The 72,089-nt window shown below is 44.8% G+C and overlaps 1 protein-coding gene across 1 annotated transcript; it reads right to left on the bottom strand.

The window, feature by feature from the left end:
- Nucleotides 1-9,849: 9,849 nt before the first annotated feature.
- On the bottom strand, nt 9,850-17,532 carry LOC142213205 (uncharacterized). Its single transcript, XM_075281462.1, has 2 exons — nt 17,454-17,532; nt 9,850-13,395 (listed from the first exon to the last, which is right to left on the bottom strand). The coding sequence occupies exon 2, from the start codon at nt 13,383-13,385 to the stop codon at nt 9,981-9,983; it is 3,405 nt and encodes a 1,134-aa protein (XP_075137563.1). The 5' UTR covers nt 13,386-13,395; nt 17,454-17,532; the 3' UTR covers nt 9,850-9,980.
- Between the last annotated feature and the right edge of the window lie 54,557 nt (nt 17,533-72,089).

Raw genomic sequence — 72,089 nt, forward strand, 5'->3', positions numbered from 1 at the left:
CCGAAACACATTGTCATACACACAGGCACAGAAGATCTCACTGACCAGCCCCAACAGATAGCGGGCCAACTGGTCCAACTAGCAGAGAAAGCAAAGCAACAGTTCCCAGACTGTAGTATCATCCTGTCATCTCTGCTCCCACGAGAAGACATCTCTGAAGCTACCATCATGGGGGATCAACAAAGAGCTGGTGACCAGAATCCGTCCAACATCAGGCATCACCCTGGCACAACACCCCTCCATAGATAAGCGTCACCAATATAATAACAAACACCTCAATAAACATGGCGTCAGCCTACTAGCGAAGGAATTCAAAGACTTAGTGCTCAACAGAGACCCCGGGCCTAGACACCAAACAAGACAAAGAGTCATGGAAATAACACCCGACAACCGCCAATATCCAAGACAAAACCCCCCAAAGAGGCCTATCAAGAAAAAGCCAACCAGAGCAACCCAGAACACCGACATAGAGACAATAAAGAGAATAGAGAGACTGGAGTCCGCAGTCACTACAATGACCACAACAATGACACACACGAACCAATACCTGGCCACACTGCTATCAACCAAAAATCCAACCCGTCCTCTGCAGGACAGCTCATTACAAGGTTTACACACCGAAGATGGCACCACTAACTATCAGTAGTTGGAACATACAAGGGCTGAACGCCTCAGCCTTTGGATCTAAACCAAAAGATCCAGACTTCATAGACAGACTAAAAAACATAGACATCCAAATCCTCCTAGAGACATGGACCCGGGCAGAAGACGAGTCCCTAACGCCCATGGGCTACAAGGAATTCTCCGTGCCCGCCCAGAAAAATAAGACCACCAAACATGGCCGCCACTCAGGAGGCATACTAATATGGTTTAAGGAGGAGCTCAAAGAACACGTAAAAGCTACCAAACGTGGAACCAATCACATATGGATAAAAATAAGCAGCTCCATCCTCAGCGGCCAGCAAGACATTTATCTCTGTGCAGTATATATGCCCCCACCAGGGTCCCCCTACCATGACCCCGACACTTACGAGGGTCCTACAAAGGGAAGCCGCCCAATTCCAACCCAAAGGCAGAGTACTAATATGCGGAGACCTGAATGCAAGGACAGGCACAGAGATAGACTACCTGCCCCCTGACGACAACCCACATATGCACGGTAGTGAGATCCACCACCCAGAACCCACACAGACAAGAAGAAACAGCCATGACAGAATTGTCAACAAGAGTGGGAGACAACTGCTGAACATGTGCCGAAGCTTAGGACTGTACATAATAAACGGACGTATCACAGGTGACACCATAGGACGCTTCACACTAAACTCTCAAGTGGGCAACAGCGTGGTGGACTATGCCATTACAGACGCAGACCTGTCAGACATTGAAGACTTCACAATCGCACCCGACTCCCAGCTATCAGACCACAACCAGATCCTACTATACATGAGAACCATGAACAAAACACCCACACATGAGCCCCAACAGTCCGGCCTCTACAACCTACCAAGACATTTCACATGGGCCAACCACCAGGCCATAGAATATACCAACGCAACCAACCGACCCGAAATCAAGACACTGCTCACAAACTTCCATACAAACACCTATCAGCCAGACCAACAGGGAGTCACCAGAGCTGTGAAGGATCTCAAGTACATCCTACAGACCACAGCAGAACTAGCAGGCCTAAAACGAACCAAACCAATAAGACAAACCAACAAACAGTCCCAAAAATGGTTCGACAGCGACTGTAGAGCACTACGCCATACCCTAAGAACAGCCTCCAACCAAAAACACAGGGACCCCAACAACAAGAAGGTGAGGGAAGCCTACAACAATCTATGCAAGCAATACAAGGGCACCCTCAGAGAGAAGAAACAGAGGTAACTCTCCCACAAAATAGAGCAACTAGAGGACTCCCTCCAGGACAGCTCATTCTGGGAGACCTGGCACCATATGGGCACAAAGCCCAAGAAAAACTCTCTCCACATCCAAAATGGCAATATCTGGCTCAACTACTTCAGAGGTCTCTACAAAAACATCCCAGAAGAAGAACTAACCCCAGAACAGCAACAGATAATCACCAAACTGAGGAACATGGAGAAAGTTATCAAAGACTTCCAGAACCCTCTGGACTCACCAATCACCATAAAAGATATACAGGAAAGAATTGCCCTGCTGAAAGGCAAAAAGGCCAGTGGCCCTGACGGCATCCTACCAGAGATGATCAAATACAGCCCTCCAGCAATACACGCGGCACTGGCAAAGCTATTCACCCTCGTGCTCAATGCTGGACACTTCCCCGAAGACTGGAACAAAGGCCTCATAACCCCCATCTACAAGAATGGGGACCAATATGACCCCAACAACTACAGAGGGATCTGTGTCAGCAGCACGCTGGGGAAACTGTTCAACATCATCATCAACAACAGAATCCTCACCTTCCTCACACAACATGGGGTCCTCAGCAAGAGCCAAGCAGGGTTCATGCCAAACCACCGCACCACAGACCATATCTACACCCTGCACAGCCTCATCAAGACGCACGTCCACAACACCAGAAGAGGCAAGATATTTGCCTGCTTCGTAGATTTTAAGAAGGCGTTCGACTCAGTATGGCACCCAGGCCTGCTCCTAAAACTCCTAGAGAGTGGAATAGGAGGAAGAACGTACGACGTCATCAAGAGCTCCTACACCGGAAACCAGTGCAGTATGAAGGTGAATGGGAAAAGGACAGCATACTTCCAACAGGCCCGAGGGGTCAGACAAGGTTGTAGCCTGAGCCCAACGCTCTTCAACATCTATATCAATGAACTGGCTACAGCCCTGGAGGCCTCACCAACCCCAGGCCTCACCCTGAACGACCGGGAGGTGAAGTTCCTGCTATACGCTGATGACCTCCTACTCCTGGCCCCCACCGAGAAAGACCTCCAAGAAAGCCTGTCAGTGCTGGAAAAATTCAGCACCACATGGGCCCTACCCATCAACCAGAAGAAGACCAAAGTCATGGTATTTCAGAAGAAAGGCCACAATAAAGCCCCCACCCCACAATTCACACTGAACGGCTCCACACTGGAGAAAACCAACAGCTACACCTACCTGGGGCTGGAGCTCAGCCAATCAGGAAGCTTCAAAGCAGCAATAGAAACCCTGAAAGCAAAAGCCTGCAGAACCTTCTACGCCATCACAAGACAACTGTACCACCTCAAACCACCGGTCAGGGTCTGGCTGAAGATATTTGACGCAGTCATCTCCCCGATCCTTCTCTATGGCAGCGAGGTTTGGGGCCCAGCCACCTACCCAGACCAGTCAAAGTGGGATTCCAGCCCAACAGAGAACTTCCACCTGGAGTTCTGCAAATACCTGCTCCATGTCCATCGCAACACCTCCAACATGGCCTGCAGGGCAGAGCTAGGCAGACTCCCCCTACGGCTCACCATACAGAAGAGGGCGCTAGCTTTCCAGGCACATATCCAGGGGAGCAAGCCTGACTCCTACCACCACCAAGCATGGCTAAGCCATCAGAGCAAACCAGACACCCACCAACCAAACAGACAACCACCAAACCAAAAACACCAACAGATGATAACCAAGGCGGAAATAAAGGCGACCACAGAGGCAAAAAGAGAGCGGTACATTGAAGAATGGAGAAACGAAATAAATAACTCCAAGAAACTCACCGTGTACCAATCCCTACAAAGAGACTACACCATGGCCACCTACCTGGAGAGAATACACCACCCCAAGCACAGACAGACCCTGAGCCGGTACAGACTGAGCGCCCACAACCTTGAGATAGAGACGGGGCGATACAGGCAGACGTACAAGCCACGGGAGAACAGACTGTGCCAGCACTGTGACCAGGGGGCCCTAAAAGACGAGACCCACTTCCTGCTACACCGCACCAAATACTCAGCTGTGAGGGCCGTCTTCTACCAAAGACTCTCTGCCCACATCCCAGACTTGATATCTGCAGACGAGAAGAGGAAACTCTACATTCTACTGGGAGAAGAAGAGGCCACTGTGGAGATCGCTGCTCAATACGTGTCCAGCTGTCACCAAATAAGAGGAATATGAGACTCCACGGACTGTTATATTTATCCCAATACACCCGCCCCACCCCACCCCCACCTCCCCATATAGCGGTCACCAACGAAGAGGAAGATGAGACTCCACGGACTGTTATACCCCAAACCCCCCCCCCCCTCATACCCACCACTCACCCGCCCGAATCCAACCCCCCCCCCCCCCCCCCGCACTTTACTAGCTTTGGCAATGCCAAATATCTATTCGGACGTGCCAATAAAGCTTTTTTTTATTTGATTTGATTGCAGGGTGGGGCGCATATATATATGCGCGCACATATCAAATCAAAAAAGCTTTATTGGCATGTCCGAATAGATATTTGGCATTGCCAAAGCTAGTAAATTGTGTGTGTGTGGGGGGGAGTTGGATTCGGGTGGGGCGGGTGGTTTGGGGTATAACAGTCTGTGGAGTCTCATCTTCCTCTTCGTTGGTGACCGCTATATGGGGAGGTGGGGTTGGGGGTGGGGCGGGTGTATCGGGATAAATATAACAGTCCGTGGAGTCTCATCTTCCTCTTCGTTGGTGACCGCTATATGGGGAGGTGGGATGGGGCGGGGCGGTTGGTTTGGGGTATAACAGTCCGTGGAGTCTCATCTTCCTCTTCGTTGGTGACCGCTATATGGGGAAGTGGGTGGGGCGGGTGTATTGGGATAAATATAACAGTCCGTGGAATCTCATCTTCCTCTTATTTGGTGACAGCTGGACACGTATTGGGCAGCGATCTCCACAGTGGCCTCTTCTTCTCCCAGTAGGATGTAGAGTTTCCTCTTCTCATCTGCAGATATGAAGTCTGGGATGTGGGCAGAGAGTCTTTGGTAGAAGACGGCCCTCACAGCTGAGTATTTGGTGCAGTGTAGCAGGAAGTGGGTCTCGTCTCGTATATATGTGCGCGCATATACAGGGTGGGGCACATACATGTGTGTGTGTGCACATATATATGCGCGCACATATATTTGCGTATATATGTGTGCGCATATACAGGGTGGGGCGCATATATATGCGCGCGCACACACACATATGCGCCCCATCCTGTATATGCGTGCACATATATATGCGCGCACATATATATGCGTACATATGTGCGCGCATATACAGGGTGGGGCACATATATGTGTGTGTGTGCGCACATATATATGCGTGTATATATGTGCGCGCATATACAGGGTGGGGCACATATATGTGTGTGTGTGTGTGTGTGTGAGCACATATATATGCGTGTATATATGTGCGCGCATATACAGGGTGGGGCGCATATATGTGTGTGTGCGCACACATATATATGGGCGCACATATTTATGCGCGCTTTAAAATAAAACCCTAAAAAAGAATATGATCTACTTACGCATCGTGCACGCTGGGCGGGCATTCAGGGTGTGTCTTCTTCTTCATCCACGCCTCTTCTTCCTCGATGTCCTCCGGTCCCGTCCTCCTCTGGCGCTCGCGAACTGACACTGATATAAAAAAAATGGCCTGGGCGCATGCGGCTTCTACTACAGCTACTGCGCAGGCGCCCAGGCCATTTTTTTTTATCAGTGTCAGTTCGCGAGCGCTGGAGGAGGACAGGACCCGAGGACATCGGAGGAAGAAGAGGCATGGGTGAAGAAGACGGCACACCCAGAATGCCCGCCCAGCGTGCACGATGCGTAAGTAGATCATATTCTTTTTTAGAGTTTTATTTTAAAACGGGGGGGGGGGGGGTAGTTGAATATAACATTTACGGTGCCTGAATAGCCTTTTTAAAGGCTATTCACGCATATGTGGGGCTCTATCAGCATGATTTTGCTGATAGAGCCCCTTTAAGAAGCTTATCAGGTTTGTCCGTAGGTTCCACTTGCAGTCCTGTGGTTGGTCGTGGCATCCTGGAGACTAGCGACTTTCTGTTGCTCATCGTTTACAGTGTTACTCTCCTCTCCGACTTCTTTCTTCCAGGTGATGGTGTCTTCTGGCCATCCTCCATTGCAGAGGAGTTATTGTGATTATGCACTTGGATGTCCTCTGGCTGCAAGCTACCTCCTGGATGGTCATTCTGACAGCTGGTGGATTACCTTGGCCCTTTTTCGCTGATTTTGCTGGCTCTTCGGCAAGAAAAGGTCCTGCCTCATGCCTTCTCTGCACATGGCATTCCTGGGAATGTTGCTCGGTATGCTCCTGGTCAAGTTTTTCTCCTCCTCGAGTCCAAGATTATGGCTCCCTGATCCGGTGTGCCCCACCTCTGAGGATTCCTTTGTGCTCTCTTCGCTTCTGCCTGCAAGTCCTGGGGACAGTAGTCTTGACCTTCAAGGCTCTCGCTTTGGCTCAGTACCTTACGAGTCAGCCTGTCTATCCTGCCTCCTCCCTGGGTTCACCAAGAGTTTCTTTGTTGGCTTTCCTCTCCAGGACTCCCTCAGGGAAATTTCTTACCCCCCTCCTTTAGCAGGTTATCTCTTGATGCCAGTCTCCTGGCTGGGGAGCAGTCTTTGGTTCTTTGACAGTTCAGGGTCTGCAGTCCATAGCAGGGCTCTCTTCCAGATCTACCTCTGGAACTTTCTAGTCCTGTCTCATTGGACCTCTGTCCTCCAAATGCGTCCGGTCAGTGTCTAGACCGGCGGTTCCTCCACGGACGCCTATTTGAACCTTCTGATTAGCTCAAGCACACCATACGGCCCTCTAGATGCTTCTCACTCTATTGTTCCACTCCATCTAGCGTCAGCAGCATTTCTCGGCATGGATGTTTAAGACGAAGGTCTAAAATGCCTTGGCTTTCGGAATCTGTTGTCTAGATCATGCACTGGTCCCGTAAACCATAGTTATTCAAGGTCTACCATTGCACGTGGAAGTCCTTAGCACGCTGGTGTAAGAGTACCAACTGTTATCCGCTCTCCTTCTATCTTCCCAGGATCCTGTTTTTTCTCCAGTCCGGTCTGGACCACGGTCTTGGTCTTTCTTCTCTTGATGGACAGGTCTCTACCCTCTCTGTTCCTTCCTTGGATCCTGGCCTTCAGGCTTCAAGTGATGACTTTCCTTCAGAGAGTGGCTCCCCCCTTCCAGCCTCTGCAGGATATCCCTCTTTGCCTTCTTGTCGTGGAAGGTCTTTTTCCTGGTGGCCATTACCTCCATCCACAGGATCTCTGAGCTGGCTGTTCTGTCCGGCAGCATCCCTTTCTGGTTACCCACAGGGACAAGGTTGTCCCTTGTTCACCTCTTTCCTTTCTGCCAGGTGGTTTCCTCCTTTCACATCTACTAGGACATAGTACCCTTTTCATCATTCGGATGCTTTGTTGTCCCTGAGAGCCCTCAATGGGCCTGCCTGCTTCCAAGGCTTCCGTCTCCCCATGGTCTGCGATCAAGGAGGCTTATCGGTTTAAAGGTAGGCCTCTGCCCTTCCGTGTGTATCGGTATTCGGTATCAGGTTTCTGTCATCCAAGAGTTCATGGCTACCACATGAGCCTGCATTCACACTTTTTTTTTTTTTAAGTCTTCCCAGATCAGTTCTGTGGCCTCTGCAACACAGATTGGGCCATAAGGTTCTGCAAGCAGCGGTTGTTCGCATGGCCATGTATTTCCCACCCTCTGGGACTGCTTTTGGACATCCCATGGTACTGTATCCGCCAGTGAAATAAGTGAGAAAATTGGGATTTTTGTACTCGCTTTAAAATCCTTTTCTTGTATTCACTGGGGAACACTTCTTTCTTGTTTTTTCCTGCCCAAGATGTTTTGATTCTTTTTTGGGTGCAGGACATGTTGGTGGTTGTTGGTTCTGTGCTGTTTTTTGTGTCTTTCTCCTACTGCTGAGTTACACACTGACTAGCACAGTGTCTGTGAGAAGGATATAGCCCAGAGGAGGAGCCGGCAGCTTTTTTATTCTCCTAGTTTCAACCTCATAGAGGCCAGGTCTATACCCCATGGTGCTGTGCCCCCCGGTAAATACAACGAGAAAAGGATTTTACAATGAGTACAAAAATGTCATTATTCTGTATGACGAATGCTGTAGCAGGAATAAAAAATCTAAATGGCTGAACCAGTTTTTTTCACCTCCCATAAACTAATGAATAAAAACTGTTCAAAACATCAGTCAATCCACAATACCACAATAAAAAAAAAAGAAAAACAACTAGAACTTGCCCTGCAGAATAAAAAAAAAAAGATGCCTTATGCAGCTTCATACATTCATACAATTAAAAAAAAGTGTTGAGGTGTCAGAATATGGCGAATTAAGGAAATCTTTTTATTTTTTCTAAGTTGGGGATTTTTGAAAAAGGTAAAACATAACAAAAGCTATAAAAATTTGTGATCGTACTGACCTGCAGAATACAGGCGACACGTCATTTTAGCTGAACTGTGAATGCCATAAAAAGGAGAACAAGGCACATATGAAGAGAAAACAGTTATCATAGAGTAATAACGTCACCAGCGGTAATCCAGATATCAACTTTGATTGGTTGTATAATTGGGCCCAACCATTCCGCTGCAAAAACAAAACCTAAGAAAATGGCGCAAATTCATTCTTTTTAAAATTCCATCTCGTGCTGTTTTTTTTTTTCCAGCTTCCCATGTACTTTGCAAGGATTTGAAATAGTGAATAAGCTCCCAAAGACGGCGGCAGGTAGGGAATAAAGGCCCTTACATGACACAATTTTTGCTTTGGGAGGCAGTCTGGACCTGAGACACTCCCAATGACTAAAGTTTTGTTTCCCAGGTGTGAGAGAGTGAAGGGTGTGGTCTGGGAAGACAGGTATGTCCCAGCCAGGCAGCTAAAGGGTGTTTGGTAAAGATTCACACCAGGGAGGTCAGCTGGGTAATCAGGCCTGATAATAGTCTGTGTGGGAAGACTAGGAGGGTGGCACCACACTGATAGAGTTGAACTGTCCAGACCGGACCTCCAAAGCAGGTACTGTGCCACCCGTTGTTGTTGCCAAGGTGGGAGACTGGTAGTCAGTCTCCCGTATAGTCAGGGAAAAGTTTCCTTATGTTTAAGTTAGTCTTTCAGCCAAGAAGGAGTTTGTTTTTGTTTATCCTGTGGCATTGCAAAAGCAGTGTATGCGCTACATGTGAATAAAGCCTGAACTTGTGTGCAATCCAGTGTCCGTTTTTTGGCTTGGCTGCTTTTTTTTTTATCCTATGGAGTTTTTTTCCCCGGTACTTACTGCTCCATTGACACAGGAAACAAAAAATATTATGCGTCCAACTTGCAAGTCAAGTACTAGGGCAATATTTCAGAACACTCTCTTCTCAGTATTTATGATTATATCCATAGGATATACCGTAAACACCTGACTGATGCAGGTCTTACCTCTAGGACATAAGATGGTGGCTTCGTCTGTGCTCACAAGTGAATTAAGAGGGGTCATGCGCAGGCATGAGGGGTTAGAAGACTGAAAATAATCCTAGCTGATTGCTTGGACATAAGTGTATAGAGAGATGTATTTACACAGGCACTATCCATTAATTTGCGGGCACAGACATTGCTCCCTTCTCAAAAACGATGTGGTTCCCAGACCCCCACATATATCAGGTATTTATGGCACATACTATAGGTACAGCCCTTTAAGGTCAACATTTTTGGACTTCATATCAGCAATGTATTTTGTTTTCTGACCACATTCATGACCCCAGTAGAAGACAAAACTAGGATCCTTGCCGACCCCAAAAGATGTGTCTCAATTTATATTACTGAATTTTCTATTTTTTTTTTCACCATATTACCGTCTCTCTTTTTTAAATAAAATAACATTTTCCCCAAAAAAAATTGGAATTACAAATAATTTAAAAATTTGTTGGTGGAAGATCAAAAAATAATATTAATAACTTTGTAAATTACATTATACAAAATGTACAAGTTATACAATTTTTTTTAAAAAAGTTTTTTGGGTACTAAGTCATTTTAAAGTCATCTCATGTTGATTTTCCATATTCGGTCATGAAAGTGTTTTCTCTTCTTTGACAAGGGCTATGACATCATTCATAATGTCAAAAAGAAAATTTTGGCAAGTTGGCTCATACAGTGCTTTAATAATCCATGACTTTTCACCTTTAGAGACGTCTATACTCCGTGTCATAGTACCTAATTCATCTTTACTTGAAGCATTTTTCAGCACTTCCTTAACCCTATGGACATTTCTGTTATGGTCCAGGGCTGCCAGTTGCGTGCGTGCTACCATAGAGTCCACAAAGAAATGTAATGACTTTGGACGATACTTAAGGCAAGTGGTACGATAGATCTCTAACTCTCCTGCGTGACATAGGAAAGACAATTCTTTTAAGTCCTTTAGCAGATTGGAGTTTTCAACAATTTTTTTCAGTTCTTCATGGGCAGCCGAACCTTCCTCCAACCAGTTTGTATTGTTCACCACTTCTTTAGGGAGCGGAGGATGATGACACGCTTTGCAGTCACTATCACTGTCCCACCTGTGAACATTGGCGACATGCTGAATAACCGATTTCCATTTCTGGATCAATAAATCAGGGTTATTACAACATGTGCAAGAGCTCCACCAAATATGGTTTTTGATGGCCTCCACCCACTGATATAGGATTTCACAGTCTTTATGTTTGGCTGCCATTAAAACCTCATTGCCAATTGATTTGGATAAATGCCACAGATCAAATTTATGTGCAATACCTGGATACTCGTCCTTAAGAATTTCTTGAATAGCAATACTTCGGTCAGTGACGACCATCTTCACTTTGGCATTCATAGTCTGGAGTTCACCCATTGCCTTCTGAAATCCTACTTTTTCTAGCCCTTCCAATGTCACTTGTGGAGTAACCGGCTCCACCGATAATGAACAGATTTTTTTACTAGCCACGTCCATCAAGGAGTATATAGAATACTTAGCAGAAAATCCAGGATTGTCCAATTGTCGATCTCCTGCCAAGCAAAGTGGTCTTTCCTGGACACTTCGTATGACGGCCTTTTGTTCCTCCCTCCAGTGATGTCTAATGGCCGGATACAGGTACATAGATTGATGTCTGTAATAGGAAGCTTTGTCTATGGATTTCACATTCAGCAATTTAAACATATGTTGGGATTTCACAAAACTAGAACCACTACATAGCACTGCGGCCGATAACAGAACATTTCCCAATGGTTCATATCCATGTCTTGGCTGGCTTTCCCACAGTAAACTTGTATGACCAGACCTGCATCGAACTTCTATTGACAAATAGGATCCAATGGTTTCCTTTCTGTATTGTGTAAGTGGCGACGTACATTTGCTTTTGGACATACACGGGATCATCATTATCAGTTTTTTGAGACAGGACTCAAAAACAATATACTTTTCTTCTTCTACAGGATTCTCCACTGGTGAATCCAAGTCCTGGAAGACCTGCTTTACGTCATCTTCATCTTCTCCCTCACTTGGCACTAAGAATGATTCATCCTCATCCTCACTCAGTTCATTGACATAGAACGAGGAGTCACTTGGGTCTTCTGGTTCCTCATCAGTCTGAATGGCCGATGTTTCCCATGAGGTTGGAGATACTGGTTTATTTGGTATGGACGAAATCTTTTCAATTTTTAGATGCTGTGATACGAAGTCAATGATATTTTGTGAAGGCGTAGAAATTGGACTTTGATCCACTTCTGTTTTTACATTGGGTTCTACTTTCAGATTACTGCTGTCCAATCCTGGTGCTGTGAAAGAACCTTTAAAATCTGTTGGGGATAGAAGGTCTTCAGTTTCTTTTTTAACATGGTTTTCAAGTTTTATATCTGAAGAGATAGATAGATCCACTTCAGGGTCCGAAAAGATCTCAACTTTAACAAGATCCAGATGAACAGATTCCACGTCATCGCATGGGTCACTGTCATCGTCACTTGACGTGGAGGCGCTGCAGTCACTAAATCCTACGTCTTCTGGACTAACAGGAGAAACAGTTAAATCTGAGCTCTTGGTTTGTTTGCTTGAAACTAACAAGTTACACATAATTTTACGATGTTTTGTATATATTTTAGTCTGTGTACGCGCATTTCTTCTCCTATACATTGGGTCAGTGGCAATGCAACAACTTCTTCTATTTGTGGAATAATCAGTGTTCACACCTTTGTCAACCATTAAAGGCTTCAGAAACAGCCGGCTACCTGAAGATGGCTGAATCAATGGTGCACTGCTTGCTACAAAATAATGTTTTGCTGTACTATCAGATGGTTGGTTTATACAAGGGCTCGGTAAAATAATGGGATTAGGAGAGAATTTTCTTTTCTTTGATGCAGGCTCAGAACCAGGGATTAGAGTTTGTGGCGTAGGTGTCTTGAGAGGAGAATGGACAACAGATGTACACGGTGGGTTCTGTGTCAAACCAGATGTGGGTGGCGTCTGTGTTACTGCTGGCACAGTTCCAGAAATTGGAAGGACTGTCATGGGGCATGGCTTTGATTTACCAATGACGGTTAAAGGAATATTGACTGGTGGAGTAGTCGGAGGTTTAGAGTTAGACTTGTCAAATCCAGAGGTAGAGATCACTGCACTTGATGCCGAGGATAAGGATATTATCAGACCAGAAGGTTTGGTGGAAGATGGAAGTTTGTTGCTTGAAGATGTAGCTTCTGACCTGAGCTGGGTATCCAAAGGCAAGTCAGGATTTCTCGTAAGAGAAGACGGTTTCTGCACAAATATCACAGAGGCTGATGTATTAGGTGTTAACTGTTCCTGCTTACCACCACGGGGTGATGCTATAAATTCAGAAATTGCAGATGACTGCTGACTAACAGAAGGCAAAGCAGAATACATTTGCGTGGCCTCACATCTAGAGTTTGCAGTCGGTTGAGTATTTACTGATGATCTAACGCCACGTGCTTGAAAAAAAACACCTTGAGGAACCACAGGAACTAAAGTCATTTGCTTAATGGTGGGTTGTGAGAGTAGCTTAGGATGAACAATCTGCAATGCACGTCCTGTATCCGACCAAGATGATTTCCGGTTCTCGATAGGTGGAGCAGAAGGGATGAGTTGCTCAGTAGAAGAGATAGATGTTCCCGGCAATGGCGGAAGATTTGTAGATACTGGAAATGTTGATGGCGCTGTAGCAGGCTTTATGATATTAAATATAGTTGGAACCGCATTCTTTTTTAAAGTCTTCCGATAACCATCATAGTGGTAACAGTCATGTGTGAAGTGTAAAGAACACATCCTATACGCGTCATTTACTTTTCCCAGAAATACTTTCACAACCATATTGTCAATGTCGGAGCCATATTGTCCTGTCTGTTGCAGCCATTGCTTGATTTTTTCAGGTTCTCTTGGAAAACTATGAAGGATTATGGAAGGACATGACTTCTTCCTTGCACGAACACAGCCGCGCACAATGCAGTTTGGCATGATGAAACGCCTACATAATAAAAAAAAAATATATAGGTAAAACTTCCCGTATTAATATTTCTATATATTTACATAGAACAGAAATGTGTATTCACTGGTTTCCACAATTTTGGATTTTGCTAACATTTGAACTCTTCTTTCTCTTCTATTTTTTGCATACTAGTTTATATAGGTATATAAGTACTGTATTTTCCGGACTATAAGACGCATTTTTTTCTACCAAATTTGGGAGGAAAATGGGGTGCCTGTTATAGTCCGAATGTGGACTGTTTTGGCAAGGGAATGGGGAGCAGAGGAGCAGGATCCCAGCATTGTCTCAGTCCTGCTGTCGCAGGAGAAAGTCGATGTGCGGGCCCTAGGAGAGAGGACAGGGTGTCCCAGTAAACCCATCCCAGGATCCGCCGTGCTATTACAGCAGATGCCAGGTCTGTAAAAATGATGGCGGCCGCTCTGCTGCAGAGCAAACTAGGTCTCCGTTGTAATGTACAGCGGTGACACCAAAGCTAATGCCTGCGATCAGAATCCAAGCTGATTGTGGGCATTACTACTTACACCTCCACACCTTCTCTTTCGCCCCCAAAGTGTAAAAATTTTTCCCGAGGCCGGTCCCCACCAGCCCCATACCTCTAGAGCTGCAGGCTGCAATAGTAATGTACAGAATCTCCCATAGAGTACAATACACTTGTATTGCAGTGTATGGGACTTGCAATCAAATAATTGCAGGTTCAAGCCTCCCCCCCCAGGGGTGGGCTTATAAAATACTAAAAAAAATGTTTTTAAATAAAACATAAAAAAATAAAAATAAATAAAAGTTCTGAATCCCCCCTTTCCCTAGAATAGATATAAAAGTAGACAATTACTGTGAAATACATACGCATTAAGTATCCCTGTGTAAGAAAATGCCTGGTCTACAAACTTTAAAAATATTTTTCCCGTACGGTGAACGTCGTACCAGGAAAGAAAATAAATAGCGCCGAACTGCTGTTTTTTTTCGCTGTTTCAACTCTGATTTGAATAAAAATTGACCTAAGCAATAGACATTCCCCAAAATGGTATAACAAAAAATACATCTGACGCTGGGTTCACACTAACGCCCGGAGTTTGTTCTGAGCGGAAAGCTGTCAGACCGGGTCCGGCCGTGTGCGGCAGTGAGCGTTTTATGCTCTCCGTCGTGAAACCGTTTTTTTTAAACCGGACACAGAGTACTGCATGTCTGACTTTGTGTCCGATTTAAAAAAAAACGGTTTCGCGGTGGAGAGCATAAAACGCTCACCGGCGCTCACGGCCGGACATCTTTCAAACCCATTCAAATGAATGGGTATGAAAGAGTCCTGCAGGTTTCCGTCTCCTGCTCTGTTTTGTGCAGGAAACGGAAACCTGCATGAACGGATATCGGGCGCAGATGTGAACGAGCCCTGACCCTGCCAAAAAAAGACACCCTATGCATCCCTGTACAGCTGCAGGACCACCTGTCAATGTGGTCTTCCAGCTGTAGCAAAATTGCAACTCCCATATTTTAAATACTTTACCATTTTTTTCTTCAAAAGTTTTTCTCTATTTTCCTCCTCTAAAATCTGGGTGCATCTTATAGTCCGGTGCGTCTTACAGTCCTAAAAATATGGTAATTGTATATTTATGAACTGTGAAGGTGTGAACCTAGAGGGCGCTGTAGAGCGACCACAAACAGGGTTAAAAAGGACCCTGACCACACCCATGAGAGAGAAAGGGGCTCAACTCCAGAGAGAGTGCACACAGCAGGAGAGTGCTGCTGGTGGCCTGTAGGAGCAGTTGGACTGGACCAGTTAGAGACAGACAGGAGGTCTGTCCCAAGATTCCAGATTCCAGAAAGGACTTTGAGCCAGACTGGTGAGAAGAAACCTCAGAGTATCTTGCCCCAATAGACTAGTGGGGGTTCAAGAAGTGAGATAGTACTCTGTGTGTGGGCTAGGCTGTTTGTTGTTTTTGCACCCGTTTAAGCTGAATAAAGCCTCTTATTTTGGTTTACATTACCCGATCTGCTGTTTATTTGGCATCCAGCGCCACCAACACCTCTGTAAATCCAGGAAAACCGCTTACCTTTGATGCTACATTACCCCCAATTGTCACAGTACCTAATAAAGTTTTCAGATCTATAGTTTACTTCTTTCACTTCACCATGAGAGTTATAAAGGGAGACAACGTACAGTATATAAGAAAAAGAAAACACAGACACTCAAAGACTAGAGATGAGCGAGTACTGTTGGGATCAGCCGATCCGAACAGAACGCACCATAGAAATGAATGGATTCACCTGGTACTTCCGCTTTGATGCCGGCCGGCCGCTTAACCCCCCGCGTGCCGGCTACGTCCAGTCATTTCTATGCGTGTGTGCTGTTCGGATCGGCTGATCTGAACAGTACTCGCTCATCTCTATCAAAGACCACTTAACTGCGTGAAATAAACCCTGCTGGGAAATTCAGATCCCGCTCGCTCTCTGTATTATCCCTTACTAACACATCTACAGGACTGAGGAGAATTGTCTGACCAGTGGGGGTCTGACCGCAAAGGAAAAGTAGTCTACAAGTACCCTATGTGAATAAAGTAGTGGTGTCTACGCTTCATCATTCTGGATACCGCCTAAAAATAAATAGAGGTAGCTGAGCTTACACACCACTTCTCTATTTGAATGAGACCCTTGCAGACCCCCCCCCCCCCCCCATGCTCTGTGTGTGGGTCCTGCAGACAGGAGATAAGGGATTAGCTCAGTGTTATCTGTGCTGCAGTCCCAATGCTCAGGCTGTTACCATCAGACTTATTCATTGGGGCACTGATAGGAGACCAATAAAGTTGGTCAGCCATCATCCAACCCCATAAAATTGTACAGTCAGCATCCACAGCATGGTGGGGGCTCCTCTGTCACTCCAGCAACCCTTTGCAATGTGATCACAGGGGTTATGCCGCTGCAGGATGACATCAGTGACCCCAGTTTTCTCCCAGTGACAGGACATAGCCATTGGTAGAAAGGTGGATTGCATTACTGTAGGAGTATACTTAGCAGCAGTCACCTCACATACAATAAAGTGAAATAGAATAGACTATACAGTATAACACCCCTGTAGATAACACCACTGATCTATCATTACATCCGCTACTGACAATAAGTGATGTCACGGCTTATCTACTCCGTCTCCCTGCATGTAGCAGGTCTAGAAAACCCTTCCATAGACCCAATGAGTCTGGTTCAGTCTATTTATGCCTATGGCCATGACCGTGCTGTAAAGCAGATCACTAAATGCTGTTCACAGAGCAGAAGAAGCAGCTCGGGCAAGATGGCCGCCTCATCAGGTACGGAAAACAGAATAAAATTAAAGTAATACAAAAAATAAAAGTAATACAATATAATATTATATACACACACACATATATATATATATATATATGTAATAACTAGAGATGAGCGAACAGTGAAATGTTCGAGATTCGATTCAAGTAGCCGCTCAATATTCGACTGTTTGATCGAACATCGAACCCCATTATAGTCTATGGGGAATAAATACTCGTTTAGGGGGAAACCATTATTCGACTCAGGGGGGTCACCAAGTCCACTATGACACCCCAGGGAATGATGCCAACACCCTGGAATGCAACTGGGACAGCAGGGGAAGCATGTCTGGGGGCATCTAATAAGCCCAAGAACCTGTACTACGTCGGGATCCCAGAGAGCTGGGTGAGTGACATTCCCACCTAAATAAAGGTAATCCCTAGCTAACCCTGCCTGTAGATTTATCCAATCCACTATATTAAATCCACTCTTCGTATAAATTGGAGGTCACCTGAATTAGCCAGACAATTACTTTTTCCGATTTTTTTTCGATGCCTCCGTTGTCGTAGTTCCTGTCCCACCTCCCCTGAGCAGTTATTGGTGCAAATAAAAGCGCCAGGGAAGGTGGGAGGGGAATCGAATTTTTAGTGAGTTTTCCTCCTGGTGTTCGACTCCAATCGAACAGCCTGATATCCGATCGAACATGTACTCGATCGAACGCTGTGCGCTCATCTCTAGTAATAACTAAATTCCCTCTCAGCACTTACTGATGTCTTGCTCCTTGGCAGGCTACGCTCTCTCCTCACTCTCTCCTGACAGACTTGTGTTCCTCAGTGTTGCTCCAGTGTACAGAGCAGGGCTACCCCGCCCTTCTGAGACAATACGTCACCTTCCACGCCCCTTCTGGGTCACGTGAGCAGTCACCCTCGCCTTCAGGCTTTGATAGGTATCTGAGGAAGTGACTGCTCAAGTGACCAAGAGGGGCGGGGAGCTCAGTGAAATGTGACGTATTGTCTCAGATGGGAGGGGGGAAGCGCTCCTGTGTGCACAGCCTGAGGCCACTGTTATCTGTAACATGTCTTCCTGTCAAAGAGAGTTATGTAACAGCTCACACCACAGCCCTGCTCTCCTGACACCAAGTATGTGAGAGTATGCATGTATATATATATATACACTGCTCAAAAAATAAAGGAGACACTCTAATGACACCTCCTAGATCTGAATGAATAAAATATTCTCATTGAATACTTTTGTTCTGCAAAACGTTGAATGTGATGACAACAAAACCACACAAAAATCATCAATGGTAATCAAATTTATTAACCAATGGAGGCCTGGAATTGGAGTCCCCCCCAAAAAAAATTTAAAGTGGTAAAACACACTACTGAGGGATCTCCTCCAAGACTTGGACTAAAGCATCTGCCAACTCCTGGACAGTCTGTGGTGCAACGTGACGTTGGTGGATGGAGCGAGACATGATGTCCCAGATGTGCTCAATTGGATTCAGGTCTGCAGAACGGGCGGGCCAGTCCATAGCTTCAATGCCCTCATCTTGCAGGAACTGCTGACACACTCCAGCCACATGAGGTCTGGCATTGTCCTGCATTAAGGGTGCATTCACACTACGTATACGGCAGCTTATTCTGAACGTAAAACACATTCAGAATAAGCGGCGTATAAAGCAGTTCCATTAATTTCTATGGGAGCCGGCATACGAGCGCTCCCCATAGAAATGAATGGGCTGCTTTTTTCACTACGAGCACTCCCATTGAAGTGAATGGGAAGTGCCCACGTGTACGGCTCGGCATGAGCAGAGCTAGCCGTACACGCCAGCACATCCCATTCACTTCAATGGGAGCGCTCGTAGTGAAAAAAGCAGCCCATTCATTTCTATGGGGAGCGCTCGTATGCTGGCTCCCAGAGAAATGAATGGAACTGCTTTATACGCCGCTGATTCTGAACGTGTTTTACGTTCAAAATAAGTTGCCGTATACGTAGTGTGAATGCACCCTTAGGAGGAACCCAGGGCCAACCGCACCAGCATATGGTCTCACAAGGGGTCTGAGGATCTCATCTCGGTACCTATACCTCTGCGAACACATGGAGGGCTGTGTGGCCCTCCAAAGAAATGCCACCCCACACCATTACTGACCCACTGCCAAAACGGTCATGCTGAAGGATGTTGCAGGCACCAGATCACTGTCCACGGCATCTCCAGACTCTGTCACATGTACTCAGTGTGAACCTGCTTTCATCTGTGAAGAGCACAGAGCACCACTGGCACGAAGTTGCCAATCCTGGTGTTCTGTGGCAAATGCCAAACGTTCTGCACGGTGTTGGGCTGTGAGCACAACCCCCATCTGTGGACGTCGTGCCCTCATACCATCCTCATGGAGTTGGTTTCTAACCGTTTGTGCAGACACATGCACATTTGTGACCTGCTGGAGGTCATTTTGCTGGGCTCTGGCAGTGCTCCTCCTGTTCCTCCTTGCACAAAGGCGGAGGTTGTGGTCCTGCTGCTGGGTTGTTGCCCTCCTACAGCCCCCTCCACATCTTCTGGTGTACTGTCTCCTGGTAGCGCCTCCAGCCTCTGGACACTACACTGACAGACACAGCAAACCTTCTTGCCAGAGCTCACATTGATGTGCCATCCTGGATGAGCTGCACTACCTGAGCCACTTGTGTGGGTTGTAGAGTCCGTCTCAAGCTACCACCAGTGTGAAAGCACAACCAACATTCAAAAGTGACCAAAACATCAGCCAGAAAGCATTGGTACTGAGATGTGGTCTGTGGTCTCCACCTGCAGAACCACTTTAATTTTGAGGGGAACTTCAAATCCAGGCCTCTATTGGTTAATAAATTTGATTTCCATTGATGATTTTTATGGGATTTTGTTCTCATCACATTCAACTTTATACAGAATAAAGTCTTTAATGAGAATATTTCATTCATCCAGACCTAGGATGTGTAATTGGAGTGTTCCCTTTATTCTTTGAGCAGTGTATATGTGTGTGTGTATATATATATATATTTATTAACCTTTGAAATCCTGTCAGAGCACCCGGCTGCAGTGCCCATGTGACTGGCATGAGGCCGGCCTGTGATTGGTCAGTCCTGGCACCTGCACACAGTATGATTAGAATTCTCTGCCCAACTGCCAGTCAGTGTTGGTTGGAGTTTCGCAGCGACTTGTGCTTTACGAGGAGCCATTTGGATTTGCTATATTTCGGAGCCGCCTAGGCATATTACTTGTTACTTGTTTTGTATTGTCTGTTGTTCTGTGTGTGTCTGTGAGGATTTGTGCCTGTTTGTTGTTTTTCTTGCAGGTTTTACCGCAACATCTTCATCAGCTAATGGTAAGTCCTTGCTCACACATTATATACACTACACATCAGGTAGTACATCACAGTACACAGAGTATATAAGCAGAGGGGGAAGGTGACCGGTTGATTTCATTCTGTATAGAGGTTGAGCACTATAGCATAAGTGACAGCACATACACAACACCAGGCCCAGTGTTATTCAATGGCGGGCAAGGATGGACAGATTTGGGCACATACCCCTCCACCAGTGGCCATCTTGGGAACAGGTAAAACATTGAAGCTGTCTGTATCCCACAAGGGGGCAGCATTGCTCAGCGGGGACAACTACAATACTGGACTTATTACAGTATATTAGTAAATGCTCAGTGATGTCTCCAGCACATCAGACACCCCCGGAGCCATCAGCAAAGGGGGACATGACTTTGGGATGGGGGAACCAATAACTCCTGCAGTTTCTTCTTTGTGTTGTACAGTAGTTGTGTACATTTATACAGACTGGTTCAGCTTTAGGAGTATATGTCTGTGTATATTCAGCTTTAGGAGTATATATCTGTGTATATTCAGCTTTAGGAGTATATATCTGTGTATATTCAGCTTTAGGAGTATATATCTGTGTATATTCAGCTTTAGGAGTATATATCTGTGTATATTCAGCTTTAGGAGTATATATCTGTGTATATTCAGCTTTAGGAGTATATATCTGTGTATATTCAGCTTTAGGAGTATATATCTGTGTATATTCAGCTGTAGGAGTATATAGTGCTTAGTGTGTTACTGTAGGGAGGGAGGAGTTAGGAACAGATGTCACTTCCTGTCTCCTCCATCTTCATCCTCTTTCCCATCACAAGACCTGGATGAAGCATTTCCCGCTCGCCCTCTATTAATCACTATGTTACAATTGCTTTTTCCCATTTTCCTGTATAATGTATTATTGTATCATCTCTGTGTTACTGTAATTGTGTATCTGACTCTATATATACAATTCTGAGATGACTGATGAGTTATTGTTGGCATTATCCTTCAAAGCCCAAGGGAAGGGCCGTCCTCCAGCCATGGTTCCCTAGAGGTTTCCTCCACAGGGGGGTTTTCCTCTCCTGAGTGCTGTAGGATGACTCTTCGTGAGTCGGGGTTTGCCATGTTTAGTCCATATATTGGCATTTGCCTGAACATTTAGTTTTTGAGTTATTTGTTCATGGCATTGGCAATAAGTGTGGAAATATAGACATTTAATGAGAAGTAAAAGAAATAAATAATAATAATAAAAAAAATTATATCGGGAGTCAGTCGTATGTAATAGTGTTACGTGTCACATTGTCTATTGATGAACTATCACTGCTTTACTTTTGCGGTTGAGGAGTCAGGTGGAAGTTACAGGAAGTTATTGTGGACTTATTATAACTAATAGAGGAGGGTAAACCTCATGGTGGGGAACAAGCTGAGCTTTGGAAATGGCCGGCCGGCAGGATGTGGTAATAGTAACGTCATCCAGGGGCGGGCACAGGGGTTAAGCACAGGGTTGTTGGTGCCCTTAAAGTGTACCGACTCTGCTGGAATTGCAAACCGGAGCGTGGCGCCCCAGTATTTATATATTGCTGTCTAGCCGGGTGCTGTATGTCAGACAGATGGGGATCTCACAGGATTCGGGAATCCCAATGATCTAGCACTTCACCTGACTCCTTCTGTCATTATTTTACTTCTGTGAGTTTAATAAAGCTGTGGCCATTTTGACACCCAAAATAAAGTGTTTTGTGCCTTTATTCCAAAATCCATATTTACTGTAGTTTGGGTGGTTTTAGGAAGGAGTGAGGGACATCCCATATCCAAAAATCATGAGACAGGCTAAAATGGCCGACCCTTCATCCTAACAAGCTTATTAATAACAATAATGTATCTATCAGCAATAACAAGAGCCGTAGATTACTGATTTGTCTTATACACAGATATAGACAAATATCAGGATGGGACATCTAATGTAGTCAGTGGTAAACCTAGCCTCTCCGCTGCCTGAGGCGGACGATCAAAAGACGCCCCCCACCCTCCCCCGTATTGAGTCCGAGGGGGGGTTGTTTATCTTTTGACCGTCCGCCTCAGACGGGGGGGGGGGGGGGGATTGGGGGTGCTAGCAGTACCATTACAATAAATTACAACATTACAATAAATACAATGCAATGTGATATTTTGTGCAGTAATACTCACAGGAGACGTCTTCCCACATTTCCCGTCTCTTTCCTTTGGACTTGACTCACAGCAGGCCCTGCAGCCTATATTATGCCCCACAGTGGCACAATAGACTGTGGGGCTTAAAGGGATTCTACCATTAAAAAACTTTTTTCTGTGGCTGCAATTGCGAGCATGCGCAGTCGGCTCTAGTAGTGTAAGAGCCGACAGAGGTGACGCTGCTGAAGAAAGTAGGGGAGGATCCAGCAGAAGAAGGAGGCGGCGCAGGATCCTGTTCTCGGGCAGTGGTGGGGATGCCCTCGCATTTTCAGCGCTGAGGCCCGCCCCCATCGCTGCCAGAGAACTAATTTACATACCGGTAAAAACTGGTATTACTAGGGAACGGTGGAGATCCCATCTAAAGGTAGGAGACGAATAGCCTTTCTAAAGGCTATTCCGACGTGTTAGCCACAGAAAAAAGTTTTTTAATGGTAGAATCCCTTTAATAGAGGTTGCAGGGGGGCCACTGTGGGGCATAATAGAGGTTACAGGGGCCACAGTGGACCTTTCAAGCTCTATTATGCCCCACAGTTGCACACCCATGAACTATTATTATACTCAGGGGTCTTTTCAGACCCTGAGTATAATAATCGGATCCCCAGGGGAGGTGAGGGAACATAATAAACACTGTTACTCACCTCTCTGGGATCTGATGTTACTCCTACCAGGCTTCGGGCCTGTATGGTAATGTGTCAGACGTCATGTGGTCTGGAATATTACCATATAGGCCCAAAGCCTGTGCTAGCAGTAACATATAGGCCCAAAGCCTGTGGTAGCAGTAACAACCTGTAATCATACAGGCCCAAAGCCTGTGCTAGCAGTAACAGGCTATTACTACTAGCACAGGCTTCGGACCTATATACTACTGCTAGCACAGGCTTTGGGCCTATATGGTAGTATCCCAGACCACGTGACGTCTGACACATTACCATATAGCCCTGAAGCCTGCTTGGATTAACACCGGATCCCGGAGAAGTGAGTAACACTATTTATTATGTTCTCTTACCTCTCTGGGGCTCCGATTATTATACTCGGGGGTCTGGAAAGACCCCCGAGTATAATATCAGCGGCAGTGGGATCGCAGCCTGGCCCGGGCCTATTCATTACCGCCCGCCGCGGCCTAAAGTACAAGGGGAAGCAGGGGCGGCAGTGACCAGGTCCGGGTTGGTAATAGGCCGCTGCCTGCTGGTAGATACTCCAGCAGGCAGCGGCCTATTAAAAATCAAAAAAAGAGTTATTATACTTACCGACCCTGCGCTGCTGCTCCCGCTGCCGCATCCTCTTCTCCCACAGGACGTCTGAGTATCAACGTAGGCGGCGCTGATACGTAGATGTCTGAACCAGTGCAAGGAGAGCGGCAGCTCTCCTTGCGATGGTTCTGGGGGGGGGGGGGGGGACGCCGGGCTGCCGTCCCCCCTATTTAATGCATAGTGTCAATACAAAGAACAATTTTGGGTGTAATTACACCCGGCACTAAATTGGATTTTTTTGGGGTTGGGGGTATCATTTGGCCCCTCCATGATTATTTATCTCGTATAGAATTTATGAAGAGGGAACCATCTATATATTGGAGACGGTGTATGTCACGGAGCAAAGGTATACGTCTTCCTCCGGATGGTCTTTTGAATCAACACGGACGCAAGAGGTCGGGAGACAACAGCAATTTATTGTAATCCACAAAGTTAGTAGCCAGCGGCAGTCACATCAACCGTAATAACAATAAGTCCACAGAAGTCACAATCCAATGATAGCTTTGGCTCCTTGGTCCTGTAACTAAATCCTGGCTCTCTGCAGAGCTGTGCACAGGCCGGCTAACACATACTAACTCCAGCTACAACTATATACTAAGACTGTTACACCTATATCTGTGGGTGGGAAGGGCTGAGTCACAGATCCTTCCCCCCTCACCTATACCAAGGAGAGCAGACTCCCTGTCTACTATGGACAATGCACCATCCAACATCTTCTTGGAGACACTGATCAGATTATCTCCACCCATTGTCCTCACTAGTTAGAGGTATTTGCATACAATGTGCTAACACACTAGACCCTAATCAGCCAACTACACATTGATGTATACAACAGGTTAGAGAATACATTCCACATGAAATATATATTACACATTGCCTATAGTATAGACTCTAACCATCCCGTGACAACCCCTCCCCCTCTCAAAACATGTGCATGACACAATTGGCCTACACAGGTAAATTGGGGAATGCACATCAGTCTCTATAGCTCATATGTCCTCCTGCCGGGATAACCCATCTGCGTTCTGGTGTTGGTTCCCTCGGCGGTACTGAATGGTAAAGTTGTAGAGTTGAAGGGCTGGCATCTGGCAGAAAATCCGGTCGATCCATGTTGGCGTCTCTCTGAGCTTGGCTTCGGGTCACTGCTCCCACAAAGTGGCACTGTAAATTTCCAACATCGTTGCCTAACAGAACATCGGCCGGCAGCCCGCTCATCACACCAATTGTGCATCGTTTTGGTCCATAACCATAGTCGAGTTCCACGGTAGCTTTAGGAATACGTTTCCGAGTACCTCCTGCCAACTCGATAGAAAGGCCAGGGCCCTCCTCTAGGGCCTCGGGTCGAACCACTCGGGGGTCCGCTACCGTTAGGAAAGCTCCCGAGTCCCGGAATCCAACAACTGTTCGGCCATCCAGTAGGACCTCCTGCAAGTGCTTCCGCTGAAGGTTTGCGGGATGTGTGGCGGAAGGCTGAATCCCATAGACCCCTGGAGGTGGAACAGATGGGTCATTCATGGAGTCATCTGGAAATGGGGCCAAACTTTCAGTCCTAGGGGTGGTTCCCAGGTAGTGAATAGGCCGGGATGCCACCGTGGCCCGTGCCCCCATGTTAACAGGGCAACTAGCTTGCAAATGTCCAGGCCGCCCTCACCCAAAACATCTGCGCTCTAGCATTCTTCCAGTAGGTCGTTGTCTAGGGACAGGGTTGTTCATAGCTGGAGGCCGATGGGCTGGGGCAGGGGTAGAGGGGGAATTGTAATCCTGAGGCCGGGCACGAAAGGTGGGTGGCTGGGTGAAGGGTGTCTGGCGGACTGTGGTAGTTTTCCGCTCCTCTGCAAACAACCTCTTCCACTGCGGCTTGATGGTCAGGCCCTCATCTGCAAGAGAAGCAGCTTGCTCCACTGTGGCTGGGTTCCGTTCCAGCACCCACTCACGGATCTCAGCGGGGCACTGGGAAAAGAACTGTTCCTTAAGTATGACTTGGAGGATCTTATCGACTGTGACAGCCTCCTCTCCTTCTAGCCAGCGCTTGCATGCTTGCTTCAACTTGTGGGCGAACATGTGGAAGGAGCTTCCCCCATTGTAAGACAAAGAGCGGAACTGAACTCGGTAGGTCTCTGGAGTGACTGCATAATACTTCTGCACCGCTCTTTTAATGGCCTCATAGTCCCGCTGATCACTAGGGTCCATGGCTCTGAGAGCTTCCGCAGCCCCATCTCGTAGGTGCCCCACCAGATACCGGACCCAATCCTTCTCTGGGACTTCCATCAGGTGGCACTGGTGTTCGAAGTCCTGAAAATATCCATCAACATCCCCAGCCGCTTCATCAAAGGTCTTGAAGTGTTTATGGGAGACATATGGTGGTTCTCTCACTGTTGGGCTGGGGGTCGACGTTTGATTATAATTCCGCGTAGTTATCTCAGCCATTCGCATTTCATGCGCCATTCTTTCCTTTTCATGCGCCATTCTCTGTTCCTCCTTCTCCGTTTCCTGAGCCCTCTGTAATGCTCTACTCCTTTGCTCTGCAGTTGCTCCTAGCCCCAGCACTGCCAACTCCTCCTCATACAAAACAACCCATCTGCTCTTTTGGGTCTGTACCTGCCACTCCCGTATCTCTACTGTCTCCTGGGGGCAGCCCTCCTCATGGTCGCTTTGCAGGGTCATCTCCTCCAGTGCCTCGATCAGTTGCTCTTTCGTTCTTCCCTGATAACTCAGGTTTAGTTCCCGGGCCCTTACTTGTAGACTTGCCATAGTCCAGTTCCTGTATTCTGAGGTTGTGGCTCCATTAATCGCTGGGCTGCTGTAGTCCATCTCGCTGTCCGCTGTTGATCCCACCGCTGCCAACCAGTTGTCACGGAGCAAAGGTATACGTCTTCCTCCGGATGGTCTTTTGAATCAACACGGACGCAAGAGGTCAGGAGACAACAGCAATTTATTGTAATCCACAAAGTTAGTAGCCGGCGGCGGTCACATCAACCGTAATAACAATAAGTCCACAGAAGTCACAATCCAATGATAGCTTTGGCTCCTTGGTCCTGTAACTAAATCCTGGCTCTCTGCAGAGCTGTGCACAGGCCGGCTAACACATACTAACTCCAGCTACAACTATATACTAAGACTGTTACACCTATATCTGTGGGTGGGAAGGGCTGAGTCACAGATCCTTCCCCCCTCACCTATACCAAGGAGAGCAGACTTCCTGTCTACTATGGACAATGCACCATCCAACATCTTCTTGGAGACACTGATCAGATTATCTCCACCCATTGTCCTCACTAGTTAGAGGTATTTGCATACAATGTGCTAACACACTAGACCCTAATCAGCCAACTACACATTGATGTATACAACAGGTTAGAGAATACATTCCACATGAAATATATATTACACATTGCCTATAGTATAGACTCTAACCATCCCGTGACAGTGTATTCCTGTGCCCCAGACAGATTAATAAATTGAGGGACTGGGCAGGAAAAAAAAAAGATTTTGAACACCGGCTGTGTCCCATTATACATGAGGGTTGGCCTTAAATCAAAATAAGAGACGGTTTTAGGCGCTGAGTTTTCAGAATTTTTATTAATAAAAGTTATGTGTTACAACTATCATCCAGACTGTGAATTTATGAATACTGGGATGGTTTAACTCTCTGTGAGCTATCATTCTGCTGTATTTCTAATATTTCAATGTTTAATTTTTGATCCTTCTTGACCACTTTACACGTCCCTGTTCAGACTCTGAATACTGCAGATGTGTATTGCTACAGTTCTCAATGTTGTATATTAATTGGCTACAATGTGATTATGTGACGGGCATGTACTGGGCACTACCTGGCACATTATATTATATTACAATGTAATTATAGAATTACTGGCAAATTATAATCTGAACTGGTTCTTAAAGAGGTTTCGTCACAAACACGTATTCCCTGTGCACAGGATAGTTCTCAGTATCTGATCACTGGGGGGGGTCTCACCATTGGGGATTCATTGTTTATTTGCCTAAATTTACCCTGTTCAGCGTCTGGCATAAATAACCCATCACCTTTATTCTATGGTTGAGCCCCATTACAGCGATACCAAATATCTATAGTTTTTCTATGTTTTACTTTTGTGCAATAAAGTTTTTTACTTTTTTTTTCTTGCAATGACAGACCTAGCTATTATACAGTGTAGCACACATATGGGCTTGTTTTCTATGGGATAAGTCACATTATAGAACCACTATGATGTACATATACAGTATAGATTGATATTGTCACAGGGGATGGGAAAGTAATGACACCGTCCTCCCACTGTCACACTATAGGAGCTGCAGTCAATGTCGACTATGGCGTTTATTGTGTTGAATAAGTTGCAGTGAGATGTTATCTGTAGGGGTGTAACAAGGTACTATGGAGCCCCATGGCATAAGTGGTAATGGTGCCCCACTTTACCAGGACAGTCAGGGTAAAAAAAAAAAACAAGATCCTTGGTTCAGGTGATGTTTACCCCGATCCCCTTGTACCAGGGTCAGGTGTCTGCTGCAGCCAATCACTGGACTCCATGGTCACATGTTGGGCACCATCAAAGGCGTAATTTAAAGGTTCTAGACCCCAAAAATAATATGTATACACTTTTTTCCCCCTGACGAAGCCACGGTAGTGGCGAAACGCGCGTCGGGGTGCGTTCACTACATGAAGGTCCACCCATAGGTAATTTATTACTTGGTATCATGTTATTTCATAAAATATTTGCACTTTAAAAAACTATGTATGATATATATGCACTTTAGAAACTATGCATGTTTTACATATCCTTATACACTCACCGGCCACTTTATTAGGTACACCATGCTAGTAACGGGTTGGACCCCCTTTTGCCTTCAGAACTGCCTCAATTCTTTGTGGCATAGATTCAACAAGGTGCTGGAAGCATTCCTCAGAGATTTTGGTCCATATTGACATGATGGCATCACACAGTTGCCGCAGATTTGTCGGCTGCACATCCATGATGCGAATCTCCCGTTCCACCACATCCCAAAGATGCTCTATTGGATTGAGATCTGGTGACTGTGGAGGCCATTGGAGTACAGTGAACTCATTGTCATGTTCAAGAAACCAGTCTGAGATGATTCCAGCTTTATGACATGGTGCATTATCCTGCTGAAAGTAGCCATCAGATGTTGGGTACATTGTGGTCATAAAGGGATGGACATGGTCAGCAACAATACTCAGGTAGGCTTTGGCGTTGCAACGATGCTCAATTGGTACCAAGGGGCCCAAAGAGTGTCAAGAAAATATTCCCCACACCATGACACCACCACCACCAGCCTGAACCGTTGATACAAGGCAGGATGGATCCATGCTTTCATGTTGTTGACGCCAAATTCTGACCCTACCATCTGAATGTCACAGCAGAAATCGAGACTCATCAGACCAGGCAACGTTTTTCCAATCTTCAATTGTCCAATTTCGATGAGCTTGTGCAAATTGTAGCCTCAGTTTCCTGTTCTTAGCTGAAAGGAGTGGCACCCGGTGTGGTCTTCTGCTGCTGTAGCCCATCTGCCTCAAAGTTCGACGTACTGTGCGTTCAGAGATGCTCTTCTGGCTACCTTGGTTGTAACGGGTGGCTATTTGAGTCACTGTTGCCTTACTATCAGCTCAAACCAGTCTGGCCATTCTCCTCTGACCTCTGGCATCAACAACGCATTTCCGCTCACAGAACTGCCGCTCACTGGATGTTTTTTCTTTTTCGGACCATTCTCTGTAAACCGTAGAGATGGTTGTGCGTGAAAATCCCAGTAGATCAGCAGTTTCTGAAATACTCAGACCAGCCCTTCTGGCACCAACAACCATGCCACGTTCAAAGGCACTCAAATCACCTTTCTTCCCCATACTGATGCTCGGTTTGAACTGCAGGAGATTGCCTTGACCATGTCTACATGCCTAAATGCACTGAGTTGCCGCCATGTGATTGGCTGATTAGAAATTAAGTGTTAACGAGCAGTTGGACAGGTGTACCTAATAAAGTGGCCGGTGAGTGTATATATGTAATGTAAGTGTCATTTATTCATCATCAACCATTAGTATTCCATCTTGGGCCTTCATTGTTCTGTTTGGTTGTATCACCCCATTCATTATTTCTGTCTTATATATGTTTTAAAATGTATTTAAATAAAGCTTTATATATTTTTTGCTAAACATTTTCTGTGGCAGTGCGCTTTTTTAGCATAGTGTTCTATTCCCAAAAATAATATGTAATAGGACGGCTACCTGTCCTGCGCCATTTAGAGTCCTGGTATACTGGAGGTGGAGAGAAGAAATGGAGCCCAAGACGCCCTGACTATTTGTCTGCTGATCAAATCCTACCATCGGCCGCCCTGACCATGAATAGTATTCCAGCCTTATAGTGGATGACTTACTGCTGAGTGACGCCATGTTACTTTATGTTCTGTATAAGGGGCAGTGACAGGAGGGTTTATCCCAGTGAATCACATGCACATCTTTCTGGTCAGATGGTTTGGCAGCTACAGATATTTAGGGCATTAGATTGACATTACATGTTAGTGAATAGGATTTCATGTAATCTCACTCACAGCTTCCATGTGTGGCAGAGTTGTATATACTGTATGAGCACAACATGAACACGACATATCTTATATCATATATTACTTATATATTATATTTCTGATCAGGAGCCAGCGAGGACGGACGGAGCTATGGAGCGCCCACCTGAGGACGAGGAAATCTTCGACGTGCCCACCATGATGGCATCGGCACTGCTGGCCGGATTTACTTACAATGTCGGTATCGGGTCTTTTATCTGTACTTTCTACTTTGTCTATAGTGTAACACTGAGCACATACAACATGTTTACATTACTACTAGATTAGTATAGAAATATTCTACTGAACACTGAACATTGCACCATATTTAATAGAGACCATGTAATTCTATGTAAATGGTGCCCTGGTAATGGCAGATTATAATATGGGGTCTTTACAGCCCAGGTTTATTACACAGCTCGGGGCCTATGGTACTTCTTATCTACCACCGTGTAATGGAGATGCCAGAACTCAATGTTACTTCCTATTTATCTGCGTCCTTAGGACTTGGAGGAATCTATCTGGAGACATCTCTGCTCTGACAATGCCAGGGAATCATTTACCCATCACATTACTGGGATTCAGACCCCACCCCTATCACAGCCATATACTGTATAGGAGAAATGGCCGGACATGTGTATGGGCCTCATGGCATATGTGCTATGTCTCCTCCCTATACTGTGGCCCTGCGCTTCATTACTTACATCTCATCAGTACATTTCATACCAATAAAACAATATATAATATTAATAGGTTTTGTGATCAGATTTTATGTAATTGTGGCCAATTGTGGAAAGAAACTCAGGACAACTAAATCTAAGAAGTTTTCTTGCAGCCTCCTCCACTTTTCATGATGGAGCACATCCTGCAGAGGGCCGAGGAATATGTAAGTGACCCCAGCGGACACGACACGACATCATCCTCACACATAGACAATCTTAGAAGAAGAGTAAAGTATCACTTTATACATCATATTATACAATTTACTCTCTAACATACCACAAGTTATTTACCTCCAATGTGAACAGTCTTAGCCCAACATTCCCTTTACTATACACAGAAGGTAAATTGTAGAGAAGACATTTATATATCATTTATATAGACAAGACCAAGATGTCATCCACCAAATATTACAGTCCACCCCTCATGGATGACCTCAGTAAATATAACCCTGTATGACACATGATGTCGTCTCTTTCCAGTTCTTCAGGAGTTTCGAAGAGGCGATGGACTTCACCCTGCAGGAGGTGAGAACCTCATTCAGATGTGTCTGTACTGTTACAGCTTCCTTATATGTATGTACAGGTATGAAGTCTTGTTAGGCTACATGGGATAGTTTTCTGTCCGGAATAACAAGACTTTGTCATTTCTATATTCTTCAAGAGATTTCTCTAGAGCTGCAGTAGATGGAAGTGACTCTAATATTATATTATTACTATATTCTTATGACAGGCAAGACTCGCCCAACTCCGGATCACCGAGAGCTACGTAAGTAATATCAGCAAATCATCGTAACATAGGACATAATATTATATGATATTCATATTCCTCACATACATGTCCATAAAGAAAGAAAGAAAATCCACTTCACTGCCCCCTCCCCACATAAGAGAAGACAATATCCTACAATTGTCACTGTACACATCATATACATCAGTCAATGTATAGTGTCCCTATATCACACACATATAAAATAGGGTCAGTATTATAGGAATATCAGTATATTGTGGAGTGTAGAGGGAACTCATGTAAAGACCAGGAGAACAGACAAACTCTATGCACATGTTGTACTTGGTTGGATTCAGACCCAGAACTCCTTATACTTAACATGATATTTTCTCTTTACTTCTCCAAGGATGAAGATGATGGTGAAGACTCTGAGGACGGGGTAAGAGTCTTATAAAGAATAGACTGTAAAACATAAATCTGACCCATAGCCCAGAAGATCTGAGTCTGTAATAGAAAACTAACCATTACCTGATCTATTGCAGCCAATCTACATGAAGCTGGACGACGGCGAGAGGATCCCCGAGGAGGACGATGTAAGTGATGTCACCACATAGTCATATTATATCATGGAGAGCCATCATTTATCTTCACATTCATCTGAAATAAAAGGATTTATATTCATCTGTCAATTCATTTTATTTTTAGGAACCACCGACCGAATTTACTGCAGAGACCTCAGAGGAAGAAGAGGCAGAGGAAGAAGAAGCAGAGGAAGAAGAGGCAGAGGAAGAAGCGGCAGAGACATCAGTAGAAGAGGAGGAGACATCTTGCTGCGCCTGGTCCTGCATTCCAGCCAGACAGCTCCTCGGCAGAGTCAGGGCCAGGATCGCCTCCTTCATGGGTAGATTTTAGGTAAGTAAGGTAAGTATAGGTAAGTATAGTCATATGGTAAAAAAAAAAAAAAAAAAAAAAAAAAAAAAAAAAGTAGGATAAAAGGTACATTTAGTGGATACATATAAGATAAGAATAAATATAAGTATAGCGCTATAGTAAAAAAAAAACAAAAAAAAAAACCATTAGTAAGATATAAAATATTATCTTAAAATTTAAGTTAAAGGGATTGTCCAGGAATTGGAGCAACTCGTGTGGAAGCCGGAGGAGATGCAAAATAAAAAGTATTCTCACCTGTCCCTAGCGCTCCATTGTCTGCCGCCAGTGTACGAACTTGCCCTGGTGCCTTGATGCCAGAAGTCGTGCACCTGACGTGACTGCGGAGACCATTCAGTGACTTCAGTGGTCGCTGGAGAGGAACTGGAGACATCACTCACATACACCATAGGTTCCTTACCAGCGACCATTGCAGTTACTGGTCGGTCTCAGTGGTCACATTGGACGTAGGTCTTCTGACATCCAGGCTCCAGCACAAACCCAGACACTGATGGCAGACAACAGAGAGGCAGCGACAGGCGAGTATGATTTTTTTTAATCTTACACCTCCTCTGGCTTCCACAGGGGTTGTTCCAATTCCTGAACAAAGCCTTTAAGATAAGAATATAATACAGATAATATGAGTAAGCATGCAATATAATTCTAGATGATATATGTAAGTTACAGGCTAAGACAGGAATAAGATAAGGTAGACTAATAACAGAAAAAACTATTCAGAAAATAGCAAAAAAAAAAGTTACCGTATATTCTCGAGTATAAGCCGAATTTTTCAGTTCAGTTTTTGTGCTGAAAAAGCCCCCCTCGGCTTATACTCGAGTCAATAAGTTTTCCCAGTTTTTTGTGGTAAAATTAGGGGCCTCGGCTTATATTCGGATCGGCTTATACTCGAGTATATACGGTATATGAAATAAATATAAGTATAATATAGAAAGTTAGAGATAATAGATAAGGTGATATATATAGATATTCATAACAGGAATAAGATTACTATAGGTAGAGTCCTAAGAAGTAGCATAAGAACAAAAGTAATAAAAAAAATAAGTCAAATATATTGGATAGAATAATTGTAATTATATTTAAAATAAGATATATCTGATAAGAATAAGATTAGTTTAACGATAATAATAAAATATAGCATGAAAAAAATTGCAAAAAACTAAGGATTAGAGTATAATTAGCATGATATAGACTGATATATATATGTGTAGGATCACCTGTATGCTATAGGAATAGGATTATTATAGATATAATGACAAATATAGCATAAGAATATTATTAATAATAATAATAATAATAATAATAATAATAATAATAATAAATGTATTAATAAAAAAAGTTAAAAAAATATAGAATAGATATTATATGAAATAAGTTATATAATACAGTAATTATTTTTTATTATATTATTATTATTATTAATATTATTAGTTTAGTAATGGAAAATAATATAGAAATAAAAAATCTGTATGATTAGTGTAATAGAGTTGCATAGACTGCATAGGTATAGATACACTTAGGTAAAAGCCATTACATACAATAGAGTATAAGTTAGCTCAACGATAATAATAAAATATAGCATGAAAAAAAATTGCAAAAAAATAAGTATAGAGTATAATTAACATAATATAGACTGATATATGTATATATAAGATCACCTTTATGCTATAGGAATAGGATTATTATAGATATAATAACAAAAATAGTATAAGAATGTATTATTAATTATTATTATTTTATTATTATTATTATTATTGGTATAGTAGTGAAAAAATAATATAGAAATAAAAAATCTGTATGATTAGTGTAATAGACTTGCATAGACTGCATAGGTATAGACACTATACATAGAATAGAGTATAAGTTAGCTTTATGATAGATATGTATTACTATGATATACATGTGACAGGGCCCCATCCAGTGTCATCACTGCAGTGAACCAGGGAGTAGCCGATCGCCAGGACTTGGGGTCAGGAAGGAATTTTCTCCCCCTTATATGGGGGTTATTTTCGCCTTCCTCTGGTTCACACTATTTTATGCAGTAAATCCTATAAATTGCTCTGGATGGATAAAATTATTATTATAGCAATAAATTTTAGATTAATCTATTCACTGTGTCTGAGTCTTCTTTACTGGGTCGTGTCTTCCTTTCCAAAACCCCCAGAACACTTTGGTGATATATTATATATAGACTTAGGTTACCAGAATCCCTCTGCTAATGGGCCATGATCTGCCTTATGGGCCATGTAATGTCTATCATCACAGGCAGGACTGCAATGAAAGGTATATGGTCACCGCTCCCCTCCCCCTCCCTGCACAGTAACCTCTGTACAGGTCGCAGAGCATGCTCACAATAATCTCCCATAGAAGTCAATGAGTCTTCTCCAGTCTGCAGGTTTCTGGGGTCATGTCCCTGCTGTAAATAATATCTCTGAATGTTAATAAGGGGGCACATGTCTTAAAAACTTATATTTCTAATTAGTAGTAATTACTAGAGATGATCGAGTAGTCAAATATTTGATATTCAATATTCGTTTCGAGGAGAGCCTCAATATTCGACTACTTGATCGAATATCGAATCCCATTATAGTCTATGGGAAAAATGCTCGTTTCAGGGGAAACCACTATTCAACTAAAGGAGAGTCACCAAGTCCACGAGTAGCAGGAGGAGAGTGTTTAGGAGGAGCGAAGTGCAGTTAAAGCGCACGGACCCCATAGACTATAATGGGTCAGTGTGCTTGCAGCGCACTGCCCGCACGAATGATTCATTTGGGCAGTGCATGGCAAGCACACGGAGCCCATTATATGCTATGGGGTCCGTGTGCTTAACTGTCCAGTGCTTGCAGTTGCGCCGATATTCTGTTCGGGGGGGTCCTCCTGCGGACTCCTTCTGGACAGGAGGCAAGCACTAATGTGAACGGGCTCTTACTCGTCCTGCAGAACTAGCGTTGATTGGCTGAATGCTATACAGTGTACATCGTTCATCCAATCAACGCTGGTTCTGCCGGAGGCTCGTCTGTGACGAGACGGAGTCAAAGATGGGACCACAATGAAGACTGCTGTGGTCCAATCTTAGATTCTGCCTCGTCACAGAAGAGCCTCCGGCAGAACCAGCATTGAATGGGCCGAATCTTTACTGCGAATAGCGAGTAGTATTCGATCGAGTACGAGTATTACGAGAATACATCGAATACCTACATATATCGATATATATATCAAATACCACTCGCTCGTCTCTAGTAATTAGTATTAAAATATGTAAAAAAAACATTGTGTTTACTAATATTATAAATGATGCAATGCCTAAAGGTATAAGGAAATAATTCAATATAGAAATATATATAAAAAAATTTATAAATGACAAATAAATGAAGAAATAAAAAAAATGAAAATACTTCATATGATATAAAAGTCCTGTAGGATTAAAGGGGTATTCCCAGCTCACATACTCACCAGTCTTCACTTCTGTAAAATCTTCTTTCTTCCTGGTTTCTTGCATCATTTGGTGGGCAGGGTTTCACATGCAACCTGCCGTTTATCTCCGCCCCCAAATTCGCGTGTAGCTCCGCCCGCCCATATTGGACTATGATGTACAGGCAGCAGCAACTCCATTCTGTGTTACATACAGAGAATGCCTGTCTCTACCTTAATGAACACAATTGAATTAGCTAACCTGATAACTGGGAGAACAGAAGAAATGAAAGCAGCTCCTCTCCTCTATCTGCTAACAGGAAGCTAGGTCACGTGGTGTAGACACAGGAATTGCTAGAAACACAGGCTCGCTTCCGTGCACTTAGCCCCTTCTCCCTCCCCCTGAGAGCAGCAGATACATCACTTGACTTTTGAGCATATAAGTCAAGGGCTGTGTCAACAATGAATTGAATAAAGTAAGATAGTGGACAAACAAAGCAGTTTTGCTGAAGCAATGTATTTAGGAAAAGTCTTACAGCCACATTAACAAGCAGTATAGATAGGATCCTTGTGATGGGACAACCCCTTTAATATGTCCCTTCCAGGGAATAGATCACTTCCTAGAGCTGTAACATTGTTACATATTGCAGTGATATAACGTTGCAGGCTTCATAGAGTGTAATTCAGAATTCTGCCACTAGGGGGAACATATGTCTCCCTCTATTCACTATTCTATATACAGGGGGTAATCATACTCATTAGGGAGAGTGTGCACCTACACAGGCATACGGAGACTTACAAGCCATTTCTGCTCCGCTGGGGATTATGGGTAAAATATGCAAATCTATTCTCCAGGATATAATTAGGAGAACAGTGCCTCTGCTTGTTGTCCTCTAGGGGCAGCCCGCTATCATCATGCATGACTCGTTTAATGAGCCTAATAACATAATGCTGGGATTATTGCCAAACTAGAATTTCTATTCCAAAAGGAACAGATTCCCTGGGAATGAGTATGAGGCTCAGTAGTGTGTGTGCCCTCCATGTGCCTGTATGACCTCCCTACAATGCCTGGGCATGCTCCTGATGAGGTTGCAGATGGTTTCCTGAGGGATCTCTTCCCAGACCTGGACTAAAGCATCTGCCAACTCCTGGACAGTGTGTGGTGCAACGTGACGTTGGTGGATGGAGCGAGACATGATGTCCCAGATGTGCTCAATCGGATTCAGGTCTGGGGAACGGGCGGGCCAGTCCATAGCTTCAATGCCTTCATCTTGCAGGAACTGCTGACACACTCCAGCCACATGAGGTCTGGCATTGTCTTGCATTAGGAGGAACCCAGGACCAACTGCACCAGCATATGGTCTCAAAAGGGGTATGAGGATCTTGGTACCTAATGGCAGTCAGGCTACCTCTGTGAACACATGGAGGGTTGTGCGGCCCTCCAAAGAAATGCCACCCCACACCATTACTGACCACTGCCAAACTGGTCATGCTGAAGAATGTTGCAGGCAGCAGATCGCTCTCCACGGCGTCTCTGGACTCTGTCACATGTGCTAAGGGTCGGACTGTCCCACCAGGGGACCAGGGAATCCCTGGTGGGCCCGAGCCTTGACTATTAGTCCTCATTATGGGGGCCCCCAACCTCCTGAGGGGGACAATGGGCTGCCAGGTGCTGACTGTGGGGTGCTAAGGGAAAGAGACTCCGTGCTGCAGGAAGATGCTCTTGGGCTTAAAGAGGACCTTTCACCACGTGGGGCACAAGCGGTGTAATACACCGATAGAAAGCCAAAAGTGCACTGAATTCAGCGCACTGTTGGCTTTCATGTTCTGTGCCCCGGGTGAAGAGCTATCGGTGCCAGTACCGTAGCTCTTCACTGCCAGAAGGGCATTTCTGACAGTCACAATAGCGCCTATAACACTGTACTGTGAGAGCAGGGAGGAACGCCTCCTCCTTCCCCTCCTGATAGTACTAGTTCATAGACAAGTACTGGGGGGGGGGTGCATTCCTCACCACTCTCACAGTACAGCGCTATAGGCACTATTGTGAGGAAGGACGTTCCTGACTGACTGTCAGAAATGCCCTTCTGACAGTGAAGAGCTACGGTACCGGCACCGATAGCTCTTCACCCAGGGCACAGAATGTGAAAACATGACTTCAGCGCACTGTTTTCTAGCTGTGAATTACACCGCATGTGTCCCAAGTGGTGAAAGGTCTTCTTTAAAGACCTGTGATGATGTCATATGTGGGCAGAGCTACTTGGGATCATACAGAACAGTGTGATATTACACAGGAAGATGAATTTGCTGGGAACAGTCTGATGGAAGGAGAGAAGAGACAGCATGTGTGAGTAAGAGAGGGATCATGGGGGTACAGGCTTTGGGGGGGGGCACTGTGAGCATATAATACTGTGTGAGAGTCACTGTGAGCACATACACTTTTTGGGGACCACTGTGGTGCATGTAACACAGTTTGGGGGCCACAGTGGAGCATGTAACACTGTTTTGGGGGCCACTGTGGTGCATGTAACACTGTTGGGGGCCACTGTGGTGCATGTAATACTGTTTAGGGGCCTCTGTGGTGCATGTAATACTGTTTAGGGGCCACTGTGGTGCATGTAACACTGTTGGGGGCCACTGTGGTGCATGTAATACTGTTTAGGGGCCACTGTGGTGAATGTAATACTTTTTAGGGGCCACTGTGGTGCATGTAATACTGTTTGGGGGCCACTGTGGTGCATGTAATACTGTTTGGGGGCCACTGTGGTGCATGTAATACTGTTTGGGGGCCACTGTGAGCATATAATACTGTGTGAGGGTCAATGGTGAGCACATACACTTTTTGGGGGCCACTGTGGTGCATGTAATACTGTTTGGGGGCCACTGTGGAGCATGTGATACTGTCCCAGTATTGTTTACCTACCGGGCACTGCGCTGGTCACTCACCATATTCTTGATAACTGCAGTTGTGGGTACTAAGCTTTATCACTTTCAAGTATCTGAGATATCGCTTCAGCGCCCATAACCGCCACTATCAAGAATTCACTTTAGGAAGGGGATAGGATGCCGGGTGTTTAACTATGGCGGCCACCCGGGAGTCGGGCGGCCGCCATAGCCGCCTGGTGTCTGCTGGTGTCAGCAGACATCAAGCGCTAATGCCTCCGGTCGGTGCCCACACACGCTCCCATAGAAATGAATGGAAGCGCCCGGCACGCCGATTAACCCCCCGCTTGCCGGCTACTTCCATTCATTTCTATTCACTACGTCTTACTTTCGGGGGAGCGCCTTATATTAGGCAAGGCAGCAAAATGTCTGCCATGCCTTACTTTCGGGGTACGTCCTATTTTCGGGGAAACACCGTATCTGTCTAAAATTCCTCTTTAGTTTCTGATGACTGCACAGATTGTATCTGCTTGTATGGAATGGACTATATTACAGGCCACAAGTAGGTCCATCTCAGCAAAAAAAAACAACACAATTTCGGTTGTATTTTTGCTGCAGTGCACATAGGTTGCTCCAAAAGGGGCTCACTGAGGCTCTGTCGCCCAAGAAGGGCCCACACATACCTGGAGCCGGCCCTGCCTCTGCCCACTTACCTCTCCTCGCTCCTGGCCAGCCTCCCTGTACACGGCGCATTACATCATCACGACATAATGTGCTGCACACAGGGGCCAGGCTGATGTGGAAAGAAGAGAGGCCGCAAGCAGGACCAGGAGAGGTAAGGGATGCCACCAGGTTCTCTTAGGTTTTCCGATTTGGTTTTAATAACCAGATCGCAAAACCAGGGTGAAATGGTACCACCAACCCGATTCTGCCACTAGTAGAGCAGAAGACCCCAGGCTTCCTGTTCTACCATTCACAGGCTTGTAGGCCACAGGGCCCATTGAGCCTGTGGCTTACAAGCTAATCCCCAATACTTACCAGACTGCTGTGGTGCCTCCTGCTTCTTCCTGCTGCGGGCGCACATGATGTCATATCAGTGCGCCCGAAGCAAGAAGGAGTGGGACCAGGGAGCAGATAGGTAAATAATGACACAATACTGCCAAGGGGGGGCACCAGTGAAGGGGCTACTGAATCAGCCATACAGTGGCCTCTTCACTATTCCCCCACAAACAGTGGTCAACTCACCTGCCCCCCCCCCCTACAGTGGTCCGTCACTAATTCCCCCATACACTGCTTCCCCTCTCCCCCACCCCATCCCCTTAACTGGTCCCCTATACTGTATGGGGACCATTGATGGAGCCATTATATTGTGGGGCGGGATGTCAGTGATGGAGGGCAATATCCTGGGGGATATTATAGAGGTCTTCTAAAGAAAAATGGACATCACTTTTAAAATTTAAATAAGCTGGGGACAGAGAGAAAAAAAGCATTCTTCCCTGTCCCCGTTGTGCAGAAGCTGCTGGCCGCTGAGGCCAAACAGTGAAGGGCCTGAATGTCACTACCTGTGACACCATGGTCCCCTTTCTTCAGCACAACGGCAGAAGAAACCTGGGAAAGCAGACGAATCGGGAGGTGCTGGACGACAACGGGGCAACTGGGCAGGTGAGTATGTAGATTTTAACCGCTTGAGGTTGTAAATTGTAAAAATACGGCCGACCTTCAGAGGCCCTCTTCACAGGGATCGGGTGTTAGCTGTTAGTAACTCCATAACGTCCGGTCGGAGCTGAGCTGCGACCAGATGTCTTAACCCCTTGGATGGATCCAAGGGGTTCCGCCAATGGTATGTCCCCCCTGAAATCAATAATATACAGCCTGAGAGCTGGCCAGTGAACCCAGGCTGCCCGGTGCCCCAGGACCTGATTGATCCTGCCGGCGAGAGAGGAAGTGAGCTGATGTGTCTGCACTTCCTCTGTAGGCTGCAAGACCGGCTGTATTTGACTTTATCGAGACCAAACCAAAAACCCCCCTTCCCCTCTATTAAACCCCTTGTGTGTGATCTTCACATAAATACGGACCAAGTTACCTTTGAATGGGTGGGGTTGGCCACAGCTTTATTAAATATATATTATCTGACATAAGCAGTAACCCCTGTTCCCCTCCTCCTCAGCGAACGTTTTGGTGTGTGCCCCCCGGTGGGACACGTCGCTGGTACTCTACATCGCTGAGAAAGGGGGCCAAGGTCCTGCTACTATGCCTGCTGTGACAACAATTTTAATGCAAATATATATTTACAGCATGTCATTTTGCTAACATAAAGAAGAAACAAACAAAACTTTTATCTGCACGGTACATAGTTACATAGTCAATGAGGTTGGATAAGGACATTATTCCTTACAAAACGCTACAGTGTTGATCCAGAGGAAGGCGAAAAACCCCATGAGGCTCATGCCAATTTGCCCTATTTCAGGGGGAAAATTCCTTCCCGACTCCAAATCTAGCAGTCAGTATGAAAACCCTGGGTCAACGTGTCCTTAAAAATTCTAGAGTCCATAACCTGTTATATTTTACTCTTCAAGAAAAAGGCATCCAAGGAAAGAGGGGTACAATCATACATGAAAAGAAAATGACTTAGCGGCTTGGTTTAGGTGTGGGTGGGTGGGGGGTTGCTTTGTCAGCTCTGGCCGGATTCAAAAAGGAAGTTCCCCGCCCAGAGCTGCCCTGAATACTCCTGTGGGAGGCCCCGCCCCCCTCCCTGGGCCACCAATGAATGGGAAAGAACCCCCTTGAGGGGAAGGGCATAGGTCACAACGGCCGCTCAATATCCGGGCTGGCTTATCCAGCCAGCCGGCTTGCAGACTTGTGCAGTCTTGTGTCTGCAATCTACAATACAGAATCAGTTGATACTTTCATCAAAGCATCAAATCATTCAAGTGTCCTAAAGGGAAACATGAAAAAGCAAAAAAAGTGAAATTTTTTTTTTTAAAATAAAGTGTATGAAAAAAATTAATAAATGTAAAGCACCATGGAAATAATAGTGCTATATAAACAATAATAATAATAATAATAATAATAATCCTATTAATATTATAAATGTGAAAGTTTGTGAGTTTGTGGGTTTGTGTGTTTGGATGTTTGTGAGTTTGGATGTTTGTTCCTCAATCACGCTAAAATGCCTGGACGGATTTGCGTGCAATTTTCCACAAACATAGTTTTCCCTTAGGATTGAGTCACAGGCTACTTTTGGTGCCACTAAACAACATGGCTTCCTAGCAAGAGACTCACAAAAGCAGGACTCCTAGCCCCAGCTATAGACTCACACACACTGCCTGGCATTTCCTGCCTCAACCTGCCTGCACACTCCTTACTGTCACCTCAGGAGTAGCCCTCTCTCTACTCACTCACATTTACATATAGCTTTCCACTATATAACACATCACATTGTCTGTATCACGACATACACAATACAACACATCACATTGTCTGTATCATGACATACACAATACAACACATCACATTGTCTGTATCACGACATACACAATACAACACATCAAATTGTCTGTATCACAACATACACAATACAACACATCACATTGTCTGTATCACGACATACACAATACAACACATCACATTGTCTGTATCACAAGATACACAATAAAACACATCACATTGTCTGTATCACGACATACACAATACAACACATCACATTGTCTGTATCACAAGATACACAATAAAACACATCACATTGTCTGTATCACGACATACACAATACAACACATCACATTGTCTGTATCACGACATACACAATACAACACATCACATTGTCTGTATCACGACATACACAATATAACACATCACATCACATTTGCTAGCCCACCAAACTTTTTAAAGTACTTTTACAGTTTCACACGTCTGTGTCCGCCCAATTCTCAAATCACCGCAGACGAAGTCGCGGGTAAAAGCTAGTATTACATATATAAAGTCTGGTCATGTGCATTACAGCTTAGTAACTCCATGTGCCTCATAGTAATAGCAGTTAACCCCATCATGTCCCTCACATTAACCCTCTGTGTGCCTCACATAAGAGTTACTGATATGTGGGACATATGGAGGTAATAATTAGGCATCTTCATAATTAAGGTCCTTTATTAGTACCTCCATGTGTCTCACATATTAGTAACCCTTATATGGGGCACACAGGGGTTAATACGAGGGACATGATGGGGTTAACTGCTATTAATGTGAGGCACATAGAGTTACTGAAACTAAATTAATAACCCCAAATACCTGACATTAATAGGCAGAGGAACTAAAGGAAGGTCCCTGTGTGTTACTGCAGCTTCCTCTCCTCCATAGACAGACATCTCCTATAAAACACAATGAATCCTGGCCACTGACTTATCTGCAGATGTTACATACCAGTGGCTACAGGACCTTTGATGACATCACAGTCATGTGACCTAATGACAAGCCAATCACAGAGCAGTAACACTAAAGGACCTCCCCCTTCATTTAAATCATGCAGGTCCTTCCAGTTCTCTGTGCTCCGTGGACCCTGATTCATGACCATCAGAAGATGGCGGTGCAAAAATCACTGATTTATGTCCCCAAAAAATTTATATAAATGAGGTATCGCCCTAATAGTACCGACCCGCAGAATAAAGGTCACATGTTACTTATACTGTACACTGCATGGCAAAAAATGTAAAAGGTAAAACGCAATGCCAGAATATGGTGTCATTACAAAATGCATCTCATCCTGCAAACAACAAACCCTTATATGGCCACGTCACCAGAAAAATAAAGAAAATATAGCATCTAGCAAATCATTAGAACACAACTGGCTGCGGCAGGAAGGGAATGTGTAAGCTGTGTGGGCCTATATCATGGGACACCCCAGATTTACAGTTTATGAGAGAAAATATACCAGAAGTGACCCCAGAGTGACCCCCTCCCCAATCATAGGAGCTATGGGGGACATAGTAGGGAATTTGTGTACGCAATATACCCCGCACAGCTTTGTATTCACTTTTCACTATCCGCTGTGCAATCCCGCTTGGGATACTAATGCTCATTACACCCCCTGATAAATTCTGAGTTAGTTTCCAAAATGCTGTCACTTTTTGGGGGGTTTCCATTGTTTTGGTACTCTAGGGGCTCTGCAAATGAGACATGGCACCTGAAAACTATTCCAGCAAATTTTGTTTTTCAAATGCCAAGTGTCGCTCCTTCTCTTCCGTGCGCTCCTGAGTGCCCAAAAATCAGTTTACACCCACATGTGCCCAGCTAGGACTTCTACATGAGTTTTTTCATGACAGTGCAGCTACAGGTAATGATGACAATTCTAGGAGTCACGCTGCTCTCTTGCCATACAGGATGTAGCAGTGGGTTTAGATAGTGCAGCCGCCTTGTCTCAGTACAGCTCATCTACAGGGGTCCTGGCAGTGGGCCCCTGTAAACAATTCCACTGGTGGGCTCTAGACACCCCAGTCTGACTCTAAATGTGCTGAGTGTGAACCTGCTTTCATCTGTGAAGAGCACAGGGCTCCAGTGGCGAAGTTGCCAATCCCAGTGTTTTGTGGCAAATGCCAAGTGTCCTGCACGGTGTTGGACTGTGAGCACAACCCCCATCTGTGGACGTCGGGCCCTCATACCAACCACATGGAGTTGGTTTCTAACCGCTTGTGCAGACACATGCAAAGGGTCAGACTGGCCCACCAGGGAACCGGTGAATCCCCCGGTGGGCCCTGACCCCCGACTGTTAATTCCTCATTTAGCCACTGCAGATGCATTGTTCAGGGGCCCGAATGGGATCCTGAGCAATGCATTTGCCTTAACACACAGGGGCCCCCATGGTGTGGAATTTCAGCGCAGAAAAAAAGCCTTCCATTAACTTCAATGCCTTTTTCTGCTAGCAGAAATAGGAATCCATTGAAATCAATGAGAGGCTTTTTTTTCAGCGCTGAAATTCCACACCAAATTCAGCGCCATTTTCTTCCGTGTGAATGCACCCTTACAGTGTAGTACACAGTATATTGTTAGGCCTTACAGTGTAGTACACAGTATATTGTTAGGCCTTACAGTGTAGTACACAGTATATTGTTAGGCCTTACAGTGTAGTACACAGTATATTGTTAGACCTTACAGTGTAGTACACAGTATATTGTTAGGCCTTATAGTGTAGTACACAGTATATTGTTAGGCCTTACAGTGTAGTACACAGTATATTGTTAGGCCTTACAGTGTAGTACACAGTATATTGTTAGGCCTTACAGTGTAGTACACAGTATATTGAGATGATCAGGATGAGGCCCAACAGCGAGACTCAACTAAAAACCCTGTGGGAAAAAAATAGCAGTGAATCACAATGTATTTTTTCCATCGTGTTTTTCATTGCGCTTTTGATGCATTTTCCCTGTACTTTCTCCCGATCGCGTAGCTGAAAGTAACCGGCCATGTTTTTTGAAGCGCCCACATTTTAGAGGTTGCGGCTGTTCCACATCTTATTTTTTCCTGCAACGTGTGGATGAGGTAAATTTTATTCACTATGTTGACTCTGTAAAAAACATATTTTACTTTCTGTAATAGCCAAAGACGTTTCGTTTCTGCAATATGGGGTTTCAGGTATTTATGGTCTATACTGAGCATAGGCCATAAAAAAGTTTAACCCTGGACAACCCCTTTAATATGTCCCACTCAGTTTAACATACCCTTTCTGCACAGGATGTTACCCCATCACTGCTCCCACACAATATAATGGCCCCATCATTATACCCCATACATTATGGGGGACCAGTGAAGAGGCCACTGTATGATGGGGAGCAGTGAAGAGGCCACTGTATGATGGGGAGCAGTGAAGAGGCCACTGTATGATGGGGAGCAGTGAAGAGGCCACTGTATGATGGGGAGCAGTGAAGAGGCCACTGTATGATAGGGAGCAGTGAAGAGGCCACTGTATGATGGGGAGCAGTGAAGTGGCCACTGTATGATGGGGAGCAGTGAAGAGGCCATACAAGATTTGGCTCAGAAAACCCATTAAAGGGGCTCTATCAGCAAAATCAATATGATAGAGCTCCACATATGCATGAATAGCCTTTAAAAAGGCTATTCTGGCACCGTAAATGTTATATTAAACTACCCCCCCCCCCCCCCCCCCCGTTTTAAAATAAAACCCTAAAAAAGAATGTTATCTATTTACCGAACGTGCACTGTGGGCGGGCATTCAGGGTGTGTCTTCATCTTCATCCACGCCTCTTCTTCCTCCGATGTCCTCCGGCACTCGCGCACGGACACTGATATAAAAAAAATGGCCTGGGCGCATGCGGCTTCTACTACGGCTACTGCGCAGGCGCCCAGGCCATTTTTTTTATATCAGTGTCCGCTCGCGAGCGCCGGAGCAAGATGGGACTGGAGGACATCGGAGGAAGTGGATGAAGATGGATGAAGATGAAGACACACCCTGAATGCCCGCCCACAGTGCACGTTCGGTAAATAGATAACATTCTTTTTTAGGGTTTTATTTTAAAACGGGGGGGTTGTTTAATATAACATTTACAATGCCTGAATAGCCTTTTTAAAGGCTATTCACGCATATGTGGGGCTCTAGCAGCATGATTTTGCTGATAGAGCCCCTTTAAAAGAGGTTGTCTATAAACAGGAGTTATCACTGTAGTAGCCACCAGAGAGGTGTAAAACAAAAAGTATGCTGACCTGTCCCCAGCACCCCGTTGTCCCCGCCTGTGTCTGTTCAGTCTCATGGTGGCAACTAATTTCTGGAAATACTGTACTGTAATTGGTCTCAGCGATCACGTGAGGTGCAGGACTCCCAGCAAGGAGGCGCCAGCACGAGACTGAACGGACACTGACAGTGGACAACGGAGACAGGTGAGTATGCTTTTTTATTTGTTTTTTATTTTACACTTCCCACCTGACCTCTGGACACTACACTGACAGACACAGCAAACCTTCTTGCCAGAGCTCACATTGATGTGCCATCCTGGATGAGCTGCACTACCTGAGCCACTTGTGTGGGTTGTAGAGTCCATCTCACGCTATCACACATTGAATAGTGATCAAATCATCAGCCAGGAAGCATTGGTACTGAGATGTGGTCTGTGGTCCCCACCTGCAGAACCACTTTCATTTTGAGGGGAACTCCAAATCCAGGCCTCTATTGGTTAATAAATTTGATTTCCATTGATGATTTTTGTGGGATTTTGTTGTCATCACATTCAACTTTATACAGAACAAACAGTGAGAATATTTCACTCATTCAGACTTAGGATGTGTTATTGGAGTTTTCCCTTTATTCTTTGAGCAGTGTATATGTGTGTATATATATATATATATATATATTTATTAACCATTGAAATCCTGTCAGAGCACCCGGCCGCAGTGCCCATGTGACTGGCATGAGGCCGGCCTGTGATTGGTCAGTCCTGGCACCTGCACACAGTATGATTAGAATTCTCTGCCCAACTGCCAGTCAGTGTTGGTTGGAGTTTCGCAGCGACTTGTGCTTTACGAGGAGCCATTTGGATTTGTTATATTTCGGAGCCGCCTAGGCATATTACTGTTACTTGTTTTGTATTGTCTGTTGTTCTGTGTGTGTCTGTGAGGATTTGTGCCTGTTTGTTGTTTTTCTTGCAGGTTTTACCGCAACATCTTCATCAGCTAATGGTAAGTCCTTGCTCACACATTATATACACTACACATCAGGTAGTACATCACAGTACACAGAGTATATAAGCAGAGGTGGAAGGTGACCGCTTTATTTCATTCTGTATAGAGGTTGGGCACTATAGCATAAGTGACAGCACATACACAACACCATGTCCTGTGTTATTCAATGGCGGGCAAGGATGGACAGATTTGGGCACATACCCCTCCACCAGTGGCCATCTTGGGAACAGAGAACAGGTAAAACATTGACACTGTCTGTATCCCACAAGGGGGCAGCACTGCTCAGCGGGGACAACTACAATACTGGACTAATATAAGTATATTAGTAAATGCTCAGTGATGTCTCCAGCACATCAGACACCCCCGGAGGCATCAGCAAAGGGGGACATGACTTTGGGATGGGGGAACCAATAACTCCTGCAGTTTCTTCTTTGTGCAGTAATTGTGTACATTTATACAGACTGGTTCAGATTTAGGAGTATATATCTGTGTATATTCAGCTTTAGGAGTATATACCTGTGTATATTCAGCTTTAGGAGTATATATCTGTGTATATTCAGCTTTAGGGTGCATTCACACTACTGATACGCTGCCTGATTCTGAACGTTAAAACACGTTCAGAATCAGCACGTATAAAGCAGATCCCATTCATTTCAATGAAGTGAATGGGAAGTGCTTGCGTGTACAGCTAGCTCTACTCATTCTGAGCCGTACACGCGAGCACTTCCCATTCACTTCAATGGGAGCGCTCTTAGTGAAAAAAGCAGCCCATTCATTTCAATGGGGAGCGCTCGTATGCCGGCTCCCATTGAAATGAATGGGATCTGCTTTATACGCGCTGATTCTGAACGTGTTTTAACGTTCAGAATCAGGCAGCGTATCAGTAGTGTGAATGCACCCTTAGTAGTATATATCTGTGTATATTCAGCATTAGAAGTATATATCTGTGTATATTCAGCTTTAGAAGTATATATCTGTGTATATTCAGCTTTAGGAGTATATAGTGCTTAGTGTGTTACTGTAGGGAGGGAGGAGTTAGGAATAGATGTCACTTCCTGTCTCCTCCATCTTCATCCTCTTTCCCATCACAAGACCTGGATGAAGCATTTCCCGCTCGCCCTCTATTAATCACTATGTTACAATTGCTTTTTCCCATTCTCCTGTATAATGTATTATTGTATCATCTCTGTGTTACTGAAATTGTGTATCTGGCTCTATATATACAATTCTGAGATGACTGATGAGTTATTGTTGGCATTATCCTTCTAAGCCCAAGGGAAGGGCCGTCCTCCAGCCATGGTTCCCTAGAGGTTTCCTCCACAGGAGGGTTTTCCTCTCCTGAGCACTGTAGGATGACTCTTCGTGAGTCGGGGTTTGCCATGTTTACTCCATATATTGGCATTTGCCTGAACATTTAGTATTTGAGTTATTTGTTCATGGCATTGGCAATAAGTGTGGAAATATAGACATTTAAATAATAAATAAAAGAAATAAATAATAATAATAAGAAACTTATACCGGGAGTCAGTCGTATGTAATAAAGTGTTACATGTCACATAGTCTATTGGTGAACTGTCACGGCGTTACATTTGTGGTTGAGGAGTCAGGTGGAAGTTGCAGGCGAGTAATTGGGGACTTATTATAACTAATAGAGGAGGGTAAACCTCATGGTGGGGAACAGGCAGAGCTTTGGAAATGACCGGCCCGAAGGATGTGGTAATAGTAACGTCATCCAGGGGTGGGCACAGGGGTTAAGCACAGGGTCGTTGGTGCCCTTAAAGTGTACTGGCTCTGCTAGAATTACAAGCCAGAGCGTGCCGCCCCATTATTTATTTCTTGCTGTCTGGCCGGGCGCTGTATGTCAGACAGATGGGGATCTCACAGTATTCGGGAATCCCAATGGTCTAGCACTTCACCTGACTCCTTCTGTCATTATTTTACTTCTGTGAGTTTAATAAAGTTGTGGCCATTTTGACACCCAAAATAAAGTGTTTTGTTCATTTATTCCAAAATCAATATTTACTGCAGTTTGGGTGGTTTTAGGAAGGAGTGAGGGACATCCCATATCCAGGGCCGGCGTCAGCGCACGGCATAGTCGGGCAAGTGCCGGGGCCCACAGAGCCTCTAGGGGCCCCCCAGCACTTGCCCGCCCCAGCACTTGCCTGTCCCGATTTCAGCTCATCGGCGTCCGACGGACGCCGATGAGCTGAATACATCGGCGATTAAAGCAGGAGCTGTGAGCTCCGCTCCTGCTTAAAGCTGCGGCCCGGCTTGCGTGTGTAGGCGCGATGACGTCATCACATCGCGCCTACACACGCAAGCCGGGCCGCAGCTTTAAAGCAGGAGCTGAGCTCACAGCTCCTGCTTTAATCGCTTATGTGAATGGAGTGAGAGAGCGGAGAGAGGAGCGTCGGGGGAGCGATGGAAGGTGAGTGTGTTTGTTTTGTAGTAAATATTAAGGTGGAACATAATGAAGGAGGCCCATGAAACTGGGGGGCAAATGAAGGGGAGGGGGGGAACGGCATGACACTGGGGAAGATGAAGGGGGTGGGGAGAGAACGGCATGAAACTGGGGACAGAGATGGAGGGGGCCCAATGAAACTGGGGGGCAAATGAAGGGGAGGGGGGGGGAAACGGCATGACACTGGGGAAGATGAAGGGGGTGGGGAGAGAACGGCATGAAACTGGGGACAGAGATGGAGGGGGCCCAATGAAACTGGGGGGGCAAATGAAGGGGAGGGGGGAACGGCATGACACTGGGGCAGATGGGGGGGTGGAACAGCATGACACTGGGGCAGAGATGGAGGGGGCCCAATGAAACTGGGGGGCAAATGAAGGGGAGGGGGGGGAAACGGCATGACACTGGGGAAGATGAAGGGGGTGGGGAGAGAACGGCATGAAACTGGGGACAGAGATGGAGGGGGCCCAATGAAACTGGGGGGGCAAATGAAGGGGAGGGGGGGGAAACGGCATGACACTGGGGAAGATGAAGGGGGTGGGGGGAGAACGTGATGAAACTGCGGACAGAGATGGAGGGGGGACATGAAACTGGGGGCAGAGGAAGGGTGTATATGAAACTGGGGGAGAGGTGGCATATAATTTACGGGTGACTGTAGGAGGATTATACTGTGTGGGAGCACGTGATAAATGAATGAGAATGGGTGGAGTCAACATAAAAGTGGGTGGAGCCAAATTTGCCACGGCACGCAGAGCGCGCCGCACATTTTGCCCCTCTTTCTACTCTTTAAAAATTGGGAGGTATGGCGTTGGTGACACCACACTTCTGCGTGACGTCACTTGCTTCATCTGCGACGTACAGTGTCTCGTCTCCCCCGCCTCCTTTACAAGGGGGCCCACTGAGGCTCTGTCACCCAAGGGCCCATAAAAACCTGGAGCCGGCCCTGTCCATATCCAAAAGTCATGTGACAGGCTAAAATGGCCGACCCTTCATCCTAACAAGCTTATTAATAACAATAATGTATCTATCAGAAATAACAATAGCCGCAGATTACTGATTTGTTTTATACACAGATATAGACAAATATCAGGATGGGACATCTAATGTAGTAGTCTAATAGTCGGCTATTTTAGTACTGGAGCATACCATCAATGCCCCAGAGACTGTGGTTATCACTGCAAACTACTTAGTGCGGGGGAAATGGGATTGAACATCATGAGACTAGATTAGTAATATATCTGCTGCTGAACAGCCTGTGAGATAGCAGGTGAAACGCGTAGAGTATATGTTACCATAGTATACTGACACATATTCAGAGGCTGTCGGTACAACATGGTGAATGGCATGCTGAGGCTCCATATCAGCGGGCTCGTGGCTGCTAGTAGTGCTATCCTCATAGAGTAGCCAGCAGTGTTGTATCTGTGCGCTGTATATTGGGCAGGGGCTTTATTATCAGGAGCTCTTGACAAATAGGATTAGCACCAGTTGTGGATAAGAACAGTGGCGTAACTACCGCCATAGCAGCAGAGGCAGCTGCCACATGGCCCGGGACATTAAGGGCCCGGTGACAGCCGCTACCACTGCTATCATTATACTCGGGGGGTCTTTTCGGACCCCCGAGTATAATGATTGGCAGACCGGGAGAGGTAAGAAGCATAAAAAACACTGTTACTTACCTCTCCACAATCCGGGCAGGCTTCGGGATAGTCGTCTGACGTCTCATGACCCTGGCCTGTGACCCGGGTCATGTGACGTCTGACGTAATTGAAGAAGGACGGCAGCGGAGGCCGACAGCGTACGAGCCGGCGGAGAGGTAAGAAACAGTAGTTTTCTATGTTTTTATACCCCCGTGTCTCCGAATATTATACTTTGGGGTCTGAAAAGACCCCAGAGTATAATTATTGTTTATGGGTGTCCACAGTGGGACATAATACTGTGTGCAGGGGACACTATGGGGCATAATACTGTGTGCAGGGGCCACTATGGGGGATAATACTGTGTACAGGGGCCACTATGGGACATAATACTGTGTGCAGGGGCCACTAAGGACAAAATACTGTGTGCAGGGGACACTAAGGGACATAATACTGTGTGCAGGGGTCACTATGGGACATAATACTGTGTGCAGGGGTCACTATGGGACATAATACTGTGTGCAGGGGCCACTATGGGGGATAATGGAATGCGTAGGAGGGGTTGGTTGAGGTCGTCGGTGTCGGTTGGGGGGGGCCCATGTCAAAAGTTCTGGATAAGAACTGCTGTCCGATGTAAGCTAGCTGGTTATTCACTCTATCTTTAAACCTCCATCGTACATATCACTTACATACAGGGAGGTGGCTAGCATCACCTTCACTTGTTTTTGGGTGTAGGAGATATATATTAACCTAGAGGCCACATCAGGTGTATATGAGGAGAGTGACGCATTGCATATTGAAAGGGGAATTATTCTCTCTAGGGCGGCCTATTTAATGCATAGTGTCAATACAAAGAACAATTTGGGGTGTAATTATACCCGGCACTAAATTGGATTTTTTTGGGTTGGGGGTATCATTTGGCCCCTCCATGTTTATTTATCTCATATAGAATTTATGAAGAGGGAACCATCTATATATTGGAGACGGTGTATTCCTGTGCCCCGGACAGATTAATAAATTGAGGGACTGGGCAGGAAAAAAAGATTTTGAATACCGGCTATGTCCCATTATACATGAGGGCTGCCCTTAAATCAGAATAAGAGACGTTTTTAGGTGTTGAGTTTTTAGAATTTTTTAGAATGTATTAATTGGCTACAATGTGATTATGTGACGGGCATGTACTGGGCACTACCTGGCACATTATATTATATTACAATGGAATTATACAGTATAATTACTGGCAAATTATAATCTGAACTGGTTTTAAAGAGGTTTCGTCACAAACACGTATTCCCTGTGCACAGGATAGTTCTCAGTATCTGATCACTGGGGGGGTCTCACCATTGGGGATTCATTGTTTATTTGCCTAAATTTACTCGCCGGAGTAGGCGGGGTTTAGGGAGGCTGGTAAGCTTGGGTCTCCTTCTGATTGGCCGCCGGTTGGCGCATGCGCATGGGATATAGCCCTCGGACGGGTGGATAATAGACCGAACTGGTTAGGCCATTGATTGGCTGGAGCGCTGAATAGGGGCGGTCCCATGGGCTTTATTAGCCCGGGCTCTGAGCCCGGCCACACAGCTGCGCATTAATGCCGCCTGGGGGTTGGGGGCTATACATAGAAAAACAATTGTACTCCAGTGTTCCAAATAAATTATATAATGAAACCTCTGCTGATATGTTCCACAGAATGGGTACATTGAAACGCGTTAGGTGTTAGAGTTGGCGAGAAGAAGTGTATTCAATGTGTCCTGAATGTAGCGAATTACCTTCCTCTGTATAAATGAGCAGCAAAACCCACTATTACCTAGCAAGACAGGCAGGTAGTAGGCAATGTTGAGATCATATTTACAAAAAAAAAGGGTCTAGCAATTAAGGCTGAGGAGGAACTCATAGGAAGGGTAACGCTGCACTAATCAGGAAGTGTGCATTTCAGTGCAGTTTAGCATTGTAAATACGAGTATAGACAATTGTAGTGGAGGTCTTGTCAGGTTCCATGAAAGGAAACTATGTTATACTCCCAGTAGAAATTTAGCTGACTGCTACTATTGTTGTTGATGAGCTTTAGGGGGACACTTCTTCCTGGTCCAGTAATTTCTTTCTTTTAATAAAGGGGAATTTGTTTTGAGGGTTTATTTTAATTTTAATAAATAAATTAATAAAAGTTATATTTTACACGTCCCTTTTGGGTGGGCAACTCTCCTACTCTGGTCTGTTAGAGCCTAAATTTACCCTGTTCAGCGTCTGGCATAAATAACCACCTTTATTCTATGGTTGGGTCCGGTTACAGCGATACCAAATATCTATAGTTTTTCTATTTTTTACTTTTGTCCAATAAAGTTTTTTATTACATTTTATTTTCTTGCAATGACAGACCTAGCTATTTTACAGTGTAGCCCACATATGGGTTTGTTTTCTATGGGATAAGTCACATTATAGAACCACTTTGATGTACATATACAGTATAGATTGATCTATATTGTCACAGGGAATGGAAAAGTAATGACACCGTCCTCCCACTGTCACACTATAGGTGCCGCAGTCAATGTCCACTATGGCGTTTATTGTGTTGAACAGGTTGCAATGGGATGTTATCTGTAGGGGTGTAACAAGTAACTATGGAGCCCCATGGCATAAGTGGTAATGGTGCCCCACTTTACCAGGACAGTCAGGGTAAAACAAAACAAGGTCCTTGGTTCAGGTGGTGTGTACCCCGATCCCCTTGTACCAGGGTCAGGTGTCTGCTGCAGCCAATCACTGGACTCACATGTTGGGCACCAGCAGAGACGTAATTTAACACTTCTGGACCCCCAAAATATAATATGTAATAGGACGGCTACCTGTCCTGTGCCATTTAGAGTCCTGGGATACTGGAGGTGGAGAGAAGAAATGGAGCCCAAGACGCCCTGACTATTTGTCTGCTGATCAAACCCTACCATCGGCCGCCCTGACCATGAATAGTATTCCAGCCTTATAGTGGATGACTTACTGCTGAGTGACGCCAAGTTACTTTATGTTCTGTATAAGGGGCAGTGACAGGAGGGTTTATCCCAGTGAATCACATGCACATCTTTCTGGTCAGATGGTTTGGCAGCGACAGATATTTATGGCAGTAGATTGACATTACATGTTAGTGAATAGGATTTCATGTAATCCCACTCACAGCTTCCATGTGTGGCAGAGTTGTATATACTGTATGAGCACAACATGAACACGACATATCTTATATCATATATTACTTATATATTATATTTCTGATCAGGAGCCAGCGAGGACGGACGGAGCTATGGAGCGCCCACCCGAGGAAGAGGAGATCTTCGACGTGCCCACCATGATGGCATCGGCACTGCTGGCCGGTTTTACTTACAATGTCGGTATTGGGTCTTTGATCTGTACTTTCTACTTTGTCTATATTGTAACACTAAGCACATACAACATGTCTACATTACTACTAGATTAGTATAGAAATATTCTACTGAACACTGAACATTGCACCATATTTTATAGAGACCATGTAATTCTATGTAAATGGTGCCCTGGCAATGGCAGATTATAATATGGGGTCTTTACAGCCCAGGTTTATTACACAGCTCGGGGCCTATGGTACTTCTTATCTACCACCGTGTAATGGAGATGCCAGAACTCAATGTTACTTCCTATTTATCTGCGTCCTTAGGACTTGGAGGAATCTATCTGGAGATATCTCTGCTCTGACAATGCCAGGGAATCATTTACCCATCACATTACTGGGATTCAGACCCCACCTGACCCCTATCACAGCCATATACTGTATAGGAGAAATGGCCGGACATGTGTATGGGCCTCATGGCATATGTGCTATGTCTCCTCCCTATACTGTGGCCCTGCGCTTCATTACTTACATCTCATCACTACATTTCATACCAATAAAACAATATATAATATTAATAGGTTTTGTGATCAGATTTTATGTAATTGTGGCCAATTGTGGAAAGAAACTCAGGACAACTAAATCTAAGAAGTTTTCTTGCAGCCTCCTCCACTTTTCATGATGGAGCACATCCTGCAGAGGGCCGAGGAATATGTAAGTGACCCCAGCGGACACGACACGACACGACATCATCCTCACACATAGACAATCTTAGAAGAAGAGTAAAGTATCACTTTATACATCATATTATACAATTTACTCTCTAACATACCACAAGTTATTTACCTCCAATGTGAACAGAGTCTTAGCCCAACATTCCCTTTACTATACACAGAAGGTAAATTGTAGAGAAGACATTTATATATCATTTATATAGACAAGACCAAGATGTCATCCACCAAATATTACAGTCCACCCCTCATGGATGACCTCAGTAAATATAACCCTGTATGACACATGATGTCGTCTCTTTCCAGTTCTTCAGGAGTTTCGAAGAGGCGATGGACTTCACCCTGCAGGAGGTGAGAACCTCATTCAGATGTGTCTGTACTGTTACAGCTTCCTTATATGTATGTACAGGTATGAAGTCTTGTTAGGCTACATGGGATAGTTTTCTGTCCGGAATAACAAGACTTTGTCATTTCTATATTCTTCAAGAGATTTCTCTAGAGCTGCAGTAGATGGAAGTGACTCTAATATTATATTATTACTATATTCTTATGACAGGCAAGACTCGCCCAACTCCGGATCACCGAGAGCTACGTAAGTAATATCAGCAAATCATCGTAACATAGGACATAATATTATATGATATTCATATTCCTCACATACATGTCCATAAAGAAAGAAAGAAAATCCACTTCACTGCCCCCTCCCCACATAAGAGAAGACAATATCCTACAATTGTCACTGTACACATCATATACATCAGTCAATGTATAGTGTCCCTATATCACACACATATAAAATAGGGTCAGTATTATAGGAATATCAGTATATTGTGGAGTGTAGAGGGAACTCATGTAAAGACCAGGAGAACAGACAAACTCTATGCACATGTTGTACTTGGTTGGATTCAGACCCAGAACTCCTTATACTTAACATGATATTTTCTCTTTACTTCTCCAAGGATGAAGATGATGGTGAAGACTCTGAGGACGGGGTAAGAGTCTTATAAAGAATAGACTGTAAAACATAAATCTGACCCATAGCCCAGAAGATCTGAGTCTGTAATAGAAAACTAACCATTACCTGATCTATTGCAGCCAATCTACATGAAGCTGGACGACGGCGAGAGGATCCCCGAGGAGGACGATGTAAGTGATGTCACCACATAGTCATATTATATCATGGAGAGCCATCATTTATCTTCACATTCATCTGAAATAAAAGGATTTATATTCATCTGTCAATTCATTTTATTTTTAGGAACCACCGACCGAATTTACTGCAGAGACCTCAGAGGAAGAAGAGGCAGAGGAAGAAGAAGCAGAGGAAGAAGAGGCAGAGGAAGAAGCGGCAGAGACATCAGTAGAAGAGGAGGAGACATCTTGCTGCGCCTGGTCCTGCATTCCAGCCAGACAGCTCCTCGGCAGAGTCAGGGCCAGGATCGCCTCCTTCATGGGTAGATTTTAGGTAAGTAAGGTAAGTATAGGTAAGTATAGTCATATGGTAAAAAAAAAAAAAAAAAAAAAAAAAAAAAAGTAGGATAAAAGGTACATTTAGTGGATACATATAAGATAAGAATAAATATAAGTATAGCGCTATAGTAAAAAAAAAACAAAAAAAAAAACCATTAGTAAGATATAAAATATTATCTTAAAATTTAAGTTAAAGGGATTGTCCAGGAATTGGAGCAACTCGTGTGGAAGCCGGAGGAGATGCAAAATAAAAAGTATTCTCACCTGTCCCTAGCGCTCCATTGTCTGCCGCCAGTGTACGAACTTGCCCTGGTGCCTTGATGCCAGAAGTCGTGCACCTGACGTGACTGCGGAGACCATTCAGTGACTTCAGTGGTCGCTGGAGAGGAACTGGAGACATCACTCACATACACCATAGGTTCCTTACCAGCGACCATTGCAGTTACTGGTCGGTCTCAGTGGTCACATTGGACGTAGGTCTTCTGACATCCAGGCTCCAGCACAAACCCAGACACTGATGGCAGACAACAGAGAGGCAGCGACAGGCGAGTATGATTTTTTTTAATCTTACACCTCCTCTGGCTTCCACAGGGGTTGTTCCAATTCCTGAACAAAGCCTTTAAGATAAGAATATAATACAGATAATATGAGTAAGCATGCAATATAATTCTAGATGATATATGTAAGTTACAGGCTAAGACAGGAATAAGATAAGGTAGACTAATAACAGAAAAAACTATTCAGAAAATAGCAAAAAAAAAAGTTACCGTATATTCTCGAGTATAAGCCGAATTTTTCAGTTCAGTTTTTGTGCTGAAAAAGCCCCCCTCGGCTTATACTCGAGTCAATAAGTTTTCCCAGTTTTTTGTGGTAAAATTAGGGGCCTCGGCTTATATTCGGATCGGCTTATACTCGAGTATATACGGTATATGAAATAAATATAAGTATAATATAGAAAGTTAGAGATAATAGATAAGGTGATATATATAGATATTCATAACAGGAATAAGATTACTATAGGTAGAGTCCTAAGAAGTAGCATAAGAACAAAAGTAATAAAAAAAATAAGTCAAATATATTGGATAGAATAATTGTAATTATATTTAAAATAAGATATATCTGATAAGAATAAGATTAGTTTAACGATAATAATAAAATATAGCATGAAAAAAATTGCAAAAAACTAAGGATTAGAGTATAATTAGCATGATATAGACTGATATATATATGTGTAGGATCACCTGTATGCTATAGGAATAGGATTATTATAGATATAATGACAAATATAGCATAAGAATATTATTAATAATAATAATAATAATAATAATAATAATAAATGTATTAATAAAAAAAGTTAAAAAAATATAGAATAGATATTATATGAAATAAGTTATATAATACAGTAATTATTTTTTATTATATTATTATTATTATTAATATTATTAGTTTAGTAATGGAAAATAATATAGAAATAAAAAATCTGTATGATTAGTGTAATAGAGTTGCATAGACTGCATAGGTATAGATACACTTAGGTAAAAGCCATTACATACAATAGAGTATAAGTTAGCTCAACGATAATAATAAAATATAGCATGAAAAAAAATTGCAAAAAAATAAGTATAGAGTATAATTAACATAATATAGACTGATATATGTATATATAAGATCACCTTTATGCTATAGGAATAGGATTATTATAGATATAATAACAAAAATAGTATAAGAATGTATTATTAATTATTATTATTTTATTATTATTATTATTATTGGTATAGTAGTGAAAAAATAATATAGAAATAAAAAATCTGTATGATTAGTGTAATAGACTTGCATAGACTGCATAGGTATAGACACTATACATAGAATAGAGTATAAGTTAGCTTTATGATAGATATGTATTACTATGATATACATGTGACAGGGCCCCATCCAGTGTCATCACTGCAGTGAACCAGGGAGTAGCCGATCGCCAGGACTTGGGGTCAGGAAGGAATTTTCTCCCCCTTATATGGGGGTTATTTTCGCCTTCCTCTGGTTCACACTATTTTATGCAGTAAATCCTATAAATTGCTCTGGATGGATAAAATTATTATTATAGCAATAAATTTTAGATTAATCTATTCACTGTGTCTGAGTCTTCTTTACTGGGTCGTGTCTTCCTTTCCAAAACCCCCAGAACACTTTGGTGATATATTATATATAGACTTAGGTTACCAGAATCCCTCTGCTAATGGGCCATGATCTGCCTTATGGGCCATGTAATGTCTATCATCACAGGCAGGACTGCAATGAAAGGTATATGGTCACCGCTCCCCTCCCCCTCCCTGCACAGTAACCTCTGTACAGGTCGCAGAGCATGCTCACAATAATCTCCCATAGAAGTCAATGAGTCTTCTCCAGTCTGCAGGTTTCTGGGGTCATGTCCCTGCTGTAAATAATATCTCTGAATGTTAATAAGGGGGCACATGTCTTAAAAACTTATATTTCTAATTAGTAGTAATTACTAGAGATGATCGAGTAGTCAAATATTTGATATTCAATATTCGTTTCGAGGAGAGCCTCAATATTCGACTACTTGATCGAATATCGAATCCCATTATAGTCTATGGGAAAAATGCTCGTTTCAGGGGAAACCACTATTCAACTAAAGGAGAGTCACCAAGTCCACGAGTAGCAGGAGGAGAGTGTTTAGGAGGAGCGAAGTGCAGTTAAAGCGCACGGACCCCATAGACTATAATGGGTCAGTGTGCTTGCAGCGCACTGCCCGCACGAATGATTCATTTGGGCAGTGCATGGCAAGCACACGGAGCCCATTATATGCTATGGGGTCCGTGTGCTTAACTGTCCAGTGCTTGCAGTTGCGCCGATATTCTGTTCGGGGGGGTCCTCCTGCGGACTCCTTCTGGACAGGAGGCAAGCACTAATGTGAACGGGCTCTTACTCGTCCTGCAGAACTAGCGTTGATTGGCTGAATGCTATACAGTGTACATCGTTCATCCAATCAACGCTGGTTCTGCCGGAGGCTCGTCTGTGACGAGACGGAGTCAAAGATGGGACCACAATGAAGACTGCTGTGGTCCAATCTTAGATTCTGCCTCGTCACAGAAGAGCCTCCGGCAGAACCAGCATTGAATGGGCCGAATCTTTACTGCGAATAGCGAGTAGTATTCGATCGAGTACGAGTATTACGAGAATACATCGAATACCTACATATATCGATATATATATCAAATACCACTCGCTCGTCTCTAGTAATTAGTATTAAAATATGTAAAAAAAACATTGTGTTTACTAATATTATAAATGATGCAATGCCTAAAGGTATAAGGAAATAATTCAATATAGAAATATATATAAAAAATTTTATAAATGACAAATAAATGAAGAAATAAAAAAAATGAAAATACTTCATATGATATAAAAGTCCTGTAGGATTAAAGGGGTATTCCCAGCTCACATACTCACCAGTCTTCACTTCTGTAAAATCTTCTTTCTTCCTGGTTTCTTGCATCATTTGGTGGGCAGGGTTTCACATGCAACCTGCCGTTTATCTCCGCCCCCAAATTCGCGTGTAGCTCCGCCCGCCCATATTGGACTATGATGTACAGGCAGCAGCAACTCCATTCTGTGTTACATACAGAGAATGCCTGTCTCTACCTTAATGAACACAATTGAATTAGCTAACCTGATAACTGGGAGAACAGAAGAAATGAAAGCAGCTCCTCTCCTCTATCTGCTAACAGGAAGCTAGGTCACGTGGTGTAGACACAGGAATTGCTAGAAACACAGGCTCGCTTCCGTGCACTTAGCCCCTTCTCCCTCCCCCTGAGAGCAGCAGATACATCACTTGACTTTTGAGCATATAAGTCAAGGGCTGTGTCAACAATGAATTGAATAAAGTAAGATAGTGGACAAACAAAGCAGTTTTGCTGAAGCAATGTATTTAGGAAAAGTCTTACAGCCACATTAACAAGCAGTATAGATAGGATCCTTGTGATGGGACAACCCCTTTAATATGTCCCTTCCAGGGAATAGATCACTTCCTAGAGCTGTAACATTGTTACATATTGCAGTGATATAACGTTGCAGGCTTCATAGAGTGTAATTCAGAATTCTGCCACTAGGGGGAACATATGTCTCCCTCTATTCACTATTCTATATACAGGGGGTAATCATACTCATTAGGGAGAGTGTGCACCTACACAGGCATACGGAGACTTACAAGCCATTTCTGCTCCGCTGGGGATTATGGGTAAAATATGCAAATCTATTCTCCAGGATATAATTAGGAGAACAGTGCCTCTGCTTGTTGTCCTCTAGGGGCAGCCCGCTATCATCATGCATGACTCGTTTAATGAGCCTAATAACATAATGCTGGGATTATTGCCAAACTAGAATTTCTATTCCAAAAGGAACAGATTCCCTGGGAATGAGTATGAGGCTCAGTAGTGTGTGTGCCCTCCATGTGCCTGTATGACCTCCCTACAATGCCTGGGCATGCTCCTGATGAGGTTGCAGATGGTTTCCTGAGGGATCTCTTCCCAGACCTGGACTAAAGCATCTGCCAACTCCTGGACAGTGTGTGGTGCAACGTGACGTTGGTGGATGGAGCGAGACATGATGTCCCAGATGTGCTCAATCGGATTCAGGTCTGGGGAACGGGCGGGCCAGTCCATAGCTTCAATGCCTTCATCTTGCAGGAACTGCTGACACACTCCAGCCACATGAGGTCTGGCATTGTCTTGCATTAGGAGGAACCCAGGACCAACTGCACCAGCATATGGTCTCAAAAGGGGTATGAGGATCTTGGTACCTAATGGCAGTCAGGCTACCTCTGTGAACACATGGAGGGTTGTGCGGCCCTCCAAAGAAATGCCACCCCACACCATTACTGACCACTGCCAAACTGGTCATGCTGAAGAATGTTGCAGGCAGCAGATCGCTCTCCACGGCGTCTCTGGACTCTGTCACATGTGCTAAGGGTCGGACTGTCCCACCAGGGGACCAGGGAATCCCTGGTGGGCCCGAGCCTTGACTATTAGTCCTCATTATGGGGGCCCCCAACCTCCTGAGGGGGACAATGGGCTGCCAGGTGCTGACTGTGGGGTGCTAAGGGAAAGAGACTCCGTGCTGCAGGAAGATGCTCTTGGGCTTAAAGAGGACCTTTCACCACGTGGGGCACAAGCGGTGTAATACACCGATAGAAAGCCAAAAGTGCACTGAATTCAGCGCACTGTTGGCTTTCATGTTCTGTGCCCCGGGTGAAGAGCTATCGGTGCCAGTACCGTAGCTCTTCACTGCCAGAAGGGCATTTCTGACAGTCACAATAGCGCCTATAACACTGTACTGTGAGAGCAGGGAGGAACGCCTCCTCCTTCCCCTCCTGATAGTACTAGTTCATAGACAAGTACTGGGGGGGGGGGTGCATTCCTCACCACTCTCACAGTACAGCGCTATAGGCACTATTGTGAGGAAGGACGTTCCTGACTGACTGTCAGAAATGCCCTTCTGACAGTGAAGAGCTACGGTACCGGCACCGATAGCTCTTCACCCAGGGCACAGAATGTGAAAACATGACTTCAGCGCACTGTTTTCTAGCTGTGAATTACACCGCATGTGTCCCAAGTGGTGAAAGGTCTTCTTTAAAGACCTGTGATGATGTCATATGTGGGCAGAGCTACTTGGGATCATACAGAACAGTGTGATATTACACAGGAAGATGAATTTGCTGGGAACAGTCTGATGGAAGGAGAGAAGAGACAGCATGTGTGAGTAAGAGAGGGATCATGGGGGTACAGGCTTTGGGGGGGGGCACTGTGAGCATATAATACTGTGTGAGAGTCACTGTGAGCACATACACTTTTTGGGGACCACTGTGGTGCATGTAACACAGTTTGGGGGCCACAGTGGAGCATGTAACACTGTTTTGGGGGCCACTGTGGTGCATGTAACACTGTTGGGGGCCACTGTGGTGCATGTAATACTGTTTAGGGGCCTCTGTGGTGCATGTAATACTGTTTAGGGGCCACTGTGGTGCATGTAACACTGTTGGGGGCCACTGTGGTGCATGTAATACTGTTTAGGGGCCACTGTGGTGAATGTAATACTTTTTAGGGGCCACTGTGGTGCATGTAATACTGTTTGGGGGCCACTGTGGTGCATGTAATACTGTTTGGGGGCCACTGTGGTGCATGTAATACTGTTTGGGGGCCACTGTGAGCATATAATACTGTGTGAGGGTCAATGGTGAGCACATACACTTTTTGGGGGCCACTGTGGTGCATGTAATACTGTTTGGGGGCCACTGTGGAGCATGTGATACTGTCCCAGTATTGTTTACCTACCGGGCACTGCGCTGGTCACTCACCATATTCTTGATAACTGCAGTTGTGGGTACTAAGCTTTATCACTTTCAAGTATCTGAGATATCGCTTCAGCGCCCATAACCGCCACTATCAAGAATTCACTTTAGGAAGGGGATAGGATGCCGGGTGTTTAACTATGGCGGCCACCCGGGAGTCGGGCGGCCGCCATAGCCGCCTGGTGTCTGCTGGTGTCAGCAGACATCAAGCGCTAATGCCTCCGGTCGGTGCCCACACACGCTCCCATAGAAATGAATGGAAGCGCCCGGCACGCCGATTAACCCCCCGCTTGCCGGCTACTTCCATTCATTTCTATTCACTACGTCTTACTTTCGGGGGAGCGCCTTATATTAGGCAAGGCAGCAAAATGTCTGCCATGCCTTACTTTCGGGGTACGTCCTATTTTCGGGGAAACACCGTATCTGTCTAAAATTCCTCTTTAGTTTCTGATGACTGCACAGATTGTATCTGCTTGTATGGAATGGACTATATTACAGGCCACAAGTAGGTCCATCTCAGCAAAAAAAAACAACACAATTTCGGTTGTATTTTTGCTGCAGTGCACATAGGTTGCTCCAAAAGGGGCTCACTGAGGCTCTGTCGCCCAAGAAGGGCCCACACATACCTGGAGCCGGCCCTGCCTCTGCCCACTTACCTCTCCTCGCTCCTGGCCAGCCTCCCTGTACACGGCGCATTACATCATCACGACATAATGTGCTGCACACAGGGGCCAGGCTGATGTGGAAAGAAGAGAGGCCGCAAGCAGGACCAGGAGAGGTAAGGGATGCCACCAGGTTCTCTTAGGTTTTCCGATTTGGTTTTAATAACCAGATCGCAAAACCAGGGTGAAATGGTACCACCAACCCGATTCTGCCACTAGTAGAGCAGAAGACCCCAGGCTTCCTGTTCTACCATTCACAGGCTTGTAGGCCACAGGGCCCATTGAGCCTGTGGCTTACAAGCTAATCCCCAATACTTACCAGACTGCTGTGGTGCCTCCTGCTTCTTCCTGCTGCGGGCGCACATGATGTCATATCAGTGCGCCCGAAGCAAGAAGGAGTGGGACCAGGGAGCAGATAGGTAAATAATGACACAATACTGCCAAGGGGGGGCACCAGTGAAGGGGCTACTGAATCAGCCATACAGTGGCCTCTTCACTATTCCCCCACAAACAGTGGTCAACTCACCTGCCCCCCCCCCCTACAGTGGTCCGTCACTAATTCCCCCATACACTGCTTCCCCTCTCCCCCACCCCATCCCCTTAACTGGTCCCCTATACTGTATGGGGACCATTGATGGAGCCATTATATTGTGGGGCGGGATGTCAGTGATGGAGGGCAATATCCTGGGGGATATTATAGAGGTCTTCTAAAGAAAAATGGACATCACTTTTAAAATTTAAATAAGCTGGGGACAGAGAGAAAAAAAGCATTCTTCCCTGTCCCCGTTGTGCAGAAGCTGCTGGCCGCTGAGGCCAAACAGTGAAGGGCCTGAATGTCACTACCTGTGACACCATGGTCCCCTTTCTTCAGCACAACGGCAGAAGAAACCTGGGAAAGCAGACGAATCGGGAGGTGCTGGACGACAACGGGGCAACTGGGCAGGTGAGTATGTAGATTTTAACCGCTTGAGGTTGTAAATTGTAAAAATACGGCCGACCTTCAGAGGCCCTCTTCACAGGGATCGGGTGTTAGCTGTTAGTAACTCCATAACGTCCGGTCGGAGCTGAGCTGCGACCAGATGTCTTAACCCCTTGGATGGATCCAAGGGGTTCCGCCAATGGTATGTCCCCCCTGAAATCAATAATATACAGCCTGAGAGCTGGCCAGTGAACCCAGGCTGCCCGGTGCCCCAGGACCTGATTGATCCTGCCGGCGAGAGAGGAAGTGAGCTGATGTGTCTGCACTTCCTCTGTAGGCTGCAAGACCGGCTGTATTTGACTTTATCGAGACCAAACCAAAAACCCCCCTTCCCCTCTATTAAACCCCTTGTGTGTGATCTTCACATAAATACGGACCAAGTTACCTTTGAATGGGTGGGGTTGGCCACAGCTTTATTAAATATATATTATCTGACATAAGCAGTAACCCCTGTTCCCCTCCTCCTCAGCGAACGTTTTGGTGTGTGCCCCCCGGTGGGACACGTCGCTGGTACTCTACATCGCTGAGAAAGGGGGCCAAGGTCCTGCTACTATGCCTGCTGTGACAACAATTTTAATGCAAATATATATTTACAGCATGTCATTTTGCTAACATAAAGAAGAAACAAACAAAACTTTTATCTGCACGGTACATAGTTACATAGTCAATGAGGTTGGATAAGGACATTATTCCTTACAAAACGCTACAGTGTTGATCCAGAGGAAGGCGAAAAACCCCATGAGGCTCATGCCAATTTGCCCTATTTCAGGGGGAAAATTCCTTCCCGACTCCAAATCTAGCAGTCAGTATGAAAACCCTGGGTCAACGTGTCCTTAAAAATTCTAGAGTCCATAACCTGTTATATTTTACTCTTCAAGAAAAAGGCATCCAAGGAAAGAGGGGTACAATCATACATGAAAAGAAAATGACTTAGCGGCTTGGTTTAGGTGTGGGTGGGTGGGGGGTTGCTTTGTCAGCTCTGGCCGGATTCAAAAAGGAAGTTCCCCGCCCAGAGCTGCCCTGAATACTCCTGTGGGAGGCCCCGCCCCCCTCCCTGGGCCACCAATGAATGGGAAAGAACCCCCTTGAGGGGAAGGGCATAGGTCACAACGGCCGCTCAATATCCGGGCTGGCTTATCCAGCCAGCCGGCTTGCAGACTTGTGCAGTCTTGTGTCTGCAATCTACAATACAGAATCAGTTGATACTTTCATCAAAGCATCAAATCATTCAAGTGTCCTAAAGGGAAACATGAAAAAGCAAAAAAAGTGAAATTTTTTTTTTTAAAATAAAGTGTATGAAAAAAATTAATAAATGTAAAGCACCATGGAAATAATAGTGCTATATAAACAATAATAATAATAATAATAATAATAATAATCCTATTAATATTATAAATGTGAAAGTTTGTGAGTTTGTGGGTTTGTGTGTTTGGATGTTTGTGAGTTTGGATGTTTGTTCCTCAATCACGCTAAAATGCCTGGACGGATTTGCGTGCAATTTTCCACAAACATAGTTTTCCCTTAGGATTGAGTCACAGGCTACTTTTGGTGCCACTAAACAACATGGCTTCCTAGCAAGAGACTCACAAAAGCAGGACTCCTAGCCCCAGCTATAGACTCACACACACTGCCTGGCATTTCCTGCCTCAACCTGCCTGCACACTCCTTACTGTCACCTCAGGAGTAGCCCTCTCTCTACTCACTCACATTTACATATAGCTTTCCACTATATAACACATCACATTGTCTGTATCACGACATACACAATACAACACATCACATTGTCTGTATCATGACATACACAATACAACACATCACATTGTCTGTATCACGACATACACAATACAACACATCAAATTGTCTGTATCACAACATACACAATACAACACATCACATTGTCTGTATCACGACATACACAATACAACACATCACATTGTCTGTATCACAAGATACACAATAAAACACATCACATTGTCTGTATCACGACATACACAATACAACACATCACATTGTCTGTATCACAAGATACACAATAAAACACATCACATTGTCTGTATCACGACATACACAATACAACACATCACATTGTCTGTATCACGACATACACAATACAACACATCACATTGTCTGTATCACGACATACACAATATAACACATCACATCACATTTGCTAGCCCACCAAACTTTTTAAAGTACTTTTACAGTTTCACACGTCTGTGTCCGCCCAATTCTCAAATCACCGCAGACGAAGTCGCGGGTAAAAGCTAGTATTACATATATAAAGTCTGGTCATGTGCATTACAGCTTAGTAACTCCATGTGCCTCATAGTAATAGCAGTTAACCCCATCATGTCCCTCACATTAACCCTCTGTGTGCCTCACATAAGAGTTACTGATATGTGGGACATATGGAGGTAATAATTAGGCATCTTCATAATTAAGGTCCTTTATTAGTACCTCCATGTGTCTCACATATTAGTAACCCTTATATGGGGCACACAGGGGTTAATACGAGGGACATGATGGGGTTAACTGCTATTAATGTGAGGCACATAGAGTTACTGAAACTAAATTAATAACCCCAAATACCTGACATTAATAGGCAGAGGAACTAAAGGAAGGTCCCTGCGTGTTACTGCAGCTTCCTCTCCTCCATAGACAGACATCTCCTATAAAACACAATGAATCCTGGCCACTGACTTATCTGCAGATGTTACATACCAGTGGCTACAGGACCTTTGATGACATCACAGTCATGTGACCTAATGACAAGCCAATCACAGAGCAGTAACACTAAAGGACCTCCCCCTTCATTTAAATCATGCAGGTCCTTCCAGTTCTCTGTGCTCCGTGGACCCTGATTCATGACCATCAGAAGATGGCGGTGCAAAAATCACTGATTTATGTCCCCAAAAAATTTATATAAATGAGGTATCGCCCTAATAGTACCGACCCGCAGAATAAAGGTCACATGTTACTTATACTGTACACTGCATGGCAAAAAATGTAAAAGGTAAAACGCAATGCCAGAATATGGTGTCATTACAAAATGCATCTCATCCTGCAAACAACAAACCCTTATATGGCCACGTCACCAGAAAAATAAAGAAAATATAGCATCTAGCAAATCATTAGAACACAACTGGCTGCGGCAGGAAGGGAATGTGTAAGCTGTGTGGGCCTATATCATGGGACACCCCAGATTTACAGTTTATGAGAGAAAATATACCAGAAGTGACCCCAGAGTGACCCCCTCCCCAATCATAGGAGCTATGGGGGACATAGTAGGGAATTTGTGTACGCAATATACCCCGCACAGCTTTGTATTCACTTTTCACTATCCGCTGTGCAATCCCGCTTGGGATACTAATGCTCATTACACCCCCTGATAAATTCTGAGTTAGTTTCCAAAATGCTGTCACTTTTTGGGGGGTTTCCATTGTTTTGGTACTCTAGGGGCTCTGCAAATGAGACATGGCACCTGAAAACTATTCCAGCAAATTTTGTTTTTCAAATGCCAAGTGTCGCTCCTTCTCTTCCGTGCGCTCCTGAGTGCCCAAAAATCAGTTTACACCCACATGTGCCCAGCTAGGACTTCTACATGAGTTTTTTCATGACAGTGCAGCTACAGGTAATGATGACAATTCTAGGAGTCACGCTGCTCTCTTGCCATACAGGATGTAGCAGTGGGTTTAGATAGTGCAGCCGCCTTGTCTCAGTACAGCTCATCTACAGGGGTCCTGGCAGTGGGCCCCTGTAAACAATTCCACTGGTGGGCTCTAGACACCCCAGTCTGACTCTAAATGTGCTGAGTGTGAACCTGCTTTCATCTGTGAAGAGCACAGGGCTCCAGTGGCGAAGTTGCCAATCCCAGTGTTTTGTGGCAAATGCCAAGTGTCCTGCACGGTGTTGGACTGTGAGCACAACCCCCATCTGTGGACGTCGGGCCCTCATACCAACCACATGGAGTTGGTTTCTAACCGCTTGTGCAGACACATGCAAAGGGTCAGACTGGCCCACCAGGGAACCGGTGAATCCCCCGGTGGGCCCTGACCCCCGACTGTTAATTCCTCATTTAGCCACTGCAGATGCATTGTTCAGGGGCCCGAATGGGATCCTGAGCAATGCATTTGCCTTAACACACAGGGGCCCCCATGGTGTGGAATTTCAGCGCAGAAAAAAAGCCTTCCATTAACTTCAATGCCTTTTTCTGCTAGCAGAAATAGGAATCCATTGAAATCAATGAGAGGCTTTTTTTTCAGCGCTGAAATTCCACACCAAATTCAGCGCCATTTTCTTCCGTGTGAATGCACCCTTACAGTGTAGTACACAGTATATTGTTAGGCCTTACAGTGTAGTACACAGTATATTGTTAGGCCTTACAGTGTAGTACACAGTATATTGTTAGGCCTTACAGTGTAGTACACAGTATATTGTTAGACCTTACAGTGTAGTACACAGTATATTGTTAGGCCTTATAGTGTAGTACACAGTATATTGTTAGGCCTTACAGTGTAGTACACAGTATATTGTTAGGCCTTACAGTGTAGTACATAGTATATTGTTAGGCCTTACAGTGTAGTACACAGTATATTGAGATGATCAGGATGAGGCCCAACAGCGAGACTCAACTAAAAACCCTGTGGGAAAAAAATAGCAGTGAATCACAATGTATTTTTTCCATCGTGTTTTTCATTGCGCTTTTGATGCATTTTCCCTGTACTTTCTCCCGATCGCGTAGCTGAAAGTAACCGGCCATGTTTTTTGAAGCGCCCACATTTTAGAGGTTGCGGCTGTTCCACATCTTATTTTTTCCTGCAACGTGTGGATGAGGTAAATTTTATTCACTATGTTGACTCTGTAAAAAACATATTTTACTTTCTGTAATAGCCAAAGACGTTTCGTTTCTGCAATATGGGGTTTCAGGTATTTATGGTCTATACTGAGCATAGGCCATAAAAAAGTTTAACCCTGGACAACCCCTTTAATATGTCCCACTCAGTTTAACATACCCTTTCTGCACAGGATGTTACCCCATCACTGCTCCCACACAATATAATGGCCCCATCATTATACCCCATACATTATGGGGGACCAGTGAAGAGGCCACTGTATGATGGGGAGCAGTGAAGAGGCCACTGTATGATGGGGAGCAGTGAAGAGGCCACTGTATGATGGGGAGCAGTGAAGAGGCCACTGTATGATGGGGAGCAGTGAAGAGGCCACTGTATGATAGGGAGCAGTGAAGAGGCCACTGTATGATGGGGAGCAGTGAAGTGGCCACTGTATGATGGGGAGCAGTGAAGAGGCCATACAAGATTTGGCTCAGAAAACCCATTAAAGGGGCTCTATCAGCAAAATCAATATGATAGAGCTCCACATATGCATGAATAGCCTTTAAAAAGGCTATTCTGGCACCGTAAATGTTATATTAAACTACCCCCCCCCCCCCCCCCCCCGTTTTAAAATAAAACCCTAAAAAAGAATGTTATCTATTTACCGAACGTGCACTGTGGGCGGGCATTCAGGGTGTGTCTTCATCTTCATCCACGCCTCTTCTTCCTCCGATGTCCTCCGGCACTCGCGCGCGGACACTGATATAAAAAAAATGGCCTGGGCGCATGCGGCTTCTACTACGGCTACTACACAGGGGCCCCCATGGTGTGGAATTTCAGCGCAGAAAAAAAGCCTTCCATTAACTTCAATGCCTTTTTCTGCTAGCAGAAATAGGAATCCATTGAAATCAATGAGAGGCTTTTTTTTCAGCGCTGAAATTCCACACCAAATTCAGCGCCATTTTCTTCCGTGTGAATGCACCCTTACAGTGTAGTACACAGTATATTGTTAGGCCTTACAGTGTAGTACACAGTATATTGTTAGGCCTTACAGTGTAGTACACAGTATATTGTTAGGCCTTACAGTGTAGTACACAGTATATTGTTAGACCTTACAGTGTAGTACACAGTATATTGTTAGGCCTTATAGTGTAGTACACAGTATATTGTTAGGCCTTACAGTGTAGTACACAGTATATTGTTAGGCCTTACAGTGTAGTACACAGTATATTGTTAGGCCTTACAGTGTAGTACACAGTATATTGAGATGATCAGGATGAGGCCCAACAGCGAGACTCAACTAAAAACCCTGTGGGAAAAAAATAGCAGTGAATCACAATGTATTTTTTCCATCGTGTTTTTCATTGCGCTTTTGATGCATTTTCCCTGTACTTTCTCCCGATCGCGTAGCTGAAAGTAACCGGCCATGTTTTTTGAAGCGCCCACATTTTAGAGGTTGCGGCTGTTCCACATCTTATTTTTTCCTGCAACGTGTGGATGAGGTAAATTTTATTCACTATGTTGACTCTGTAAAAAACATATTTTACTTTCTGTAATAGCCAAAGACGTTTCGTTTCTGCAATATGGGGTTTCAGGTATTTATGGTCTATACTGAGCATAGGCCATAAAAAAGTTTAACCCTGGACAACCCCTTTAATATGTCCCACTCAGTTTAACATACCCTTTCTGCACAGGATGTTACCCCATCACTGCTCCCACACAATATAATGGCCCCATCATTATACCCCATACATTATGGGGGACCAGTGAAGAGGCCACTGTATGATGGGGAGCAGTGAAGAGGCCACTGTATGATGGGGAGCAGTGAAGAGGCCACTGTATGATGGGGAGCAGTGAAGAGGCCACTGTATGATGGGGAGCAGTGAAGAGGCCACTGTATGATAGGGAGCAGTGAAGAGGCCACTGTATGATGGGGAGCAGTGAAGTGGCCACTGTATGATGGGGAGCAGTGAAGAGGCCATACAAGATTTGGCTCAGAAAACCCATTAAAGGGGCTCTATCAGCAAAATCAATATGATAGAGCTCCACATATGCATGAATAGCCTTTAAAAAGGCTATTCTGGCACCGTAAATGTTATATTAAACTACCCCCCCCCCCCCCCGTTTTAAAATAAAACCCTAAAAAAGAATGTTATCTATTTACCGAACGTGCACTGTGGGCGGG

The sequence above is a fragment of the Leptodactylus fuscus genome, chromosome 7, assembly GCF_031893055.1.
Source record: "Leptodactylus fuscus isolate aLepFus1 chromosome 7, aLepFus1.hap2, whole genome shotgun sequence".
Classification (NCBI taxonomy): Eukaryota; Metazoa; Chordata; class Amphibia; order Anura; family Leptodactylidae; genus Leptodactylus; species Leptodactylus fuscus.

Bases quoted from the DNA above. Each gene is read 5' to 3' on its own strand.
- LOC142213205 (XM_075281462.1), bottom strand. From the start codon at position 13,385: ATGCCAAACTGCATTGTGCGCGGCTGTGTTCGTGCAAGGAAGAAGTCA.